Consider the following 72089-nt stretch of genomic DNA (forward strand, 5'->3'; position numbering starts at 1 on the left):
TAAGAGAGCATATAAATTCAGTAACTTAATACTTTGTCATATTTATGAGGCACCTTAAAGTACCTCAACAAACTTCTCTCATGCACTAAAATTGAGAGTACAATTAAAATCCAGATGCCACTAAAGAAAACCACAAATCTGTGAGGCACTGAAGGAAAAAAAAAAAGTAGGCATTAAGGTTCAAAATAAATGAAGAGAGACTCTGAATACCAAAGACCAGAACCTGTCTCCTCTGCCACTTTCTTGCTACTCAACTTTTAGAAGTCACACCACCTTTCTGGGCTTTAGTTTGTTCTTTGCTTTGAGATCTCTCCTTTCCTTTGCTAAGTGGAATAAATACAATTAATTTTAATTATGAGTTTTCAGCAGGGAAAAATGAATGACTCATATAAAGGTTTTACATAATACCCTATATATGGTAAAGACATGTTATCTCAAGAATTGTTAAATAATTATTATTAACCTTCCCACTTCTGTTGGAAGTGTCCTCATCCATGGTGGATCTGAGCTGGGGATAATCTACTCCAAATATTTCCAAAATAAAGAGACACACTTATCTCCACCTATGACTGTTGATTATGATTAAGAACATGGCTAATCACTATAATAACCTATTAATAGAGGCTAAACTTACTTAGAACTTTCCTACTCCTCTTGGGTTCCAAATTATTTCATGACTGAGACACATACATACATACATACATACATACATACATACATACATACATACGAAGAATCATACCTGACCCAGGTAAGTGCTCAAAGCACCTACTATAGAAGATAATGCAGACAGGGAATATTTACATATGATACACCATGTGAGGTCACTGTACCTGTATCCACAGTGTCATCTGTGCAAAGACAAGAGCAAAAGCACATGCAAGTACTCTGATATCTGTCATCAGTGCAATATTCCCCTCATTCTTTCTAAGGGTGCATATCCACCAAACACTCTCCTAATATACTTGATATATGTCCTTACTGGAAAAGTTCATAGTACTTGGAAGCTGCTACTTCTTTATTTTATACATATAACTTTCTCACCTTTTCATACACACACACTCATATGCACACACACACACACACACACACACACACACACACACACACATTGAAATATGAGCCTTTGGGGGCTATAAAAATAAGTACTCAGTCTGGCAGTAGTGGTGAGAACAGTGGGGAAGATAATTATGGTGGTGATAGTTTTAGAAAGCTGCTGGATTAGTCTGAGAGCCTCAAGCTTGAGACTCCAGGAGGAATTGCCACACCATCAGTGTATGATCAGCTTCTAACTTTGTATTTACTCAAGAAAGACAAAAATAATACAAGATATCTTTGGAAGAGTATACTACCTGCCATAAAGTTTGCAAATTCTGAACTTGGGTAAATTTGGTCAGTTGGACAGCAAATCTTACAAATAGCTTTTCCCAGGATCTATGCCACCATCAATGCCTACCAGTGCTGAAGACTGTACAGCAAATTATGAAAACCCTTAGAGATTCAATGAGGAGACAGTCCTTTGCCCTGGACTCTCAAGGTTATAACTCCATAATTATAGATGATATCACAGACTTTGACAGGCTTAATGTGGAAGAGTCTATGAAAGCTGTGTTGTAATAAGGATTGCAGGCAGACTCCACCACAAGAATGGTTCTTTCCAGGAATCAGCCTCAGGAGCCCTGGATATTTCTTTGAACATGTTTATTCTCCTATCAGAGTCTCCTCCCGTTCTTCCAATCCCCAATGATGAGGTACATTGTACAGGTTTCTCTTCAGAGACTGTGTTGATTATCCTTGGAGCTGTTTTCATTGTATTCATCACTTTGGTTGGAATCACCAGTATTATCAGCTAGTTTCTGTCAATGCCTGGACTCCTAACACAAGTAGCAAAGAGGTTGCTGTGGCAAACATCAAACTAATGTTCATGACTAGCCTTTAGGTGGAGTGAGGTGCTTGGGATTTAAGGAGAACTACCAAATCCACAATGCCACATGCTCTCTGTAGATTTTGCTCTTTCTTCCCACCTGAAAACAAGGAATCAGTGATGCAGGAAAAGCTGACGGGTGGTGAAATATTTCCTGGTGGGAAGTTTGCCAATGCTACATTTTTCCATATGTGCAATATCCACTGTATGAGGACAGAATGAATTGAGAAAGCATCTTACATGTTTCTATGGAACTCTTTTAAATTCTGATGTCTCATTTTAGAAGAAGGGAAGGGGCATGGTGTGCAATGTAAGCTCAAGGAAGCTCAAGAGTTGAGGGATAGCATGCAGCTCTCTTGCTGTACATCCCAATCCTGTGCAGAAAAGCAAATGCAGAATGCATCTATTTTTGTTCTTTTATGAAAGCTCCTGAAAATCTGAGGTGGTTATTGTACCTTCAGGTTAAAACAAGTGTGGTTCATTTATTCAATAAATATTTAATTGAATCATAAGCTGTTTCATCTAAAGCTGTACCTAGAAATGTCATATTTTGGTCTCACTATAAGCACATTATAAGTTTGTCCTTGTATCAAAAATACATTTTTAAATTTAGTATCTTTTGTTCTTTTTATTATTTTGAAATTTTATATATATATCTATAGTGCATTTAGATCAAATTCACCATCCTTCTTATCTGGTCCCTCCCATAGAGTTTCTTAATTAAAACAAAATTGTCTCAGCTGTGATAGTTACATAATTTCTGTTTTCATTGATTTTATTGACTCTTTTAAATCATCTTTGGTAATGCAAGTTTCAAACTAAAAAGGAAAAAATAGTTCTTTGGGCTGTCTTCTACCACTACAAGTTAAAATTTTATATTTCCTCACCAGATAAAAGGGGAAAAGGCAAGTAAAATAACAATAAATTCCAGGTTGTATGATTCAGTTGAGGCAATAGATCATAGCTAGAGGAAGTAGAAAGAACAATTAAGAACTTGACACCTAGTTGATTAGCAGCTCTAATTTTCCACTTGCCCTGAGTGGATAAATTAGTTCTTTCACATGATTGTGTGTGTGTGTGTGTGTGTGTGTGTGTGCATATGATGTGTGTCTGTGTGTCAGTGTATCTGTGTACAGTTATATAGTTGTATAGTTGCATATTTACATATACATCTAGAACAATAATACTACAGCACACCTCACAAAGACAGCTAAAAATTTAAAACAAAAATTCCTATGACAGAACTTTGTAATTCCTGTAAATTTATAATTTTTAAAAAACTACTTACTACTATTACTACTACTACTACTTTAATTTCACTATGATCATTCAAATACTACAAAACAAGGAAGCAGCGATATTCAAAGTTCTTAATGATAAACCTTGGAGAATTCTTTTGAAACAGAGTACCTGTAAGTCCAGATAGTTTTGTGATTGCTCTCCAAATATTTTTGCCTAGTTATCATGTATTTATTGTGTCAAGAAATCTACTGCATTCAGTAAATACTAGTGAAAGACAGAGCCATAGTGTGGACCCACTCATATGTTGGAACGTCAAAAATATAATTCTATCAAATGAATTAATCTACTCAGTTTTTAGGAAACTTAAGTGCTGATGAAGTTAGAATACAATGGTCATCTTTGAACCCTGGGAATGATTCATTTATATAATAAATTTGCACTGAATAGTTTTTATTTTTGATGATTTATTTGTTATGTACAGGTAATAATAAAATATTATGTTCTTATGTCATCTATTGTCCAATTGTGAATATAGATAAATAACACACACATAAAACATTCTCATAATTCAAATGTTGACAAGAAGTACATAAAAAAAATAGGTCAGAAGTAAAGATGGGGTGTTTCAGTACAATTTTGAGTTCAAGAAAGCCTGCCAAAATGAGTGATGTTTCAGAAAAAAATAAAACAAAAGGTGAAATAAAGGAAAGTAGAAATAAAGGAAAGGAAAAGTAACTAGGGTGCCCTGGAAATCTTTGATCTTCTCAGAGATTTCGTAATTGCCTCTTTTACCTCTTTATTTCTCAGGCTATAGATGAGTGGATTCAGTAATGGGGTCACCACTGTATAGAACACAGACACAACTCTGTCCCTCTCCGAGAACTGATCTGTATTATCTCTCAAGTACATGAAGATAAGAGTACCAAAGAAGAGAGCTACAGCAGTGAGGTGGGAGGTGCAGGTAGAGAAAGTTTTGGCTCGGCCTCCAGCTGAGCGGATTTGCATAATGGCCACAATGATAAACAGATAGGACACAGAGATCACCACAATGCAAGCAGGCATGACAAAAATGGCAAAAACAATTATCACCACCTCTTGAATGTAGCTGTCCCCACATACGAGTTTTAACAATGGGGGGAGGTCACAGAATATGAAATTGATCTCATTGTTTCCACAGAATGAAAGAGTGAAGGCTGTGACAGTCCGAATAAAGCCACTGGAAAAACCAGCCACATATGCCCCAGTTACCAGACCTACACGGGCCTTCTCAGTCATGATGGTGACATAAAGCAATGGTTGGCACACAGCCACATAGCGGTCGTAGGCCATGATTGCCAAGAGGTAGCAGTCAATAGAAGCAAAGAAGGTAAAGAGGAAGAATTGAACTGCACAGCGAACTTGAGAAATGGTTGAGCCATGTTCCCACAGCACAGCCAGCATCTGAGGGATGATGACAGAGGAGTAGCAGATGTCCACAAAGGAAAGGTGGCTGAGGAAGAAGTACATTGGTGTTTGAAGTCGGCGGTTCTTCTGGATTAGAATGATCATTCCTGTATTCCCCAGCAGGGTAGCGAGGTAGAAACTCAAAAATAAAAGGAAGAGAGGGAGCCCCCACTCAGGATGTTCAGTGAATGCAGTCAGAAAGAACTCAGTCACGAAGGTGTAATTCCTCCCAGCCATCCATCTAGAAGTTTACCTGTGAGGGCTAAGACAAGATGAAAAGAAGAGGACCTCACAATAAAATAAGTCATTTCAAATAATAGAGTGTAAATTAAGTCTCTGATATGTAGTCTTTTACTACAGCAAAGTTTGCAGACTAAGGAAAAATTAAAGAAATGCAGATCTCACTGTAAGATAAAATGTGATGGATAGTTCTATTATAGGAGGCATGGTGAGTAAGTGGCCCATGGACATATCTAGTACAATTGCTCTCCAACTAGCTACATGATGTTATATGGAACACTTAATCTGAACCTTAATTTTTCCCGTCAGAAGAGACAAATCTACCCATATGCTTATGAAATGATCCACTGATTAATTGTTCCTGTCTGAAAGATCTGCAGGGTCAAAAATGGAGAAGAGCCAGAGGGAAAGAAGGTCCATTGACAGGCCCAAATTGGGATCCAGTTCAAGGGGAGATCCTGGGCCTGATACTATCACAAACAAGAGCTTAGCATGGCTACCTTCCAACAAGCAGCTGAAAGAGTCAGATGCAGATATTTACACCCAACCATTAGACAGAAACTGGTGACCCCTGTGGTTAAATTAGGGGAAATCTGGAATAAGCAGAAGAGGAGGGTGACCCTATATGTAGACCAGCAGCCTCATCTAACCTGGACCCCCAAGATTGATCAGACACTGAGTCACCAACCAGGCAGCATACACTAGCTGATATGAGACCCCCAATACACATACAGGAGAGGACTGCTTGGTCTTGACTCAGTGAGAAGAGATGCATCTAATCCTCAAGAGACTTGAAGACCCAGGGAGTGGGGAGGTCTGTCGGGTAGAGAGGGTGGGGACATCCTCTTGGAGACCCAGGGCAGGGTGGGAGTTATGGAATATGGAACAGTCAGAGGGTAGACTGGGTGGGGAGTAAAAACTGGACTGTATAAAAATGATTAAAGAAAAATAAATAAATAAATAAATAAATAAATAAATACCAGATGTAGGACAATGGAAAGCTAAAATCCCCACATAGGCTTAGAGTCTTGTTTAAATTTTTAAATGAGCTTCTTTTGTTAGCTTTCTTTCAGTTCATTTTAACTTTCAATAACTGGTATGACTCTATGCAACATACTTTCATAATAATATTCCATTACTAATTGAATTCATCTTTCAAGTGAAAGTAAAATGTGAAGTAATCAGAAATGTGATCCATATATATTATCTCACAAGGAAAAAGAGAGGCTTTAGGATCCCTAGACACTACCATCCCAAGAGTTTTAAGTGTCTATAAACCTACATTTCTGTAGCATACACCACCAACAAACCCTAGAGAAGGTCTGCTCTCAACAGGATATTGAGAATTTCAGATTCATTTATTTTCACACAAGTGAATTACAAAAGACATGTTAATACATACCTACCAAATACTCACAAATGTATACTTATGTATAATTTTGTATCTAATTACCCAGAACTTTTGTGTGACCAACATTTTTCTATAAATAACATAATGAAATCTTATCAAATTGATAATTTTGTATGGTCTATCTGATCACCAGTAGTATAGGAATATACACCACATTATTTCCTCGTAAGGGTATGTAGTATCTTTAATTCATTGAAAAGTATTTTCTTCTTACAGTATACTCTTTAATAAAATTACATTTAGTAACTAGAGAATTTCTTTCACCATGCTTATCCAAATGAGCATTTTATAGTCTACAAACAAAACAGTATAATCCAAAAGAAAAAATTTATTATTAATCATCAAGAGTCTGTGCATGTAGAAACATTTCTGCTTTCAATTCATCAATATGAATTTGTAACAAACAGTTGTTGGAATAATTCAAGCTGGCTGGAAATAAAGACTGTATGGAAAAATGCATGCATACACACACTGGCATTAACCTTGCAACCAAGATAGCAAACACAAGCTTCTAACAAAATCCCATGAGGATTGGTTATTCTCAAAGCCCCTACTAAAGGTAATTTAATATTGAATCTACATATTTGAAAGGGAAAAACAAAAAAAATTACAATGCAGTATGAATGAAAATTGATAGGGAAGTCTGAATGAATAAATTTGGGAGTTCTTGAAAAAGTTCTAAAACAATGCTGTAAAGAATGACTTGGGTGATTAGAACCACAAATGCTACTAAAGCCAGGCCAGTGTTAAGCTGAGCTGATCCCCAACCATTGGAAATAAAGAAAAAAATAGTTGTACAAATAGTGAACTGTTTTTACCTGATTCTGCTAGTACCTTTCTTCTTGATGTGAATTTCTACCTGTGGCCTACCATTTTAGGTAATTCTGGCATCCAGTTCAGAAGGTAGGACCTTGAGCAAGTCATAGTTTCTTTCTACCTTTAATTCTTATGCCTTTCTTTCACTTTTCTAAAGGTGCAGCATTTTCTAATAGTCATTGTATCATGGATGATATGAGGTACAGTCTGTCCTTTTATGTCTTAATCTCACTGCAAGGAACATGTCTCTTTCCTTTCAGCATGATCAAAAAATATATCCCTGACCCTAGTTTCCTGCAATTGCCTCAGACTTCTGCCTCAATAGCAAGAATTAGGAGACTGTCATGTGTCCCTAAGCTTCTTATTGGACCATTGTGAATATAAGATGCTAGATATGTATCTTATAGTCAGTATCAAAATGCTACAGTTTAATTAGCTCCTGGGGTGTCTCTCCAGGGAAGGTGATTTGGGGACTTCCTAACAAGGTGTCTAATCTCTTCAAACTTTTCTCTCTAATTTCAAACTCTCAAATCCCCACAAGTCACACTCTTTCTCAGCAGAGTATACTGGGGCTGGTTAATAGATTTGTCTTCTAATTACTTTGTACAAATATGAATCAATTTTGAAGAGGCTGCTATATTTCATTTTGATGTTACCCTAGCCAGCTATGACTTGTTCACAAACTGATGCTGTTTCTTCAGTATGAGATCTTGCTTGCCTTGACCAAAACATACTAGAATATATGACTTTTAAAGTTCACAATTTGGTGAATATGATCAAAGAACAGTATATACATATATAAAAATGGCAGGGCATGTGTGATGTTGACACCTATAATTCCAGAATTAACAGGGTAGAGGTAGGAAGACTTCTGGAAATTCAAGGCCAGACAAGAATACAAAAATTGCCTTGAGACCTTGGTTCAAGAGAAACAGAGAAGAGAGGTGAGGGTGGAATGTCCTATGAAGCTCATTAATTTGTTAAACTCATATATTTTTATTTGGCAAAAGCATAGAACAAAGCATAAGCAGTAAGGTAACCCAATCACAAAAGAACACAAATGGTATACACTCACTGGCAAGTGGATATTAGCCCAGAAACTCATAACACCCAAGATACAATTCACAGACCACATGAAACTCAAGAAGAAGGAAGACCACAGTATGGATACTCTGGTCCTTCTTAGAAGGGGGAAAATATCCATGGGAAGAGATACAAAGTTTGGAGCAGAAACTGAAGGAAAGGTCATCCAGTGACTGTCCCACCTGATGATCCAAACCATATAGAGTTACCAAACCCAGACACTATTGTGGATGCCAAGAAGTTCTTGCTGACAGGAGCCTGATACAGCTGTCTCTTGAGAGGCTCTGCCAGTGCCTGACAAATACAGAGATGGATACTCAAAGCCAACTCTTGGACTGAGCACGGGGTCCCCATTAGAGGAGCTAAAGAAAGGACCAGAAGAGATAAAGGGGTTTGCAGCCCCATAGGAGGGACAACAATATGAGCCAACCAGTATCCCCAGAATTCCCAGGGACTAAACCATCAACCAAAGAGTATACATGGAGGGACCTATGGCTCCAGCTGCATATGTAGCAGAGGATAGCCTTGTTGAACATCAATGGGAGAAGAGGCTCTTGGTTCTGTGAAGGTTCTATGCCCCAATATAGGGGACTGCCTGGACAGGGAAGCAAGTGTGAGTGGGTTGGGGAGCAGGGGGAGGGTGAGAGGATAGGGGATTTTCAGAGGGGAAACTAGGAATGGGGATAACATTTGAATGTAAATAAAATATCTAATAATAATAATAAAAGAAATTGGACCTTATGAAATTGAAGTACTTCTATAAGGCAAAGGACACTGTCAATAGGGCAAAATTACAACTTACAGAATGGAAAAACATCTTCACCAATCCTAAATCTAGCAGATGACTAATATCAAAAAATATATTAAGGACTCAAGAAGTACTTTTCCCTCACGAAACAAGAGATCAGATTCCTCTTTCTTCCCTGCTCCCCCTTATCCACTTTCCCTCCCAGGTCCCTCCCTCCAGAAGTTAGACACCAACAACCCAAATAGTGATTAAAACATGGGGGAGATAACTAAACAGAGAATTCTCAACAGAGGAATCTCTAATAGCCAAAACACACTTGAAATATTCATTATCTTTAATCATCAGGGAAATACAAATCAAAACAACTCTGAGATTACACTTTAAAGCCAACACAATGGCCAAGTATAAAACCTCAAGGAACAGCACATGCTGGCAAGGATGTGAAGCATCCTATTGCTGTTGGCAGGATAAACTTTTATAATTAATCTGGAAATCAATTCCACAATTTCTCAGAAAACTGGGAATAGTTCTATACTATACTTCGAGATATACTTCAAGAACCAGCTATACAACTCCTGGCCATATACTCAAAGGATACTCCACCTTCCTAAAGGGACACTTGCTCAACTATGTTCACAGCAGTTTTATTGTATAGCTGGAAACAAACTAGATGTCTCTCAACTGAAAAGTAGATAAAGAAATGTGGTTCATTTACACATTAGATTAATACTCAGCTATTAAAAACAAGGACAACATGAAAATTTTTGGACAACTGTATGGAACTAGAAAATATTGTAAATGAAGGAACCGAAACCCCAAAGGACATGTATGGTATGTTCTCACTTATAAGTGGCCATTGGCCATAAAGTACAGTTTACCTGTCCACAGTTTACCAATCCACAGATCCAAAGAAGCCAAATAACAGGGAGGGCCCAATGGAGGATGCTTTAATCTTTCCCAGATGGGAAATAAAATAGATATCAGAGGTGGATGGAAAGAGGAAAACTAGATGGGAGAAAGGATGTGGAGCTGCAGGGTGAGGAGGGACCAGGTGTAGAGAGAGAAGAGAATACAGAAGGAAATTGGCAGTTGGCTAGTTAGGGACCATCTCTAGGATATTCCAGAAACCTGGAACACGGAAGGCACAAAGGAATCTATGGGAGTGACTCGAGCTGGCCAGGCAGGACTCCCAGTAGAAGGAAAATGTCAGCCACTATGCACAAAAACCTTGACTCAAAAATGTGCCCTGCCTATAAGATGTGTGGGACAAATATGGAGCAGAAATGAAGGGGATGGGCAACCAATGACTGGCCCAAATTGAGACCCATCCCATGGGCAAGAACCAATCCCTGACACTATTAATAGTGCTCTGTTATGATTGCAGACAGAAGCCTAGCATAACTGTAGTTTGAGAGACTCCACCCAGCAACTGACTGAAGAAGATGCAGAGAACCACCACTGAACATCAGATGGAGCTCAGGGAGTCATGTGGAAGATTTGTGGACAGGATTGAGGGGCCAGAAAAAAGATAAGAACTCCATCGGAAGACAAACAGAGTCAACTAATTTGGACCCTGGAGGACTCCGCAAGAGTGAACCTTTACCAAAAAGCATACATAGGCTTGACCTAGACAACCCACATTAAGCAGATATACAGCCTGGTCTTCATGCAGGCCCCTCAACAACTGGAGCATGGGTTGTCCCTAAACCTGTTGCCTGCCTTTTATCCTAACTAGGCTGCCTTGTCTTGCCTCAGTAGCAGAGGATAACCCTTGTCCTGCAATGAGTTGATGTGCCAAGGTGCATTGATCATCAGGGGTCCTCCTTCTTCTCAGAGGAGTAGAGGAAGGGGGAGGGACTATGAACTGTAGGGGTAGGGGGAAGGACCAGGAAGAAGTGGGCTGATATCAGGATATAAACTTAATATGTAAATAGATAAAAGAAGAATCTGCAAACCAACTGTTAAAATTTCAAGGCATATAGTTTAGTATGTAACAACTAAATCTGAGTGTCTGAGTGTAGGAACCAGACACCAGTACATTTTTTAACTACTCCAATGACTAGATTAGGAAGGAAAGCTTGAGAAGCACTGACAGAAATGTCTGGCATGTTCTTAATTATCTCAGGTAGATATTTCAGGAAAATATGTGTACTATTCCCATACACTTAGAGACAACTTCACTTCACTTATTCTTTCATAGAAAAGCATACACTATTACTGCATTATGAAGTTATATAATTAGACCCCACAGCAACATTAACCCACCATTTGCCAAAACTATTTGATCATAGAACTTTCACTCATTAATAGCTTACAGAGCAAATATTCCTGGGGAGGATACTCCTTAGACAATATTAAAAGAGGCTCAGAAATTATTCAAATGCCAAACAGCAAAATGGTAATTAACATAATAAAAACATAGTGCCTCCTGTTTTTACTATTATTTTATATTTGATTATTATAAATTATTATTATTTTCTACATGAATATAATATCATTTGATTCACCTCTGGATTTGGTTCCTTTAGATCTCATTGAGACTTTCTCCTCATTAGTAATTGTTGAGAAGTCTTAAGATGTTATCTGTATAAATCACATCCTTCCAGATGGTTCCCTAAGGAATTATGATACCAACTGTCCCTCTAAAAAAGACTGTCCCCATAGCTGAGTCCTTAAGACTCTACTTCATAAGCAGTATTGAGTACACTCATTAATGCCATAATCTCTAGTTAAAATCAGTTGTTGAGGGGATTGAAGTCCTATTCAGAAGAGCTTAATAAATTCAATGAACTTCACCTATCTACTTAGATACACTGAATTATACAGTATATTACATACAAAATTATACAGAATTCTAAAACATATTGCATATAAAATACATCTCATAAATAGACACATTGAGGTCAATGAGATGCTTCTTCGTGTTTGACATGTACTTCTAGTAACCCAGGTCAATCTCCAGAACCCACATATAGGTGGATAAAAAGAAAAATTTTTGTACAGGTATTTCCTTACTTCGACATGTATACTGTGGCACATAATTTCTCCCAACAGAGGTGGATTAGTCATAAGAATAGGGGTTTCAGAGAGGGTTCTTCTATTAAGAGCACTAGCTGCACCTCCACAGGAAACAGATTAAGTTCCCAGTACCCATATAGTGGCTAACAACCATCTATAACTCCAGTTCCAGTGATTTCACTCTCTCTTCTGACCTCAAGAGGTGCCGAACACAAATATGGTACATACACATGCTTGCAAACAAAACACCCATGGACATAAAATAATATTTTTAAAAATTATTTTGACTTTTTTGACTTTACAATAAAAAACAAGTCAACATGTAAAACATCCAATGAACCTAAGTCTAGGGTGGAGGAAAGGTGAATAAGATTATAACATATAAAAAATTTTTCAAAGAATTAATAAAAATATAGTACCAAGGAAACCTAAAAAGTGTTGATTAAATTAGGATGTACAAGACTAAAAGACATTTAGATAACTTTTTTTAAGAACATTTCTATGACATCAAATTTAAAAATAGAAATTGATGGAATTAGATATCACTATGTTACATTAAATAACCAATTTCAGAAGAGACATTTAAATATTTAAACATTTTAAAATGTTTACATGCATATGTGTCCATGTATGCACACATTCAATTTTCTGATATCGACATCAGTAAGAAGACAACTGGTAGGTAGATTGTTGAATTAAGTGCATTAGCTCATATAATCCATGCAACAATACTGTAATGTAAATATCTCACAATCTATTATTTTAAGGAGATAAGAGAAGCTATGCAAAGAGAAGTGTCTCCTTAAAAGTCTGTCTCATGGTAGAAACATGTCTGGATTTGAGTCCATAAGTCTGGTCTGAACACAAACAGTAGTACAAATGGTAGATGTGCTGTGCTTGTAAATGGCATTGAAGATTCATGTTCTTTTAGGCCACTGCCATCTGCCAGTCAAGATTTACTGACCTATTCCTCCCACACTCCCCCTTTAAGTAAATCTTTGACACAGGCATAAAGTATGCTTAAGCTATCCATATCTGTCTTATTTACTTTGCTATGCATGACACAGGATGCTTAGTGAGAAGTCATTTCAATGTGGACAAAAGTGTGAGGAGGAACAGCAATATACAGTGTCTTTCAAGAACTACAGTACACTTAGCCCTTATGGAGGACTAAAAATAGTTAAGGTGACTTTGCTCATCTTGAAACTATTAGCATAGCATGACAGAAGGAACAATACAGTGAGTTAATGAACATCGAGGAAATATGAAATTTTTTCAGTCTTACCAGAGCAAAATGACAGTCTAAAGAAGCAGAGGGTTGGGCAGAATCATCATATAGCATGCTAATGGCACTGACAAAGCATTTATACATCTAAAGGGAAGTGAAAACTCATGTATCACAATTCACAGTAACTGAATGATATGATCATTTATAAAAATAATTTGTAATTTTGATTAAAATTGAAGACAGAAAGATGGGGAGTCTAATGCAATTCAAGTGAGCCAACTCAAAATCTGATTCTGTAAATGATGAAGTAGAGTATCAGTAGTTACCAGTGCCAAGTAACAGATTGGAAATGAGAAAAAAGATGATAAAAAAGAAAATGGAATTGTTGAGTACAAATTTCATCACTTTGTGCTTCACACTCTTCAACACTTACTTGCTTCCTCTTTTCAAGGTAACAGCATACTCACTAGCAAATATCACTAGTAAAAAAAAAATTGACTTATCCTTTCAATTAATTTTGTAAAGTTTGAGACACCTGGAATCTACCAGTAACCTTTCTGAAGGCAGCCTTCACATCCTTGTTTCTCAGGGTATAGATAAGAGGGTTCAACATGGGAATGATCACAGTGTTGAAGACAGATACCACCTTGTCTTCCTCTAGGGATTTGCCTGAGCTTCTCTGTATGTAGATAAAGATGAGAATCCCAAACAAAAGACCCACAGCAGTGAGGTGGGAGGTACATGTGGAGAATGTTTTACCTCTGCTACCTGAAGACTTCAGCTTTATGACAGCCTTGATGATGAACATGTTGGAAATGAGTATGACCAAGGCATTGGCCAAAATGACAAAGTTCCCAAAACAGACAACTATAATCTCAATATTAATTGTATCACTGCAGGCCAGCTTCAGCAGTGGTGGGAGATCAGAAAAGAAGAAATTGATTTGATTATCTTCACAGAAGAAGAGGGAGAAGGTGCATGTGGTTCTTAAGATGACCCCAAACAACCCACCAACATAGGCTACAGCCACCAAACTCCAGCATTTTTTAGGACTCATGATTACAGTATAGAGCTGTGAGTTGCTAATAGCAACATAGCGATCATAGGCCATCACAGACAGAAGGAAACACTCAGTAACTGCACAGATGGTGAAGGAGAAGAATTGTGTTGCACATCGGCCACAGGAGATGGTCATTTTGTTTTTGGCCAGTGTTGCCATTATCTGAGGGGTGATGACCGAGGTGTAGAGGGAGATGGATGTGACCATCCAATAGAGGGAGATGGCGCAGTAAGAAATACATTGGAGTGTGGAGCTGTATATCCACCTGTATAAGAATGATCATGCCCAAGTTTCCCAAAATGGTAATAATATAGAATGCCACAGACCCTGTGGATCCCTTTGTCTGCATTGAATGAGTCTCTAGTTGCAGATGGGCAAGGATTTGGCAAATGACAGACAGACGCAACACAAGAGGTTGTGTAGAATTTGAATGTAATTTGTCAAGTGGAGCATCGAACTTTTTATACAGAAGAATAACAAGAAACCAGGCAAAATACATCCACCGAGTTAGTGGCCCAATACAAAAGGAATGTATACATCAAAAGAAGGCAGGGACCAGGCTGCTGCCACTAAGAAGGGAGCTAGGTGTAATGCTAGTCTATTGTTAAGTCCACCACCAGGGGTTCTTAGTAAATGCCTGATTTCTTTGGGTCTAGTGAAGAAACCTGTCTCAGGGGGATTCCCTAACTCTTTCATGGTGAACCCACCTGATTGCTAGGCCATTGTGAATTCCCTTGTCTGGGTAAGACTGGCTATTGTTCCAAGTAAACACTCTGCTGACCAGCCCTGAGCTATTCCTGCTCTGTTCTTTGTAATGCCTAATTTGTTTCACAGTCTCTACTAGAAGTAAATTTGAATGTTACTAAATAGATAACCTTCTCACTGAATTCGTACTGAATTCCAAGTTTGTCTGCTTCAAGGATTTTCTGGGACTTTGGAACACTGGCGAAGGCTTAGCTATGTCAGAATTCAATCTTAAAAGGCACTTATAATAAAATAATACTAAAAGAGAGCATGTGGATCCATACACCAGACTAACGCGGGGGTAGGGTATGAGTATACGGGTTATGAGAACGCCAAAGTTCTAGGAGGTGAGTTTCCATGAAACTCTTTGCCTCGTGAGTGTTCCCAGGCCTCTTGGCCTGCCAAACAAACTTCACTGGAGTGTGTGTAGCAATAGAACCTTAGAAACACCAGAAAAAGGGGGACCTCCCACTTAGGCAGGTCAATCAAGCCCATGAGAACAAACCTAGTTACTGTTGTGAGGTTATTCTTAGCCATAAAACGAATGTAGATTGTTAATCTGAAGACAAGAATGAAATAAGAACAAGGACAAAGTCACAAAGTCCTTTTCTCTATGCTAGAAGTTGAGTTTGCAACTATGATCTTTAGAAAGCTTGTTTCAGAAATCCTGAACAGGCTTATTCTTCTAGAGCAGTTCCTATATTTGATGGGGCTAACCTTCCTGCTGTTGTTTCTGATCCAGATTAATTCTGGTTTATGCTGGGAATTTTCTGTGAAGAGAAGACACATTTGAACCTCAGGTTTAGAATGAACCAAGGCAACATCTATTCCAACATTATCACTTGAATCACACATATATGGTTTCTGATGATGGAATCTGTCTGTTCATACCTTCCACACAGTGATATAAATTTAACATTTCCTGGCACTTGAATTCAGCCAATGTCTTCTTTTCATGGTATTTTTATAGAAATTTTAAGATAAGAGAAAGTACACTTCCCGTAGAAAAACAGGGCATCAAGTGGAGGGATGTGGTTGCCATTCCACAGCTAAAAACTCTGACCCAGAATTGTTCCTGTCTGAAAGAACTGCAGAGACAAAAATAGAGAAGATCCTGAGGGAAAGGAGGTCCAGTGACAGGCCCAAATTGGGATCAAGCTCAAGGGGAGGCCTCACAGCCTGACACTATTACTGATGTTATGGTATTCTTACAAACAGGGGCCCATCATAACTCTGAAAAACCAAGCAAGCAGCTGAGAGAGTCAGATGTGGATATTTACACCCAACCAATGGACAAAAGCTGCTGGGCACCATAACTGAATTAGGGAAAAGCTGGAAGAATCTGAGAAGAAGGGTGACCCATATAGGAAGACCAGCAGTCTCAACTAACCTGGACACCGGAGATCTCTCAGGCACTGTGCCACCAACCAGGCAGTATACACCAGTTAATTATGAGGCCCCTGACACATATACATACAGCAGAGGACTTCTGAGTCTGAACTCAGTCAGAGAAGATACACCTAAACCTCAAGAGACTTGAGGCTCTAGGAAATGAAGATGGCTGGTAGGGTGATGGTAGGGTGTGGTGACTTCCCTTTTGAGATGGGGGTGGATGGGAAGAGATATGGATGTGGAACAGTCAGGCTGTGTGCCATGCACTCCGGTCAAGTCAGCTTGACAAGCCAAGAGGCCTGGAAGCCACTCACGAGGCAGAGAGCTTCACAGAAACTCACCTTCTGGAGTCTAGCATTCTCTTTAACCCATATACTTATATTCTATTCCCACGTTAGTCTGGTATATGGCTCCACGTGCTCTCTTTTAGTATTATCCTATTATAAGTGCCTTTTAAGATTGAATTCTGACATAGCTAAGCCTTCACCAGTGTTCCAACGTCCTAGAAAATCCTTGAGCTGACCATGGGCTTGGAATTCAGGAAGAATGTTGCCTGTTCAGTGACATTCAGAATTGCCTCTGGTATTACACTATCACTTAGAATAAAAACCAAGTCGCTCCCGTATACAGGAATTTACAATGGTTTAGAAAGTAGATCGGGCTGTGGTTTTAGAGTATTGCATTATTCATGAGATGGTTAGCTAGAACCAAACTCCCTAATTAGAACCATGACTTGGGTGTGAAAGCCCTTGCCCTAGGAGTGTAAAGACCTCACACCTGGCTTCTAAGACTATAGCTGACCTTAGATAGGGCTGACTTTGTCTCAGTTATTTTATTGCCCAGTTCCTGACAGTCTTTGTGTTTACATTCCTCTGTTTTGTGTAAGAGTCATTAAGCATCCAGTAACCTCATTTGTACCTTGCCTATGTGTCACCCAACTTCCCTATTTTCTTCTGTATAAAAAGTTTGATGCTCAATTTGACACATTACGTTCAGATTCTACACAACCTCTCCTGTGTGCATCTGTCTGTCATTCCATCCAATGCTTTGCCCACCTGCGACTAGAGACCCGTTCCACAAAGACAAAGGGGCCCAGAGGGTCTGCGGCAACTGTGGATCTAGAGGGGAATAAAGTCTGGACTGCAAAAATGATTAAAGACTAAATACAAAAACTAAAAAAGAAAATGATTGTATACATTCATCAACTCAGCAAGTCAGCAGATGAAGCCAATAGGGATATCAGCTGAGTTAAAAGCAACTAAGAGGCAATGTCTTACAGTGTCTTCTCATGCATGTGCTAATATCACAAACCCCCAAATCTGTTGAACACCAAAGATCTCATTTATCCCTGCTCTACACTGCATGAAGCCAAGCCAGAGGGAGTACCAAGGAAGGGACTGAGATTTACACTACCCCACACAGGGTCAGTATGTCTTGAATTCACTCCAAAAGTTATTGAAGTTTAAAAGACAGATATTGTTAATTTGCAAGCATGATTTATGCATAGTATACATAACCAGAAGTTGTGATTTCTTTCACAGATAATAATTTATTCTGGAAGTAATAGCAACTCTCTACAAAGTATCCTGTGCCCCTGGACCAATAATATAACCTGTAAACTATGTACCTCAACTCCGTGACAATCTAGTCCACTTGAATACTGAAATTATTTCACAAAAAGAATATAGCTTATTTTATAGAGTAAGCAATAAAGTAATATCACATCTAGAAATACCAATCCAGTAATATAAGAAAGACTATACTAATTCTTCCAACAATTGTTAATCCCACAATAATGAATTTGAATAGGTGAGAAGTAAATGAAATTACAAACAAATAATTCAGTGTACACTCAGATATACTAAGAAAGAGAACTAAAAAGTCCCAAAATGATGAAAACAGTTAAATAAAATGATAAAGTTGGTAGAAGACCTGAAATAGAAATTCAATAAATATTCAACTGAAATATTTGAAATATAAATCATATTAAGTCAAAGAATAGGGAATGTGGAAAGACACACAATAGAATGGGGGGAGAAAATCAGAAAATATGAGCTGAAATACAAAATAAAAGAATGAAAACAATCTGATGGTGACAGTGGGACAATATTAATGAAAATTAAGGGGCAACAAGATGGCTCAAAGGGTTAAGGAGACTGCTACAGAGCATTACCTACCTGAGCTCAATCTCCACAATCTACATCATGGAAGGAAAGAGCCATCTCCTTGCAAGTTGTCACAGACTTCAACAAATATTCCCACTGGATGGTATTGGCTCCTTTGTCAAAGTTCAAGTGACCATAGGTGTGTGGGTTCATTTCTGGGTCTTCAATTCTATTCCACTGATCTACCTTCATGCCTCTGTACAAACACCGTACAGCTTTACCATGATTGTTCTATAATACAGCTTGATGGTGATTCACCTAGACTATCTTTTATTTTTAAGAATAGTTTTCCCTATCCTTGGTTTTTTGTTGTTCCAAATGATTTTGCTCTTTCTAACTCTATGAAGAGTTGAGTTGGAATTTTGATGGGCATTACATTGAATCTGTAGATCGATTTCAGCAAGGTGGCCATTTTTACTATATTAATCCTGCCAATCCATAAGCAAGGGTGACCTTTCTATCCTCTAGGATCTTCTTTGGTTTATCTCTTCAGAGACTTGAAGTTATTGTCACACAGATGTTTCACTTGCTTGGTTAGAGTTACACCAAGGTATTTTACATTCTTTGTGACTATTGTGAAGGATTTCATTTCCATAATTTCTTTCTCAGCCTGTTTATCCTTTGAGTATAGGAAGGCTACTGATTTGATTAAGTTAATTTTATAGCCAGTCACTTTGCTGAAGTTGTTTATCAGGTTTAGGAGTTCTTTGTTGGGATTTTTGGGGTCATTTAAGAGTACTATCATATCATCTAAAAATAGTGATATTTTGTCTTCTTCCTTTTCAATTTGTATTCCTTTAACCTCCTTTTGTTGTCTAATTGTTCTGGCTAGGATTTTGAGGACTATATTGAATAGGTAGGGAGAGAGCGTACTGCCTTGTCTAGTCCCTGATTTTAGACCATCCCATATATAAACACCATACCCAGACACTATTGCAGATAAAAAGAAGTGCTTGCTGACAGGTGCCTGTTATAGCTGTCTCCTGAGGGGAACCAGAGCCTGACAAATACAGAGGTGGATGCTCACAGCCAACCATTGGACTGAACACAAGGTCCCCAATGAGAAGTTGTAGGAAGGACTGAAGGAGTAGAAGGGGTTTACAACCACATATGAAGAGCAGTAATATCAACCAACCAGACAACCTAGAGCTTCCAGGGAGCAAACCACCAACCAAAGTGCATACATGGAAAGATCCATGGATTCAGGCACATATGTTGCAGAAGATGGCTTTGTCAGGCATCAGTGGGAGAAGAGGCCCTTGGTACTATGAAAGCTTGATTCCCCAATGTAGTGGTTTGGTGGGTGAGTGGGAAAGCAGGGGGAGCAGTGATGGATAGGGGGGTTCCAGAGGGGAAACTAGGAAATGGGATAATATTTGAAATGTAAATACATAAATTATCCAATAAAAAAGAAAAACTGGAGAATTTCATTCTAATGGCATAGAAAATATTTTAACACATTCCAAAAATGAAGAAAATTTGTACAAAATTAAAGATAATTATAAAATCTAAATAAAAGAAACATTGAGAACATCAAACAAATAAGACCATAAAAGAATAGAGATTACCTACCATATAATAATTGAACTACTAAATAAACAGCAAAGGAAGTATATTTTAAATGGTAAATGAGGAATACCAAGTTACATATAAAGGTCTGCTTATAAATTTCTCAAATTTTAAATACTAAAGGTTAGAATAATATATCTCAAGTTCTGAAAGACAACTATCAATAAAACTTATTACACCTAGCAAAGCAACATTATCATTAAATAAGAAAAAAAAAACAGAAAAAAATTCCATGATAAAAATGAGCTAAATGTGTTCATTAACACTAGGTGTTCATGATATTTGAAGGAAACCTCTGAGTTGAAGAGAAGAAATAAAAAATAAAAATCCATGAGGCTACATGAAAGAAGAAAACACACTGGAATGATACCTATAGTGAAGAAATAAGAAAACACAGAACTCTACAGAATCAACAAAATGACAGAAATAATATATGCCTTCTTACAATAACTCTGAACATTAATTTTCTTAATTCCCCAGTCAGAAGACACAAACTATCAGACTGTATTAAAAAGCAGCAACCACCTGTTCATTGCCTTTAGGGTTAAATGATGGGAAAAAAATGGACTATGGGAATGGATTTAGGCAACAAGCAATAGTTGTGACTTGCCTATCTGGCAAAATGGACTTCAAACAGAAATTCAGAAGAAATACGAGAAATCACTTCAGAACAATTAAGAGAATAACCCATTAAGAAGACATTTTAAGTTTAAACACATGCACACTGAATGTGGGTATAAAGTGGTGTAAAGTCATAATAATAGTAGTTGATTTCAAAATTCTGCCTAAACCAATTGACATCTCAACACAGAAAAAAAAAACTATACTGAAATATCTTAATGAAATGACAGAGTATAACAAATGAACTTAATAGACATTTAATACCACTTCATTATGTCACTACAGAATTCAGATTCCTCTCAGTGGGCCATGGAGTTTGTCTAAGTAGATGACCTATTACATCCCAAAGACTGCCTGAAAAACAGAGGAAAATAGTGAAATATTTACTTGAATTTTGTGTAATAATCACAATGGTGTAACCAAGCTATAAATCAGTAGCATAAAATTTCATAGAGTATAAAGAAGCTTATGAAGATTAAACAACTTACTATTAGATGATGGAAGAGTTGCTGAAGAAGCAAAAATTGAAACTTAGAAAATATCCTAGGATTGACTGAAAATACAACATATCAAAATCTATAGGGTAAAATTAGAGCAGTAGGAAAAAAGAAGTATATAATCTCTAAGTACCTACATTTAGAGAGAAGCAGATACCCCAAATGGTTACCTTATCTATGTATTTCTTTCACCATCAAGGTCACTTTATAGTCTGAAATGACATCTTTTTCAAGCCAAAGCATGAACACTCAGAAGTGGAAGAATGAACATGGAAGAAAAATGTTCTGGGTGATGAGTTTCTACAGCAACATTCTATGAAAAAAAATTATCCATATCTTAATGTCCCTGACCAAGAGTTTTTTTAAGTGTATATTCGGGCCATTGGTTTAGCTATATTGCTCATTGTGTGGTTTGAGTTTTCATATGAAAATATCAAACTATTGATATAGTCATTAAACAAAATTATACCCACCAATAGAAACACTTCTGCTAATATAAGGACATAATCCTTTTAATTTTTATGAAGCAAGTCATAAAATTGAAGTTGTAAATGTGAAAGTCCTGATTATTATGTAAATTAACTTTCCTTTTAATTCTACAAGTCATTTATATATTCTATGCTTGGATCAACTGTTTTCCATGTTTGATTCTCCTTGTTTCTGCATTCACAAAACATATTGCAATGTTTATTAGCTTTACATGGCCCAAGTGCTTAACACAGAATCAATTAACAGAAAGCTTGTTAGTCATCTCTTTGAATTCCATGGTTATTTCTACATGAAGAGAAAAGAACTCATGTCTCTAAAGTGACCGTTGGGTATAAGAGTTTTGTATCCACAAAGCAATACGCTCAGCAAAGAAGACATCTCTGGAGATGGAGCGATGGATCTGCAGTTAAGAGATGGCTGATCCTACAGAGGACTAAGGTTTAGTTTCCAGTAACTGAAGGCAACTCACAACCATCTGTAATCCCAGTCCCGGTTTAGTTTCCAGTAACTGAAGGCAACTCACAACCATCTGTAATCCCAGTCCCAGGTGATGTGATGCCCTCTTCTGGCCTCCAGGTGGTACTGCACATACCCATGCATAGCCAGATGCAGAGAAAATAGTCAAACACATGAAATAAAAACTAAAGTAAAAGAAAATTTAAAGAAGTCTTTCTTCAGTTACCATTGATTATGTGCTGTGTAATAAATATATTTTCCCAAATAAACATGAAAGTTTGTTTCATTTCTTGGTGAGTAGAAATGATTAATTCATCTCCCTCTGGCCACTGATTTTTACCATCACTGGGCTGTCAACACTGAACTTATCAATGTCCATAGAATTGTATCAAGAGTATAGGGTTGATATTAGAATTTTTGGTTTTTTTTTTTTTTTTTTTTTTTTTTTGAGACAGGTTTCTCTGTGTAGCCCTGGCTGTCCTGGAACTCACTCTGTAGACCAGACTTGCCTCAAACTCAGAAGTCCACCTGCCTCTGTCTCCCGAGTGCTGGGATTAAAGGCACTACTACCACCACTGCCCAGCGATATTAGAATTTTAAGTAACACAAAGGAAAGGATAAATCTATGTTAGCACTTGACTGTGCTAAGAAATTTCTTACCATCATACTCAATTATACTATATTTGAATTGGGAATTGCTGTATTTATATTGCTCCTGAGAAAATAAAATATTTACCCAAATTCTCACACTGAGTTAGAGGCAAATAGGATTTATATTCAAATCACTCCATGAATTATCTGCTACTGCGTATTTTGAGTATTTGGAGTCTGAAGGAAATATATTCTTGATTACTAAGTGGAAATTTCATATGTGGCAACATCTTCTCGTCTTCCTTTGAAGTTGTCTTGAAATGAAAATAGAACTCTATGTTCGACAAAAACAATCATTTTAAATACAATTGTTTAGATTTCATCTGACTTTTGACATGAAAATGAAGGGAACAAAGACTATCCTATGAAATTTTACAGACGTGTGCAGGAGTTGATATATTCACAGGTCTTCAAGTCTACTACAAAGACTGGCTGTGTCTGTACTCGCTCTCACTTCTAACCCTAAAAGAGCATACTAGAATGAGAGTTTTCCATGAAGTAAGAGATATGGTAATGAAGAGTGGCAATCCACTGCCCTTCTGAAGCCAGAATTGGCCATTGTGAACACCTTCTCACAGGTAAGGTGCCCATGTTCATTACAAAGATATCAACATATGAATAAAGAAAACAGAAATCAGTGAGTTATCAAGACAGTTTGGAAAGTCTTTTAATCAGGCCTCAGCATTAAGAAAGACAAAACAATGATAAAGGAAGAAGACATTGTTTCCTTTATATATGAAAAAAAAAGAAACAGAAGACTCAAATTCACTCAATTCACAGAAGTCCTAAAATGTAATATTTGACACATGAAGTAGAGTAATATATGTAGCAACAAAGACAAGATGGCAATTGTACCAGAAATTAGACATCCCTTAAACCCCCTCTAAGTGATGGTATTAGAGAGCTCTAGAAGACAAAGACAGAAAAAAATATGTACTTCAGTTGCTGAATACAAAATTTATGATAAATTTTCTTCTTTCCTGGAAGCATTCTTTCTGTTCATAGATAACTCATAAATATATTACTGGTATCTATTTGAATATGAATGCAAAACTGATAACGGAGAGGTCATCTCACTCAGTTTTATACACTCTGGGACACCTGTAGCCTGCTAGTGAGCTTTCTGAAGCCTGCTTTAACATCTTTATTTCTCAAGCTGTAGATCAGAGGGTTCAACATAGGGATGATCACAGTATAGAAGACAGACACTACTTTATCTTCCTCTGGCGATTTCCCTGAACCACTTCTTATATACATGAAGGTGAGGGTCCCAAAAAAAAGAGCCACAGCAGTGAGGTGGGAGACACATGTGGAGAAGGTTTTACCTCTGCCACCTGAAGACTTTATCCTCATGACTGTCTTGATGATAAGCAGGTAGGAAGTGAGTATGACTAAAGCATTCACCAAGATGACAAAGTTCCCAAACAAAACAATTATAATCTCAGCATTTGTTGTATCACTGCAGGCCAGCTTCAGGAGGGGTGGAAGGTCACAAAAGAAGAAGTTGATCTTATTATCTTCACAGAAGGAAAGAGAGAAGGTACATGTGGTTCTTTGAATGGACCCAGATAACCCACATACATAGGCCACCAGTACCAAACTCCAGCATTTTTTAGGACTCATGGCCACAGTGTAGAGCAGAGGATTGCTAATAGCAACATAGCGATCATAGGACATCACTGCCAACAGGAAACATTCTGTACTTGCACAGAAGGTGAAAAAGAAGAACTGGGCAGCACAATGATTATAGGAGATGACTGTTTTACCTGTGGCCAGCATGGCCAGGATCTGAGGGGTGATGACACTGGTGTAGCAGGCATCCAACACAGAGAGATGACTCAGGAAGAAATACATTGGGCTCTGAAGCTGGACATCCATCTGGATAAGAATGACCATGCCCAAGTTCCCTAGGATGGTGACCAGATAGAAGCAGAGAAATACCAGGAAAAGAGGAACCTCCCACTCTGGATGGTCAGTAAAGCCCACAAGAATGAATTCAGTTACTGTTGTGAGGTTGTTATTGTCCATATTCAGTATCGACTATTTAATCATTAGAAGATAAGAATGTATTGTAAAGATTCTAATACTGAAGATCACTCTTTTTTTCTCTGTAGTAGATGTTAAGTTTGTTTGTCTATTTATATAAAATATTTTTTCAGGAATTTCTTAATCTGATTGATTTTCTTTAGACATTTTTGACTTGCATGAGGTGGTTTTTCAGTTTCTATTTCTGATTCAAATTAGTTCTTGTTTACATTTGGAAGTTTCTGTGAGGACAAGAAAGATAATCCTCAGGTTTGGGGAAAATGAAGATGCCACTTTTGTGCTTGCATTCCAACACCGTTGCAGGCAGGAATCTCTTTTGCTGCATACCAATGTGTGTTTAGCCATCGTCCATACATGCTTCCCCATATTTACTCATGAGCTTCCTCATCAGTAGTAAGTCCCACCTGGTTGTTCTTTCCTTGATGCTGAATCCTGTATCTCTTTCACTTCCGTACACTGACCTTAACTTTTGCCCTTATACTCAAACCAATTTAACCTATTCTTCCCTTTAAAAAATAGGGAATTGATCGGCCTGTAATTTTGTGCTAAATATTTCCTTATTACATGCATTCATATATTCTTCTCGCTATTATACCGTCTTCAAGTATTCATAAAATACTAAAAGCAACTTTTTTCAACTTTAGTTTTTACCACTCCACTTCAAAGACCATAATATTTAAGATACTGTGGGTCAATATTTTTTAGCATATAACACCCAAATTTAAACACTAAACTCATAGTCTTCCTATTCTTTAGTTCTGTTCCTTGGCTCATATTATCTATTCCTATTGTGCCTCTATTATTTTGTATATCCATTTATTTTTATTATTAATTCTTTTATTATTATTGTGAAAATTTTATACATGTGGATAATTGTTCTTTGATGTTGTATCATCCAATATTCTTCCTTGTCCTGTTCCAGCTCTTACTCTCTTTTCCTCTGATAGTGCTCTCTTTGAATATAGGCCTCAAATACCAGAGAAATCTCTCCTCCATCCAGACATCATTGTCTTGCCTTGTAATCCTGTATGTGTGTGTTTGTGTGTGTATACATATATGTGTGTGTATACATATATACTACATACATATATTATATAATATATATATGATACACTAAACTATGCAATTTTATACAACACCTATTATATATTATCACATATAATATTTGTGTTTAAATATGTATGTTTAAATATGTATTTATATGCCATACTTTTATATCCATTTTATGAAAATAAATGTCTATGTCATTGGGGTATTGTCAATGCTAAATAATTTAATACTGAAAGGAGAATAGATCATTGCTCAGCATAAAGAAAGAGCTAAATAATGTTGACCATTATAATTTTTTTCATTGTATTCATCAACTTAAATAGTATCTACTGACTTGTAGCTCTGAAAATAATGTACTCATTTTGCATACATTTCTACTATATTGCTCATAATATATCTTTAAATAAGGCATGTTTTATACATATATATACATGTTTATTTCAATATTTAATAAAAATGTGTACTCACTAAATGAGTTAAATATTCTTCTCCAATTGTTTCTTACTTTCTATTCCATTTTAACAACTTTAATTCTTTTACACATTCAGGTAAAAGTACTTGCTAGTTTACAAAAATACTCTAGGTTTTGTCTATGAGTTGGTTATTTTGTCTATAAGTAACTGATCTTTATTATTCTTGCAGATATGCCATACATTAAAATGATCATCATGTAATTGTGGCCATAAAGGAAGATCTGCTAGACTTCTGTTACTTCTAGAGAAAATCTTCAAACTTATTGAGTATGAGTGCTTTTTTTACTGTACTGTATGGATGACTTTAAAATTACATTTAATTTTCTGTATGAGTCAATATTTGTATTTAATAAATTAGCTTGTTTCCACATAGCATAGATCTGATTCATATGACAACACATGTTCATTGCTGATCATTCTATGGATTCTAATAAAAGAGCCTTCAAGTTCACCTTCACTGGATCTTTACATAAGATTTCAAAGGCATTGCTACTGTTCTAGAACCTTCTCTTTTGAGTAATTTATAGGTAATTAACAACTGCAAGGTAACATCAACCTCAGTTATGGACATAATATTGAGTCCAGACATAAAATGTCTTCTGAACTAACTTGAGGCAAAGCAAAAGACATGTGATCCTATTGACCTCTACTGGTCCTCTTGAACTGTTTGCCAAAGTATCCTGACAGGACATTATCAGCCACTTCAGATTGGAATTTGCTAAAGCAAAGTCCTTGAATTTATAATCAAATCCATGGCTATCAAAATTAGGTCATTTAGACAATCTTTTAAAGCCAGAATTTTATTTGTTATAACAATATGAAATTTTTGTATCACTATATTTTCCCATATGTTTATATTCACAGTAAGGAAAACTTTCCCTGTGCTTAAATAAAAGGTTTTCATTTTCAAACAATGAAAGAACTTGGTTAATTTTCAATATTTCTCTCTCCATATCATTCTTAAGCTTTGTAAGTACATTTTCTGTCTCATGACTGGTTTGTAAATCATTGTGATAGATTTACTGTTCCAAGCACCTGAGCAGAGACTAAGCATCAGTATACTGAGTGGAAATACAGCCACACTAAGACAACTCTCTCTCTCTCTCTCTCTCTCTCTCTCTCTCTCTCTCTCTCTCTCACACACACACACACACACACACACACACACACAAGATTAATGAACATTTAAAGAAAGCCTAGAACACAATGGGATGAAAATTTTACTTGTCAGTATGCTTTTATTATAACACAGAGCAGAGAAGACAATGAGGTCTCTGGGATATCCCTAGGAAAAAAGAAATGTCTTAGCCAAGAATAATGCTACAGAGAAGAGTGGTCCCAAATCTTGTACTTTATGTTATAACCTTATCTCAAACTCTTTCTTCTTCTTCTTTCAAAGGATGAGTATCATTGATGACAATAAAGCTCAACAGTGCTAAATCCCTCCCTTCTGGAGTTAGTGTCTCAAAACTTCCACATATGTATTGTGCTTTTACTTTGCTTCAAGCACGTTCAACTGGACAACAACATTATGAGGTAGCATCAGCCAGTCTTATTTTAGATATGAAAAACTGAGCTTTGGATACTTAATTATTTTTCTAGACATAGAACACCTAAAAAGCAAAACTGATTAGATTTTACCTTGGTTCTCAGACTCAAATTGAGCTCATTCAGACAATATTGCTTTTCCAAACACAGGTGATATTTTGGCAAACACTTTTTCTGGACCAAGTATGGTGTGGTACATTCTGCATTATCTTACATATATGACTCTGTGAAAGAATCGTTTGTTTTGGAGAAGACTCGGATTCTGGATAGTTAAATAAGTTATCCATGGTTAGTCAGTGAAATGATCTGCAGCCTCACAAATCTACTTAGTCCAAAAATCAGAGCTCAAACGCATGGGGTTGGTTCCCCCTAGTGGATAAATACAGCATACAACAACTTACAAGGCAATCTTGTATCCAAATTCTGTAGTGTAATACCAATCTCATTTGCATGAAAACAAAGGTTTCAAAAAAAGGTGACTTATCTTACCTATTAGACTTCTAGGATGAAAAATGTTCCACGACGTGACTGTTTCCAATGGTCAAGGCAAAATTTTCACCCAGCTCACCTTTTCTGGTTTGTGTACCCCTTATTTTAGAGCCAGTATCTCTCCAGGATTTCAAGGCCAATAGTTATGCGATAATTACTTGGTAGAATAATCTGGTTGATTTATGGATTTTGAATTCAGAATGAATAAATGTTGTTAAAGCACTTTATACAGAGCATCTAAGATCACTGACATAGCTCAGTGTAAGTTATGGATTTTTATGTTTTCAAACAAATCAAATGGATGGTATGAAAAATGCTTTGGGAGTTGGCTGTGTGAGAGTAACAAAGTAGAAAGAGTTCATGTGGTTACAGATCAGCTCCAGAGAGAGTCTTTGGGGCTGTTGGGGAAAACCAATCCCTGGAGAGAGAATGCACCTTGGAAATCACTACTGTCTCATCCTCTCTACTCAGCTTAGAAGATAAAAACAAACCTTTTGGGATTACAGGGAACCCCCTAAGCACTCTTCATCATATAGCTCAATAGCAGCATGTTCAGGAAATGAACTTTTTGCTGTGACTTATGTTCTGCTCAAGTTGTTATTGAAGTGTGGTGTTGTTTCTGGAGCTTGGAGCTGAGGATTTTTCATGTCTCTGCACAGAATTCATCCTCAGTCTTGCTGTAAAATCACACTTCTGAGCCTCATCTGCTGCACATTTGCTGAGGAGATGTGACTACTGAACTTGGAGAGACTGAGTGTGGAATAGTCTAAACATATTTTATGTGGTTCTCTGAGTAACCTGTTTGCTCCTTGGCTTAAAGAGGATACATTTCCAGGGTGTCTGTAGTCACCTTTCTCTGTTACATTTCCTGTCTTTTCATTGTCTCTGAAACCCAGAAACTTTGAACCAGTCAATTTACCCTGGGTGTCAAAGAACAGAGGTAGCCAAATAAATATTGTAACTCCTGACAGTGAACATGGATAATTACACCTGTCAATGGATTTTTTGACAATACTTGCTGTCATTTTCTGAATCTAAGCATTGAAATGACTCAATAGTGAGAGTTTGTCCATTTGTTAGAAGTATACAAAGTACAGTGTGAATTTGGGACTGAGTAGAGGAAAATAGGAGGGAGAACACATGGTAATTAGGCTATTACGTTCACTTCCACTGGGTAAGGAGGGATGATTGCAGAAGTAATTAGATAGTATCTTTTACCTTCCCCTTCTTTTTGAAAGATTGGGATAGTTGTAGCATTTTGGTATATAATTTAATTATGGTTCTTGTTATTAAAACTAAATATTATGCTATAAATTCTGTTTGGAGTTTAAGGAAGAGCAATTACAATTTACATTAGCTTCCCTTTAAAAATACTTGGAATAGCCAGTTGCCGTTCAAAACCCTCACCCCCTGGTATTCAGACACATCCAGCTTCACTAAGACGATTACTGGGGAAGCAGATACCCTGCCCAGCCTGATACCAGGATGGGTACCAGGGCACCTTCCAGCTCCCACCTGTGCAGACTTGGAGCAGAGACCCCGTGCTGAACCGGATTTCTCACAGCACACACCTCAATTGCAGCTCAAACCCACAGGTATTTAGACATGTCCAGATTCACAGGTGAGATCATAAAGCCCACCCAGAAATCTGCCATCCTGGGACCACTTCGACCTAGGGAAACAGATTCCTTCCCAGCCTGAGACCCTGGCACCTTCTGACTCCCACCTGTGCCACCTAGGAGCACAGACCCGATTCCACACAGCACAGACGTCAGTGGGAACCCCCAGCTCGACTCCCCAGGGTCACAGGAAGGACAAGCTCCAGTCAGAGACAGGGAGGCCAGATAACACCAGAGATAGCCAGATGGCAAGAGAAAAAGCAGAAGTACATAAGCAACAGAAACCAATTTGACTTGGCAACATCAGAACCCAATTCTCTCACCACAGCAAGTCCTGCATACCGAAACACACCCTAAAAACAAGATTCAGATCTAAACTCACATTTCATGAAGATGATAGAAGACTTGAAGAAGGACATACATAACTCCCTTAAAGAAATTCGGAAGAACACAAGTAAACAAATAGAAGAACTTAAAGAGGAAACACATATAAAGAAATACAGAAGAACACAATCAAACAGGTGAAGGAATTGAACAAGACTGTCCAGGATCTAAAAAATGGAAGTAGAATTATTAAAGAAAACTCAAAGGGAGACAGCCCTGGAGATGGGAAACCTAGGAAAAAGAAGAGTAGTCACAGATGCAAGTATCACCAACAGAATATATGAGATGGAAGAGAGAATTCCAGTGGCAGAAATTACCATAGAATACATCAACACAACAGTCAAGGAAGATACAAAAAGCAAAAAGCTCCTATCTCAAAACATTCAAGTAATCCAAGACACAATACGAAGAGGAAGGAAAGGGGGAGAGGGAGGGGGAGGGGAGAGGGAAGGGAGAGAGAAAGGGGAAGGGATATCTACAAGAGAAATCCTACATCTGATAAGAAAAAAACTTCAGCAAGCTGGCTAGATATAAAATTAACTCAAACAAATCCATAACCCTCCTTTACACAAAAGTTAAACGCACTGAGAAAGGAATTAGGGAAAAAAATACCCATCACAATAGTAACAAATATATAAAATATCTTGGTATAATTCTATGCAAGCAAGTAAAAGATCAGTATAACAGGAACAACAAGCCTCTGAAGAAAGAAATCAAAGAAGACTGCAGAAGATGTTAAGCTCTCCCATGCTCATGGATCAGCAGGATTAATATAGTAAAAAGAACCATTTTACCAAAAGCAATCTACAAATTCAATGCAATCCCTATCAAAATTCCAACTCAATTCTTCACAGAGATAGAAAGAGAATGTATATAGATGATGTGGTGCATTTACACAAAGAAATACTACTCAGCTATTAAAAACAATTACTCATGAATTTTATAGGCAATTGAATGAAAGTAGAAAATATCATTCTGAGTGAGATAATCCAGACCCCAAAGGACATAAATGATATGTACTCACTGACAAGTGGATATTATTAGCCCAAAAGCTTAGAATACCCATGATACAACCCACAGATCATGAGAAGCTTAACAGGAAAGCCAAAGTGCAGATGCTTCTATCCTATTTAGAAGAGGGAACAAAATAATCATGGGAGACAAAGGGAGAGAGGGAGAGAAATGGGTTGGAGAGAGTGGGAGAGGTAAAAAAATTGAGGGGCAGGACCAAGTATGGGAAGAGACAGGAGATAAGTCCAGAGAGCCAGAAGAACAAATAGAAATATATAGCAGTGGGGGAAAGGGAATGGCAGGGAGGAACCACTAGAAAGTCCCAGAAGCCAAGGATGTGAGAGGCTCCCGGGACCTATGAGGATGACACTAGCTGAAATACACAACAGATGGGATATAGAACCTGGAGACCACCTCCAGTAGATAGATATGGTCCCCAGTTGAGTGATGTGGCTACCCAACCATCTCAAATCTTTAACCCTGAATTGTCCCTGTCTAAAGGAAATGCAAGGACAAAACAATGGAGCAGAGACTGAAGGAAAGATAATTCAGAGATTGCCCCACCATGCGATCCATTCTATCCACAGACACCAAACCCTGACACTATTGCAGATGCCAAGAAGTGCTTGCAGATAGGACCCTGGTGTAGCTGTCCTCTGAGAGGCTCTGCCAGCACCTGACTAAGACAGATGGAAATACTCACTGCCAACCACAGGGCTGAGCCTGGAAGAGTTAGGGGAAGGACTGAAGAAGCTAAAGGGGATTGCAACTCAATAGGAAGGACAAAAATATCAACTAACTGGACACCTCAAAGTGCCCATGAACTAAACCACCAACCGAAGAGCATACATGAGTGGGTCCATGGTTCCCACTACATATGTAGCAGAGGATGGCCTCATCTGCCATCAATGGTAAGGGAGGCACTGTGCAGTCTTGTCCCAACGATGGGGAATGCTAGATGCGTGAAGCAGGAATGGGTAGATGGGTGGGAGAGCATCTTTGTAGAGGCAAAGGGAGGGGAAATGGGTGGGGAGGTTGTGGAAGGGAGACTAGGAAGGGGGACATTTGAAATGTAAATAAATAAAATAATTAATAAAATAAATGTAAAATAATAAAAGTCTACATAATGTGTTTAAGTTTTCATGTATCACAAATGATATGTTAAATTATACAAGGTAAAGGAAATAATGAAATATTATTGTATAGTTGATATTCTGGTGTAAGGAATTACTCTTTTCTAAAGAAAAATGAAGAGACATGGATCTGGGTGAGAAAGGATGTATTGGGGAACAGAAAAGAGTGGAGGGAGTGGAAACTGTAGTCAGAATGCCTTTTATGAGAGAGGAATAAATTTTTAAAAGCTATTTTTTCATATATATCAGAAGCATGTCCCAGACAATCTCTCAAAGTCCTCATCCATTTTTAATTTTTTTATTGGGTATTTATTATATTTGCATTTCCAATGCTATCCCAAAAGTCCCACACACACTTCCCTACCCACTCCCCTACCCACCCACTCCCACTTCTTGGCCCTGGCATTCCCTTGTACTGAGGCATATAAAGTTTGCACAACCAATGGGCCTCTCTTCCCAGTGATGGCCGACTAGGCCATCTTCTGATTCATATGCAGCTAGAGACACGAGCTCCGGGGCAGTGAGGGTTACTGGTTAGTTCATATTGTTGTTCCACCTATATGTTGCAACCATATAGGGTTGCAAACCCCTTTAGTTCCTTGGATGCTTTCTCTAGCTCCTCCATTGGGGGCCCTGTGATCCATCCAATAGCTGACTGTGAGCATCCAATGCTCACACTCATCCATTTTTTAACATCTCCCAAGAGACTATATGTTTTAGATGAGTTATATCAAGCTATACCACTGAAATAAATCATATAAAATCTGAATGGCTTAAAGCAACAAGGATTTATCTCTTGTCCTTATAACCAAAGGTATTCTGCAGATATAATACAATCTCCTCAAAATTTTCAAGGAACAAGAAAAATACTCTTACAGTTCAGATGGAAACATGAAAAGTCACAGATAGTAGGAAGGCACTTGTGGACTGGGGAAGCTTGGAGAAGAATCAGCAAAAATATAATAGATGCCAAACAACATTACTGGGCAGGCTAATATAAACTAGTTTTCTATTAATTTTAGAAATGAAAATAGACATATTACACAATCCAACTATAGTACTTTTGTGTATTTTTTTAAAAAGTGCAAATAATAGTACAACAGAAATATATATAATCTCTTGTTTATTGTATCATTATTCATAATTTCTAAGTTATGGACCAAGCTGATAGCAGTAGTAATATATGAGGAATGTGTGCTATTTGTGGTATATATGCATATTGGAATACTTTTCAGACATTAAAAGGGAATTGTATCATATCACTTTCTGGAAAATGGTTGAAAATGGAGATCATCATGTTACATGGAACAATTCAGCTTTAGAAATGCAAGTAGTGGCTATTTCTCTCTCCTATGCAGGAATAACTTTTGAAAGGAATACATGAAATACAGATTGGCTGAGGTAGGAAAAGAAACAGGAGGTTAAATGAAAGGAGGATAAAAGGTCAAGATACAGATAATACATCCAAACACATTGTATAATAAAGGAATTCATTATATTTAACAGTAGATGTGTACTAATGTAAAACAAGAAAAATCGCATGGTAGGCCAAGTTCCCACAGCTTCATCTTTTAGCTTTTTTTCCTTGAATGGACACCTTAATTGCCTATTCAGCATTTAGCCAAAGACCAGAAAATATGAACTTGTTTCATTAAGCCTGAAAATCAATTCCCTTAGTTCTTTCTGTCCACCTACATACTCTTTCCTTTCCAAAAAATTCTTAGAGCAAGTAACTTTATAGCATACTGATTTTATTTGTAAGAACCAAATACTGTCGATTTCTACCCACAGAATTTTTTATGTAAAATAAATTAATATTTTTAATAATTCTTTAATGTTTTTCCCATATATAATACACCTACATGTGAACTATGAATTAATCACCCATTTTTGTTCTCCATTTGATATTCAACAAAACACTTCTCAAAGGAATGTAATGATTTAATAGTACTTATAATCACTAGAATGTATACTTTTAAATTTGTATATTCTAGAAACTTTTGAGAATTTGGATGTGTGGTCTGAAGTTAATAACCTTGTACACCACATCCCCACCCTTTCCCTTGTACAAAACTACTTCATCCACTCAGAGATCCCGAGTTCCTTATGTAACAGATTATTTTAGGCAGGCTGCATTTAAATTACTCATCTCTCCTTGAATCTTATACTATACAACACGTGTATAAGCACAATATTGTTTACTTTATTCCATGGAGTAAAAGTTTTGGAGTTATAATCAAAACAAAGGTAAACAAAGATGACTCAGTGTGATCTCAGTGAAATCTTGACTCAGATTAAGAAGATTAATTAAGGAAGATCCAGAGTCGGTAGGCTTTATGTGGTATTAAGTACAGGCTACCATATTGCAGGGCACTGAGCCTCAGGACTGACTAGGATCAGCCTACCTTCATACAAGACAGAAACTGAAAGAACAGGATCTGAGTCTGTGGTACAGATACAAGGAACATCATCAGGGGCAATGGAGACATACAGTTCCATCAAAGAATTCCAAAACATAAAACAGAACAGAACAGGAGGGTCTGCAGTAGATGAATTGAAAAAGGATCAGGACCTATTTTGAGTGACACAGTGTGCTCACCAAGAATGCTATTGCAGATTTTATTTAGAGATTTTAGTAAGGCACCATCATAGCAAACAAACAAACAAACAAAACCAAACACAATAGCAACAATAAAAACAAAACAACAACAACAACAAAAACTCAAAAACCTACCAGGATCTGAAAAATAGTTTGAATAGTTCAGCTTCATTAACTAGGCTATTAAACTATCATAATTTAGTAACTAAAAATAATTAAATAATTAAAAATAAATTGTGATGATGGAGAGATGGTTCAGTGTTGAGGATTCTTTTTGGCACAATCATAAAAATCATTTGGCATTATCACCCATATAGCAAGCCTGGAGTTCCATAGGTGCTGCAGTCCCACCTTCAAGGATAAAAGAAAAGAACGTCACTGGGGTTTCCTGGCTTCCAGTCTAACCCAGAAACAGCAAACTTGGGTTCAATGAAAGATTCCATCTCAAACAAATAGGCGGAGAGTGATAGAGGAGGTCACCTGATAGCCCTTTTTGACTTACACACACACACATACACACATATGCACACACATGCACACCTATGTGCATGCACACACATAGATACCAATATATAATAAATAAATAAGTAAAATATTTTTAAAATGTCATGTAAGACTAGGAAATAACTCATTTGGTAAGGATACTGTCTTCCTAGCAAGTGCTAAGTCCTATCAGGTTTGATACTGATAATTGCATAAACCTAGCAAGTAGCAGGGAAGTTTAATCACAGTAACCATAAGGTAAAGAAAGGAAGAACAAGAATTCAAGATCTCCATATGCCCCAGTACAGGGGAATGCTAGGGCTAGGCACCTGGAGTGGGTGGGTTAGGGAACAGGGCTGGGGGAGGGCATAGGGGACTTTTGGGGTAGCATTTGAAATGTAAATGAAGAAAATATCTAATAAAAAAAGAATTCAAGATCTCCCCTACATGGAGTTTGAAGTCAAAGTAGACTACATACCAGAATGTCTCAAAAGGTTTTTATTTAAAATTTAAATAAAATATAAGTACATTCTAAATTTTGAATCTCAAATAAAAACATGATTTTGAGGATCATAGTGATTGTGTTGTAATGTTTTTTCCTGCAAGTTTTATTGAAATGAATAAAACATATCACAGTTTGATAAGCACATTTATAAATTGGTATATTAATAAAGTGATCATAATTTTAATGAACTACATATAAAATATTAAAATGGATAGAATCTATTGAGCATAAGGAGTTGACTAAATAATATTTTCAAAACTTCCTTTTTTGGAAAATTTTGCAAAAATTATAATCTTGTTCTATTATCTCATAGATCAGTGAGCCCTGCCACATTTAGATTGCACGTGTCCTGAGAGCCATAGTCCAGACTCAAATCTCTTCTCCAGCTGAAGTTTCCATTACTTCTTGTCTCTTCCTGGAGGTAAACATTCTTACTTTTTATAAAACCATGTAGAATGATATCCACATTTCAATATTGAGCATAGTGTAAATAAAGAAGCCCTACATTGCTGGCATTTGAGAATAGGTTCTTCTTGAGATTCGCAAGGAGGGAAGAGGTTAGAAAGTCTTCACTCTATTGAGAAAATTTTTCAGTGCTTCCTTCACTTCCTTGTTCCTCAAACTGTAGATGAGGGGATTCAACATGGGGATTACTGTTGTGTAGAACACAGACACAACTCGATCCTTTTCTGAGGCCTGACCAGAGTTGTCTCTCAGGTACATGAAAATGAGAGTGCCAAAGAAGAGTGACACTGCAGTGAGGTGGGAGGCACATGTTGAGAAGGTCTTGGCCCGGCCTCCTGCTGAAGGGATCCTCAGAATGGCCACAATGATGAACAGGTAGGAAACCACAATCACCACCATGCATGCAGGGATGACAAAAATGGCAAACACAATAATCACCAATTCCTGGATATAGCTCTCACCACAGGTCAGCTTTAACAGAGGAGGAAGGTCACAAAAAATAAAGTCGATCTCATTGTTTCCACAAAAAGAGAGGGTGAATGCTGAGATTGTCCTCACCAAGGCACTGAGGAGGCCAGCAATGTAAGCCCCAGCCACAAAACTTAGAAGGGCTTTCTGTGTCATTATGGTGACATAAAGCAAAGGCTGGCACACGGCCACATAGCGGTCGTAGGCCATGAGAGCCAAGAGGTAGCAATCGATGGATCCAAAAAAAGTAAACAGGAAAAACTGAGCAACACAGCGTGCATAGGATAAAGCTGCCCCATGCTCCAACAGCACAGCCATTGTCTGAGGAACAGTGACAGAGGAGTAACAGATATCCATGAAAGAGAGGTGGCTTAGAAGGAAGTACATTGGGGTGTGGAGCCTGCGATCCATGCGGATCAAAACAATCATGCCTGAGTTCCCTAGCAAAGTGAAGAGATAGATAAATAAAAACAGGTGGAAAAGAGGGAGCCCCCATTCAGGATGCTCAGTGAATGCTATGAGGAGGAACTCTGTCACCAAAGTGAGATTCACCTTAGCCATGAAGCCAGTGGTACTTAAGAGAGCAAAAGAAACAAGACAGGATGATGAACTTCAGATGCCCCTGAAAGAACAGTGTATACTTTTGAACATAAGGAACAGATACAGGTACTACAGAGAGAATTTCTTAAATGATGGGTCCTAATTCCTGCCTTCAAGAGAGGTCTGTAGTAGTCATCCTAGGATATTGAGTGGAAAAAAAAAAAAAAAACACATGTGAATGCATGCAGACCAAGAGAGTGTGTAATCCCATTTGAAATGCAAAGTAGCTGTATGAGTCATGTGATTCAACCAGAGTTCACACAGCTGATTTGTGGTCATTTTCCTACCGTGCATTTGAGCGTCTCAGGACTCTGGACTTCTTTTTCATGGTTGATCATAACGTGTCCCTTATTTTCTGCCTTCTTCATCTCTCATCTGGGTTAAATCAATAGCCATGGAACTATCAGTTCTTCTTTCTTCCTGAGTAAGATTAACATTTTGCCAACTAGTGCCAATTCTATGAATTCAGATATCTATTAAAATCTTGTTGTTTATAAAAATTTAATTTGATCATTGTTTAATCCCTTTGAACAAAATCTATCCATGGAAACCTGTTAAGGACAGTGTATTACTTAGCCCCTTCAATATATTGGGACTATCTATAATAATACCCCTAATTATTTTCTTATATGCTTATTTACTTACCAGTCCTAACACATATAGTGGCAACTCATTCCCCCACAGTTTCTCCAGATATACTAAATTATTGGCAGCATTGACAAGTCTTCCATTCTCTGATGTCTCTGTGCTTCATGCAGATCATCACTTCTGCCTAGAAGACCTTTTTCTGTCTCCAGGGTCCTCCCCACTGCAAATATTACCATATAATAACGGCTAGATGGATCACAGGTTTTCCAGGGATACCTTCATTATTCCTTCTCCAGACAGTGAATGTCCCCTGCAGGTTAAGCACTCAGTAAGGGCTTAATATGCTTTATTAAATGAAGTTATTAAAGAAGATATGAAACATCTTACAAAACAAGAACAACATTGTGGTTATATTCCAGTTGCAAAATAAGAACACACCCTAAACATGAGAATTGAATTGAATACACCTAAAAAAACAATGGTTTTCATAAATTCTTTCTAGGTTTTACACTTATATTTCTAACTTTAAAATGTTCTACTTAACAGAAAGAAATTGCTGATTTTTATAAAAATAGCTTTTTACAAGAATAGTATTAATAATAATAAAAAATTGATATACTGTACTCTTCATGACATGTATTCATCTTGTCCTCATAGCCCCTGTATAAATGACTTTTCTTCTTTCTATGAATGAGGCAACTGAGACCATATTTAAGTTATAAGCTCAACACAGCACAGCTACAAAGTAGTCTAATTGCCATCGAGTACAAAGCTGTACACATCATAGAAATTGCTTACCTTGATACTGATTTCACAAGATTTCTTCATTTCTTTCAACAGCTGTTACTTAACAAAAGTAATGGAGGTGGCTTTTAAAATACAGAACAAATTGTCATTTGGCTGAATCACAGTGAAGCAGGGCAGACAAGGTGTTGAGCATTAAATCCTAAATCTTTGGTAGCTAGGCCAGTGCTGAACTAAGACACTGGGACGAATGATAAAGAAATTTGCTTCAGGTTATTAGGTTGGATATCAATCAAGAGAAACAGGTAATTTAATTAAATTTGGTTTTACCTACTGATCCTCTTTTCTCTTTATCCACTACTTTTCCTTAGCCTAAATAAGGTCATTTTTCTCCATTGACCTAGATGGAGAATTATCTTAAGGGTATTTTGGGGGCAACACTGCCTTAAGCAGCAAGAGGTTTGCTGACTTTTGTTGATCTCCCACACTATTAGTTACCTAAGAAAATTTTAGCTCCTCAATGTCCCTTTCATTCAAATTCACACACACACACACACACACACACACACACACACACACACACACACACCATATTAATCAATGGAAACATACTAATGCCTTGACAGTGTCTTTCTACACTAACTATTGAGATCTGTCTAGACATCTGCCCTACCAAAGACTCTTTTCTTTGTTTCCAGAATCCACTCTAAATCTAGCCAGAACACATTCTTCATCCTGAATGTAGTTCAATTACATGCAGAGGTTAGAGAACAGGCTTTTATTATATGCTTCCAAGTCTAACACAAATACTTCTAAGAGAAGACACTAATTGTGGCTACAAAACTCTGAGATCCCCATACAGTGATTAAAATGGTCTCTGAGGACAGACATCTATTGCCTATGAGGCTTCTTTAAAAGGCACCTGGTCCCTGTCACAAAGGAGAAAAGATGACTATTCCCCCAGCTCCAGATCCCAAAGCCTATCTATTCATCTCACACAAAGATCTACAGATACTTATTTAAAGCACATAGGATCCTGAGTTATATAGGTTATATGCCCTCATTTCCCATTAAGGCCTGCTATTACAATGAGAATCTAACTAATGGAGCTTCATATCTATACTCATGCATTTAAATTTATATACATGTATACACACACACACATACTCATAAAGAGAGTAAAATTTTACACTTAAAGTATTACTGCTGTGCTTTCCATTAGTTAACTACTTTTACTTTGAGATTTTTATTTTTAGACTTTTATTAATCCACACTTTATTCCCCTCTAGTTCCACCCTCCAACTATTCCACATTTCCTCCCCCACCCATCTCCAAGAGGATGTCTTCACCTCACCCCCACCCTACCAGACATCCCCACTCCCTAGGGCCACAAATCTCTTGAGAGTTAGGTATGTCTTCCTGACCGAATCCAGATCAGCAGTCCTCCGGAGGCCTCATATCAGCTGGTGTATGCTTCCTGGTTGGTGGCTTAGTATCTGAGAGATGCTGGGAGTCTAGTTTAGTTGAAACTGATAGTCTTCCTTTGGAGTCACCCTCCTCCTTGGCTTCTACCAGCTTTCCCTAATTAAACCACAGAGATCACCAGCTTCTGTCCATTGGTTGGGTTTAAATATCTGCATCTCACTCTTTCAGCTGCTTGCTGGGCCTTTCGGGGGACAGCCATGATACAGCCCTATTTGTAAGCACATCATACCATCAGTAATCCTGTCAGGCCTTGGGACCTCCCCCTGAGCTGGATCTCAATTTGGGTCTGTCACTGGACCTCCTTTTCCTCAGGCTCTTCTCCATTTTTGTCCCTGAAGTCTTTCAGGCAGGAACAATTCTGGGTCAGAGTTTTTGACAGTGGGATGGCAACCCAATCCCTCCACTTGATGCCCTGTCTTTCTATGAGAGGTAGGACCTACAAGCTCCCTCTCCCTCAGTAGGGCATTTCGTCTGAGGTCACTCCCTTTGAGTCCTGAGAGTCTCTAACCTCCCATGTCTCTGATACATTGTAGGTCTCCCTGCCTCCCTCCTCCCAAGGTTGCCTGTTTTGCTTCTTTCATCTGGCACTGAGAACCTTAGTCCCCCCACCCCCGGAGTACCTGATCATGTTCCCCTTTTCCCCTCCCCATTACCTTTCCCACCCTAGTCCCTCCCTCCCTCTCCCCCACTCCTATGGCTGCTTTCTTCTCCCTCCCTGGTGGGATTGAGGCATCATCACCTTGGCCTTCAGCTTGTTAGCCTTCTTTAGTTCTGTGGATTATATCTTGGAAATTCTGTACTTTTTGGCTAATATCCACTTATTAGTGAGTACATACCAATTGTTTGAAAATTTCATACATAAACATAATGCTTTGAGCAAATTCACCCTTTATTTCATCCCTGCCAATGTTCCCCTTATGTTCTTCATCCCCTCCGTCCCCCTGGTTGTTCTTAGTTGTGTGTGTGTGTGTGTGTGTGCAGGGGTGTAGGATAATCTACTGGAGATTGCTTAGCTTTCAGGGCCCACAGTCACACACACACACACACACACACACACACACACAAACCTTTTTCTCCCTCCCCTGGCATCCATCAATTGCCAATAGCTCCTCAGCTAGGAGTGCAATTTCATGCACCCCACCTCTGCAATCTATGCTGGGATACAGACTAGTTTGTTACTGTGCTGATCTTGTATATGTAGTCACAACGACTGTGAGTGACACAGGTTAGAATTTTATAAGTGATGAGAAGAATTTAGACCTTTGTCATTGTCAGTTTTTAAAAGATTTTAGCTTGAAGACCTACTTTCTTCATCTCTCCATCTTGGAAATTAAGCAAACGGACTCTTGTATCTGGGCAGATTGATCAGTAAATATGAGAATTCCATGTTATTATAGGAACTAAGTTTCAATTTCCAGCATTTATATGGCAGCTCACAACTATCTAAAACTCCAGTTCCAGGGAGTCTTCTGGCATCTGTGGAAACTGTACAAATATGTTACCTAGATATGTATGCAGGCAAAACACACATTTACATACAAATAAAGCAACATCTAAAATGACTAAAACTTCATTTTACTTTGTCTTATGTATTCTAGAAGCAATTGTACATGGACCAAATACTAAGAAAATCATTCATTTATTTGTCTGCTTAGATATTTTAATAAGCATATATTTATTATATAATATATCTCAACCATAAGTAGAGTTGGTTTATACTTACCCAATAGAAACTGGGGAGAAAGTGGGTTACCTAATTCCCACTCCCACTAAGAGAAAACACCTTAAGCTAACATTTTGTACATTTGTTTTTTATTAAAAATTTCCCTGAAATGAATGATTTCTTAAACTGACTTATCACCGCATAGCATACATAGAACAGGAGTTTAATTAAAGAAAATAACCACACTGAAAAAACTGGTATCATGGTTTGGGTTATATTGCTGTGAAGAGACACAATGACCACAGAAACTTTTATAAGGGAAAATAAGATAAAATAATTGGAGCTACAGTTTCAAAAATTTAGTCTGTTATCATCATAATGGGGAGTTTAGCAGAATGTATGCAGACATACATGTGCTGGGGACAAAGATGAGAGTTCTGCATCTTGATCTGAAGGCAGGAGAAATAGACTTTCTGCCTACTGAGAGGAGCTTGAGCATAGGAGCTCTCCAATCCATCTTCACTGTGAAACATTTCTTCCATGGCCACTCTGATGCCTACAAGGCCACACCTCTCAATAGTGCCTCTCCATAGAAGCCAAACATTCAAACACATGAGTCTATGGGGACTGTACAAAGTCAAATCACCATATTCCACTCCCTGACCCCAAAGGCTTATACCCATAACATAGTACAAGAAGTATTTAGTCCAGCATCAAAATGCCTCAAATCTATCACAGTTTAAGCAATTTAAACAATGTTTAAAAATCCAAAGTTCATAGTCTCTTCTGAGATTTTTGTAATCTCTTAACTATAATTCCCTATAAAATCAAAATTAAAAAAAGAGATCCCATACTTCCAACATATAAGAAAATAGAATATACATTATGTTTCCAAAAAGTAGAGGAGGGTGCATAATGAGTAAACACTGGACCAAAGGAAAACAAAAAAACAGTTGGAGAAACTCCAAATTCCGCATCTCCATGTCTGATGCCAAAACACTCTTTAGATATCTGTCTACTTTCAGCATTGTTGGCTGCAATACACTTCTTTCTTTCGGACTCCTTTCACATCCTGTTAGCAGCTTTCCAGCTTGAAAGGAATTTCAAGTCTCTGGCATTTCTAACCCCTTGGGGTCTCCAAGGCAATCCAGACTTTACTTTTACAGCTTCACACATTGGCCTCTTGGGGCCTCCATGCAGGTACACTCCTACCACATATCTGGCCTCAACAGCTTTGCTTAGTCACAGAGGGACTTTCTTTTATCCTTGACTCTAAAGTCAAAATCACATTTCTGAAACTGCCAAGTTCTGCTGCTTGCTGGCCCTAGAGCATGGTCCTCTTGTTTAACTGCATTTTAATCAGCTTTCTGTTTTTCATGTTTATTTTTTACTGCCTAGTCTTTGCTGTCCTGGAACTTTCTCTGTAAGTCATACTGGCCTTGAAGTCATATATCTGCTTGCTTTTGTCTCTAGAGTGCTGAGTGGAATTAAAGGTATGTACCATTACACCAACTATGGGTTATCATTATCATCATTACCATTATCATTAATCCTTTTTTACAAGCTAGGGTGGGATCTTGACCAAAGGTTACCAATCTATTTCTTTAAATATCTTTATTCTGCTTGTCCTCTTGAACTTGGGATTTAGCTCGACTCTACTCTCTGGTGTCCCCTTTCTCCTGGAACCATACATTTGGTTTTTTTCCTTGCTTAGCCTGCTTCTTTGCATCAAAACACTCCTCATATAAGGAAACATTAGTAGCAATAGGATGAAGTCTATATGAGGCTGTTTTAAGATTTCCTTTGTCAGGGCAATTAATCTAAGACTCTTCACTTTAACATCAGGAAACCTTTTCAGACAAAGGCAAAAAGTAGTCAGATTCCTCACCAAAATATCACAAGAAGAGTCTCTCAGCCAGATACTAACATTCTTCTCTGAAACTTCTTAAGCCAGGCCCCCTGAGTTCAAATCATCTCCATCATCACTGTCTTCTATGTTCCTACTAGCATGGAATAAATAAGCCCCACTTTGCTTTTCTATTCCAAAGTCCTAGAATTCATAGTCTTCGAAAAAAGAAGTACAGTCAGACTCCTCACAGCAATATCCTATTCCTGGTATCAGCTTCTGTCTTAGTTTGGGTATCATTGCTGTAAAGAGATACCATGACCACAGTAGCTCTTATACAGGAGAACATTTAACAGGGCTAGCTTACAGTTTCAGAGGTTTAGTCAATTATTTTTATAAAGGAAAACACGACAGCATGCACGCAGATATGGTACTAGAAAAGATGATTTAATCTACATCTTGATTAACGGTAACAGAAATAGACTGTGTGCCACCATTGTCATAGTTTGAGCATTAAAGAGCTCAAACTCACCCCCACAGTGACTCATTTCTTCCAATAAGACCACACCTCCTGGAAAAAGGTCACATCTCCTAATATTCCCCCCTCCTTATGGACCAAACCATCAAATGCATGAGTCTATGGAAGCCATATCTATTCAAACCATCATAACTGGCATAGTTTTTGTACCTGAGAAATATCTGACATTATGCAAGGGAACAAGCACCAATATAAAAGCATATATCAAATTATATTTTGTCAACTTTACTATTTTGCTAAGAAACAGTACTAATTCCACATCATAGTCATTTGCCTTTTAGTTTCCCCTTTAGTAAAATAATGTGAGAAGTATTATATGGTATCTCATAGAAATACATCACGTTACAGGAGAATATGACAGTTGAGTCTATGCTCCTCTATCTCCAACACCACTAGCTTCCTTTCCAAGCCAACAAACTATAAGAAAGGGAGCTTTTGAAAATCCATAACTAGCATTTCCTATCGTGCCCTTGTAATAAAATTCACAAGTCCAAATAAACTTGCAAGGCTCTGTGCTTGACTACTCCTGAATTAACCACTTGCGTTTTACACTAAGATTCCCTCACTCTGGTTTTACTTCGCAGAATTTTACATTCCCCATTATCCCAGTCTGATAAAGTCTTACCAACTAAGGAAGACACCATACATAATTCACTGGATCTCTGCCTACCTGTTAGTTCTCTGGGGATGCTTTTAAACTCACATCACTATACTAAGACCTTAAAACACTATTTAACAAAGTCCTGTGATTTTTTTTCTTTTTTTTCTTTCCACTTTTCAAAACCTGTAAAAGTCAATTTCCTGTGTAGCAACCTAATATCTGAATATTCCCCAGGTTTCAAATTCCATTCAGGATAAAACATATTTTATTTATTACCATGTTCAAATCAAACATAATGTCTAATACACAGTAGCCTCTAAATATTTGCTGAAATGATGAACAAGATTACAAAGTCTCCATGAAGATATCCCCAAGTAATATTTCTAGCAGATAATGAAGGTCATTAAATGGTGATTTCATCATTCTACTCTGTCTTCTGACAATAAAGAATATGTCTAGAGGATATGAGAGAAGATAGTGGTGTCCATCACTACAGAGTACAAAATAAGATGGATTAATTAAAGTATCTATCCATAAATAATTTTGAGGAACAAATAAAACTTCTGACTTATGGTAATCAAGAAACAATATAATTCTGTATCTGCTATCCAGTCCAGCCATACATCAACATTGAACTGTTTCCAATATTAGCCTAAATCATTACTTCTTCCTTCTATTATGTTATATTATGACTATATTCTGTCTTAGAAATTAAGAAAACTTACTGTAGCTGAGCATTGCTCAATCATAACTCATTTATATCCAGGCTTCCTTTTGCTTTTGCTTTTAAGCTACTTATATTCCTCCACAAAAAAAAATACCTAACTTGGTTATGAGTGAATGTTCACTTTTTGTTCAATATTAATATCTGTTTCACCATCCATTACCAAAAGCTTATCTTAATCACATAAGGAACACATTGTTTGTCATTGTTTTAGGTACAAAAATAAATGAGTTTTATATGAAACAGTAAAGTAGCTGAGATAAGACTCAACAATATCCAGAATATAAATAAATAAATAAATAAATAAATAAATAAATAAATAAATAAATAAATGTTACATTTTAGGACATGTTCATTTATAAAAGTTCTTGACAGTGATTCTATCTTTTTTGCTATGGGCAAAGTATCTGAACTTTTAATCCTAGAAGTCAGAAACTTTTCTTTTTAATTTTTAATTTCTGTGAGAGACAGAACTCAAAGAGTCCACTTCCTGTAGATAGGAAGGGCCACAAGTGAAGGGAATGAGTTACCAACCCACAGTCAAAAATTTATGACTCGGAATTTTTCCTTCCTAAAAGAACTACAGTGACAAAAATTGAGATGAGACTGAATGAAAGGTGGTCCAATAACTGGTCCAATTTGGGATCCATCTCATGGCAGCAGGAGGAGCATGAAGGCCTGACACTATTGCTGATGCTATGATTTGCTTACAGACAGAAGCCTAGCATGGCTGTCCTCTGAGAGACCCTACCAGCAGGTGACTGAGACAGGTACAGATACTTACATCCAACCATTGGACTGAAGTCAGGAACCCCTATGATTGAATTAGGGGAAGGATTAAAGAAGCCAAAAGGGAGGGTGAACCAGTAGGAAGACCAGCAGTCTTAACTAAACTGGACCCCTGAGAACTCCCAGAAACGGAGCTAACATCCAGGCAGCATACACCAAATGGTCCAAGGCCCTGGCAAATATATAGCAGATGACTGCCTGGTTTGGCTTCAGTGAAAGAAGATGTGTCTAATACTTGAAAGACATGAGGTGCAAAAGAAAAGGAATGCCTAGTGGGGGGTTGGGGGGGAGAACCCTTTTAGAGGCAAGGGGTAAGAGGAATAAAATGAAGAATTGTGTGAGGGGAGATTGGCAGTGGGGACAGGAGGAAAAGGGTGGAATATAAATAAATAAAATAAGTTTCAGGAAATCAGAAAAATATTTTTATTTTTAATTTTGTAATCATGTAGGATGTATGTGAGAGAGGATGGAGTGATGGAGACAGTGCACATGGAAGCCAGAAGATTCCCATGAATCTGGAGCTATAGGAAACAATCTAATATGGATGCTGGGAACTGAATTCCAGTCCTCTTCACAAGCAGGATACAATCTCAACCAATAAGCCTTGGCTACATTCTCAACCAAAAAAATGCATTAGTGTAATGAAATTATACAAAACATTTATTACTCAAAATTATAGAGCTAATAAAGTTTTAGAAGCCAAACTTACATTTTCTGTTTCAATATATCAGTGCAATTCTGAGAGCAAAGTCTTATATATTAAGAAGATAAAGCAAAGGCCCAACAGATAGGAACTTCAGACTGATGAAGCTTTAAGTCTTACTTTCTTGAGAAGCCTTAATTCTTTTGAAAGCTTTCTTCAGAGCCTCCTTCACTTCCTTGTTCCTCAGGCTATAGATCATGGGGTTCAACATGGGGATCACCACAGTATAGAATACAGACACAATCTTGTCTTGCCAGAGGGATTTGCCCATGTTACCTTTCAGGTACATAAATATGAGTGTTCCAAAAAATAGAGCCACTGCAATCATGTGAGATGCACAGGTAGAGAAGGTCTTGGCTTTGGCTCCTGCTGTACGAATCTTCAGAATAGCCCAGATAATGAATAGGTAAGATACAAGAATCACTGAAACACTAGTTGTGATGACCAAAAAAGCAAAAAGGAAGATGACCTGTTCGCGTAACTTAGTCTCACTACAGGAAAGCTTCAGCAGGGGTGGGAGGTCACAAAAAAAGAAATCAACTTGATTGGATTTACAAAAGGAAATGGAAAAAGTACACCCAGTTCGTACCACAGTATTTACCATTGCACCAGAATATGCTGCAGCAACCAGCCCCAGACGAGTCTGTGGTGTCATGGCCATCGCATAAAGGAGCGGGTTACAAACAGCCACATAGCGGTCATAAGCCATCACAGCCAAAAGGAAGCACTCAGTACTAGCATACAACGTGAAAAAGAAGAACTGTGTAGCACAGCGCTCATAAGTGATGACCATCTTATTACTCCCCAAGGTCTCCAGCAGCTGAGGCACAATAACAGATGAGTAGCAAACATCCAGGAAGGACAGATGGCTGAGAAAGAAGTACATGGGTGTTTGGAGCCGAGGGTCACTCTGAATTAGCATGATCATTCCCAGGTTTCCAACAATGGTGATGAGATAAAAGGCCAAAAATATGAAGAAGAGACACAACTGTAGCTCTGCCTGAAGCTGGAATCCTATGAGAATAAATTCTGTCAATCTGGTGCCATTGTCTGCCATAAAGCCAAATTCACCTGAGAAAATAAATTAAGAGCAATAATAAGATATTTGTGGAGATTAGCATCACTACAAACTGCTTGGTTCTCATTAATGAGCCTCATTTGCAAAACACTTTTCAACTTTCACAAGCTTGGTTTCGCTTGAACTAAAAATACTGTATAGCATAAAATGTTGTATTAATCACACTTTTGACTAAAGAATTACAGAGAGATAAAGTGACTTAGGCACCCCACAAGGTCTCTTAATTAGGTAACAGGCAAATTCTAATGTAGTGCTAAGTTTCTCAGGGACTCCCAAACCTCTGCATGTCCAATACTAAAGCTGTATATTGATTTCATGTGCAACCAGAAAAAGGTTTCACAAAAACAATATATACAATAGTATATATAAAATATTTTCAGACTTTAAACAAGTCCTTTAATCTTTCTGGACCTTGTGCTTCTCCTAAAATACTAAGTAAAATACTAAGTAAAAGCATCAAATCAAAGGTGTCAACTTATACATCTCTCATCACTAAATGTAACCACCCATGCTGATAATAGGTTACACCTTGAGTTGTTGAACCAAAAGACCAAGTGTAAAGCTTCAGACAACTCAGATAATTGCCAAGGAAATTGATTAATTTTTTTCCAAATTTACATCAGGACCCCAATGCTGAAGATAACACCTACATAAACCATTGAACACAGAGAAGTCTGGTTCGAATCTAGAAGCTTAACTCCAACTGACCAGTCAGTGTTCATGATACAGAAAAGAACTCTTCATGCTATCAGAGGAGAAGGTAAATGCCAACTCAGCTACAACCCTTTGGTCTATAATAGTGGTTTGCCTATAATATACGTTGGTGCATTAGAGGAACAAAAACTCTGGGAGTTATCAACCACTAACTGATTGGATTTAAGACCCACTCCATGAAAAGGAATCCATACCTGACACTGCTCAGGTTGTCAAACATCTGAGATCAGAGAGTCTATGGATGTCAGGGAAGTCAAATATTACTCCTCTGCTAAAGTAATGTAGCAATAAAATGACCCCTGACAACATACTATTATATATCACAACACATAGGTCAGTGTCTTGCTCAGCCAACATCTCAGAAACTTCCCTCTGCAGTAGATAGGAACAAATACAGAGACTGAAATTGGGAGAAATATAGAAATTGGGAGATCTTGTAATATTCAGTCCTACATGAGCTGTTTCTACCAAATCCCTCCCCTCAGAGATCTGGGACCTCTAGAGAACAGAAGGCAGAAAGATTTTAAGAGCTAGAGCTAAATGAAATGGATAATTTTCTAATAAGATACCACTTCCCATGTTAAATGAAGATCAGAAAAAAATTTATATAGTCCTATAACCTCATTAAAATTTTTCTAAGCTAAGATGAAAGGATGGACCATCTAAAGACTGACATACCGGGGATCCATCCCATAATCAGCTTCCAAATGCTGACACCATTGCATACACAACAAGATTTTGCTGAAAGGACCCTGATATAGCTATCTTTTGTGAGGCTATACTTGGGCCTAGCAAACACAAAAGTGGATGCTCACAGTCAGCTATTGGATGGATCACAGGGCCCCCAATGGAGGAGCTAGAGAAAGTACCCAAGGAGCTGGGGGGATCTCCCACCCTATAGGTGGAACAACAATATGAACTAACTAGTACCCACCAGAGCTCGTATCTCTAGCTGCATATGTATCAGAAGATAGCCTAGTCGGCCATTAGTGGAAAGAGAGGTCCATTGGTCGTGCAAACTTTATATGCCTCAGTACAAGGGAACGCCAGGGCCAAGAAGTGGGAGTGGGGGGGAGGAGTGGGTGGGTGAGGGTGTGGGGGACTTTTGGGATAGCTTTGGAAATGTAAATGAAATAAATACCTAATTAAAAAAATTCTAACCAGGAAAATTCCAAACCTACATGGTTTTAGCCCAAAACTCTACCAGGCTTTAGAGGATGAACTAATACCTGAGTCCCTCAAACTATACCCCAAATAGAAACATAAGGACGATTGATAAACCCATTCTGTAAAGCCACAATCACACTGAAAACTAAACGGCATAAAAGCTCAAACAAAAAGTGAATTTCTGACCAATTTTTGTCATGAATATCATTGCAAATATACTAAATAAAATACTCTCAAACTGAACCTTAGAACACAACAAAATGTCATTCACTTTGACAAAGTGGCCTTCATTTAAGTGATGCAGAAAGGGTTCAATATACAGAAATCCACCAACAAAATCCACCAGGTAACTAATCTGAAAGAAAAAACTAACATATTCATGCCATTTGATATTGAAATATCTTTTCAGGAGATCTAAAACCCTTTCTTGTTAAAGGTCTTTTAGAGATCAGGGGTATTAAATGGATATCTAAAAATAATAAAAACCAATAAGCAGCAAACTAATAGCCAATGCCAAATTAAATGACGAGAAACTTAAAGCAATTTTACTAAAATCAGGGACAGGACAAGTCTACCCACACTCTTTATTCATGTAGTGTTTGAAGTTCTAGCTAGATAACTAAAGGAGATTAAGGGATACAAATTGGAATACAAGAATTCAAATAGAAATATGTACAAATGATATGATATTATACAGAAATGACCCCTAAAATTCTACCAGAGATTCCTACACCTTAAAAACACCTTCATCAAAGTAGCTAGATATAAATTTTCAAAACAAAATCAGTACCCTTCCTTTATACAAATGACAATCAAGCTAAGAAAGAAATTAGGAAAACAACACCTTTCACAGAAGCCATACATAATATAAACTATCTTTGTGTAACTCTGACCAAGCACATGAAAGACCTTTAGAATAAGAATGTCAAGACTCTAAACAAAGAAACTGAACAAGATATCAGAAGATGAAAAGATCTCTAATGCTTCGGGGTAATAGGATTAAAATAGTAAAAATCGCCTTCCTACCAAAAGCAATCTAAAGATTCAAGGCAATTCTCATCAAAATTCCAACATAATTCTTTACAGACCTTGAAAGAGAAATTATCAATTTCCTATGAAAAACAAAAAACCTAGGATAGCTAAAACAATTCTGTAAAATAAAATAAATCCTTCAGTTAACAAGCTGTACTACAAAGCAATAGTGATAAAAACCTGCTTGATGTTAGCATAATAACAAAAAAGTTGATCAATGGAATAGAATTGAAGACCCAGAAATAAACTCACATACATATGGACACTTGGTATTAGACAAAGAACCCAAAACCAAACAGTGGGAAAATGACATCTTCAAAAAATGATGCTTGTCTAACTGGGCATCTGCAAGTAAAAGAATGCAAATAGATCCATGTCTATCACTCTGCACAAAATTCAAGGTATAGTAGACTGAAGATTGCAACATAATACCAGACACACTATGTCTAATGGAAGGGAAACTGGGGAACTGTATTCAACGAATCAGTACAGGAAACAAATTCCTAAACAGAACACTAATATCTCAGTCTTTAAGATCAACAATTAATAAATGAGATCTCCTGAAACTGAAAAAATTTGCAAGGTGAAGGATATCATCAAAAGGACAAAATGGTAGACTACAGAATGGGGAAAAATATTCACCACTTTTACAACTGAAAGAACTCGTATCCACAATATGTAAAGATCTGAATAAACTGGATCTCAAAAACCAAACAACCCAATTGATAAAAAATGTCTACAGTGTTATACAGATAATTCTAAGACTTAAAGAACTGCTCAGTGTACTTAGACATTATGGGAATGCAATCAAAATAATTCTGTGCTCACATCTTACACCCATCAGAATGGCTAAGATCAAAAGCTCAAGTGACAGCACATGCTGATTAGAATGTGGAGCAAGGAGAACACTCCTTCACTGCTGGTGAGAATGCACACTTCTACAACCATTGTCGAAATCAATGTTGCAGTTTCTCAGACAATTTTCAATAGTTCTTCCCCAGGGCCCAACTGTACCACTCCTGACCATATACCTAAAAGATACTTCACTCTACCACAAGGACACTTGCTCAACTGTGTTCATAGCAGCTTTATTCATAATAGCCAGAAACTGGAAACAACCTAGATGTCCCTCAACTGAAGAATGGATAAAGAAAATGTGATATATATACATATTGAAATCCTATTCTGCTAAAAATGAAGACATCATGAAAGTTGCAGGCAAGTGAATGAAACTAGAAAATATCATCCTGGGTGAGGTAACTCAGACCCAGAAAAATGCATATGCTATGTATTTATTTATAACTGCACATTAACCATAAAGTGCAGGGTAAGCGTGCTACAATCCAGAGACCCAAAGAAACCGAATAAAATGGATGGCCCAAGGAAGGATGTGTAAATCTCATTCAGAGGAAAAAACAATGAAGTCATCAGAAGTGGACTGAGAGAGGAAACTCTGTGTCTGTGGGAGAGGGAGTGAGGAGGAGAATGAGAATGTGGACCCGGTGAGGGGAGGGGGAGCAGGGAAGAGCTGTGAATTAGAGTGGATATGGGGGAGGGGAGCATCTCTGGGAGTAGCAGGAGACCTGGTACAGGGAAGTCTCTGAGGAGTCAATGGAGATGACTCTAGCTGTTAGTCCTACCCATAAGAGATATGGAGACTGAAGTGGCCACTGCTAATAGCATTGAAGGACTCCCAGAGGAAGAAGGGGAACATTAACCCATTCACAAAAACTTAAACCTAAACTTTGTCCTGCCTCCAATATACACAGGGATAAACCTGGATAGAGACCCAAGCCCTGGTATTATTAATGATATTCTGCCACTCTTCCAGAGAGGAATCTAGTGTAACTCTCTCTTGAGAGGTTTCATGCAGCAATGGATTAAAAGAGATGCAGAAACCCACAGCCAAGCATTAGGCAGAGCTGTAGGAGTCTTGTAGAAGTGTAGGGATACAAGTAAGTGAACTGGAAGGGTCAAGGACACCATAAGAACAGTGGGTTGGTGAGCAGGGGAAGGGGGAAGAGAAAGGTTTTTTCAGAGGAGAAACCAGAAAAGGGGATAACATTTGAAATGTAAATAAATAAAATATAATAATAATAATAATAATAATAATAATAATGAAGAAGAAGAAGAAGAAGAAGAAGAAGAAGAAGAAGAAGAAGAAGAAGAAGAAGAAGAAGAAGAAGAAGACGACTTTCAGAGACAACTAACATGGACTCCTAGCACAAAGACCGAACTACCAAAGAAAGAGCATGCATGTCTGAATGAATGTAAACCACCACCCCCCTACACATTTGTAGCAGATGTACAGCTTGACCATGTTGATCATGTAAAAATTAGAGCAGAGGCTGTCTCTGACTTTGTTGCCTGTCATTGGATCCCCTTCTCCTAACTGGGCCTCCTGGTTGGCCTCAGTGGGAGAGGATGCTTTTAGTGCTGCTGTGAGGGATGTTCCAGGGTGAGGTGATTCACAAGGAAGACTTTCCCTTCTATGAAGAGATGGGGAGGTGGTAATGGTGGTAGGAATACGTAAGGGCAGGACTAAGAAGAGAGGAGATAAATGGGCTGTTGATAAGGATGTAGGAAGGATAGAGAGAAAGAGAGAGAGAGAGAGAGAGAGAGAGAGAGAGAGAGAGAGAGAGAGAGAGAGAGAGGAAGGAAGGAAGGAAGGAAGGAAGGAAGGAAGGAAGGAAGGAAGGAAGGAAGGAAGGAAGGAAGGGAAAGAATAAAGTCTTGTGCCACTGCCTCCCAATAAATATATACTTTTATGAGGATAATAATCATTTTAATAACTAAGACGTTATGTTTAAATGTTAAATGGATATATTTTGACAGAATAAAAATCTGAAAGGTTTTTTTATAAGATATAAAAGTCTACCAAGTTTTTTAAGGTATAAAAGAAGGCTTAAGGATTATATATATAATCTTTATATGCATATATATAGATACTTATATACATATATAATCTATTTATATATATATATATATTTATATATGTGTGTGTATATATATATATAAGCTCTAAGAACAACAATTAAAAGTAACATATATTCGTGAATTTTTAGTGAAGATATACTCACTATACATCCAACTTCTTTAATTGCTGTGAAGAAAACCACGAAGATTAATATATTCATGGAGCTGTCAGTTTTTAAAAAGCACACATATACAACATATAATTTATAAGATCCTAAGTTCCGTAATGTTGGTAATTAAGAGTCAAAATGAAGTAGGATTTTTTTAATATCATTTATAAGGGGAGATGGGATGGTATTTAGTGTAAGTTCCATTTGCTTCCGAATAAAGATAACTTTGAAATGACCAGCTAATTTGTATTCTGTTTCTAAAGTTTTCACTGAAAGGGAGAAAGTGTCTCACTGTGCAGCCCAGGCTGCTCTCAAACTTACTATGTCACCAAGTTGACATTGGACTTCTGACTCTCTAGTCTCTGCTCCCAAGGCTGACATATGGGAATATGTGTGTCATCACACCTGTCTGCTCAGTTTTTGTCTATAAAACCACCTCTACTAGCTAGCCTACTGACCAGAAAGAGGTACCCTCAAATACTACAGTCCAAAATAAAGGCCAACTCTATATACAAATTCACTATTGTTTTATCCATTAACAATAATAATAACTGACAATTGATTATTCATTTTGATAAGTACTTTTGCAAATATTTTCTATAACTTGCCTTATTGACTTCTTAAAATGCTCCATCACAGTACACTTTCTTATTGCCCTTATTTATAGACAGACAGACAGAAGTCTATGGTGATGCAACAACTTTACTTAAGCCACCCACTAAGCAGGTATTGAAGTAACACCCTATCAGCCTGCAGGATCACACTTTCATTCACTGTTCCGTTGTTCACAAGCATGGTAATACTGAGCATTACCATACAGTACTTTGTATACACAATATTCTTCTAGTGATTGTGCATATATTAACTTCTAATACTTGTGGAGGGAGGTGGTGTTAATTAAAATCTCAAATTCTGACATATGTCTCCAATTTGAGCTAAAAACATTGCATAGGTTTGCTCTCCTGTAACATCATCTTTCTTTGAACATCTATACTCAAAGGTATGTCTAGAACTGCCCTCAGAGGAAACTCCTTTATTCCACAAAGTAAATACTTAGTGCAGAATCTTCTCCCACATGGTAGAAGGAAAGAACCAAATCCTGAATGTTGTCCTCTGAACTCCACACATATTTGGTGACATATGAGCCACTTCCTCCAAAATACACAAATAAATACAATGTAATTTAATTCAAAATTACAATTACATGGTCTGTCTCTTCGAGACAGAGTATATCAGGATACACCATGAAGATAGGCAGGGTGGATAGAGAGATTTCTCTCTATTAAGGGAACACACAACTCTAGCAAAGGACCTGAGCTCTGTTCTTAGTACCCACATCAACTGGTTCTCAATTGCCTGCAATTCCAAGGGATCTGACATTCTCTTCTAGCCTTATTTTGTATATCACTTACAGGTTTATACAAACACACACACACACACACACACACACACACACACACACACACACGCATGCATAATTAAAAGCAAAATAAATATGTTTTTGAAAGAACAGTAAGGAGAGAGGACTCTAATGCATACATGGCTGAGTATGGTCTGAGTATATTAATCATCATGTCTATTTTGGAATGACTGAAAATAGTTTTTCAAATTATTTGACTATTTTTCAATGGCTGCTGAATGTCAGTGGAGCTGTAAAATGTTTTAAATACTACCACTTGCCATGGAATGCACTGTCTTAATTTTTTAACTGGACCAAAATGGTTTTTATTTCTAAAGAGCCAGTTAACTTCCTCATATCTAAAAGTATGGAAAACAAACAGCAATACCATAAAATCTCTGTGTAGGAAAAAGAGCCATGGCTGTGTGAGGTCACAGAAAAAAAAATCAAGTAAGTAAACAAACAACAACAAAAAACTCTGTTCTTGAAATTGGTTGCTGAGAGTGAGCAAACAGAAAACTAGAATATCAGTGTCCCATTTTTAAATCCCACACACAGACTTGTTGGTTTGAAGAGAGACAACAGAAGAACGTTATCCTTAATGCCTTTTGAGCTGTCCAGCCTCCAGTAAGCACACACTTTCCATTCACAGTTCTCAGTTAGTCAACTGTTCACAAAATGAAGAAACACTTCACTTCTGGGCCTCGTGCAGCAGATACCTTTAACTAGACTACTCTTCAGGAATACTAGTCATGTTTCACCAAGGCACACAGCCTCGTGTTTGTATTTATGTGTGTATATGATGTACTTACATACAAATATGCTAGTGGGCATGCATGGAGATCGCAAGTGCACATGTGTGTAGGTTCATGTGGAAGTCAGCCACTCTTCTTCAATATTTTTTTCATTCACCTTTCACTTTATTGATTGAGGCAGGCTGGTTCACTGAACTCAGAGCTCACAGATACAGCTACCCAGCCAACACCTTTACCTGAGGATCCTCCCTCTGCCTCCCAAGTTCTAGAATTGCCACTGGCCATCATGCTTTCTACTGTAAGCTCCAGTTCTCACATTTGTACAATGAGTGCTTTGTCCACTAAGACTCCTCACAGTTTCATTTTTGTATAATGCAATGCTGAACACATGTGGATATATAATTCCACACGCTGGAAATGCTGATAAAGACATAAAACAAGTGGATACAGATGACTGTCCTTCTCCGTTGTTCTTACAATCTGATTGGCAACATCTGTCTGGCTGACATAAAGGTGAAAGAGGGTAACAAATGGCCTCCTCTTAGTGTGTTGGTGAATATGTATGTCCTCACAGTTTTAAATTGTGAAAAACAGGGCAAATGTCTAAAGCATTCTGAAATAGATTAAACTAAGGGTGGAAATGCTATCTAACCTAGAGATGCAAGGATGTTTAAACGTATTAATGAGTAAAGTGCTTACCTTACATCATGAAGACGTGAGTCTGGATTCTCAGAACCCACATAAAGAGCCAAGGGCAACTGCTGCCTCTAATGGCAACACTAATTAGGTTGGGGCAGAAGAAACTTGAATTTTGCTGACCAGACAGTCTAGCCTGCTGATCTCCAAGTTCAAGGAGAGACTCTATCTAAAAATATTAAAGGTGGAATATGACTAAGAAAGATAAACATGCATGTACATTCATAAGCACCTGGGCAGATATAGATGTGTACACACACACACAATTGTACGCATGTGTGAATACATACATCATACAAAGAGAGACAATTATTTCCCTGAGAAATCTGATTTAGAAAAAATAACCATTTCTAGTCAAATGAAAAAAATCATGAAAAAATATTTTGTGGCAGCAGGTTTTCACTAGGACCACCAAAAGTAAAAACACTGTCAGAGAACCATAATCCTTTGAAGTTCTACCCCATTTGCTCAAATCCCAGTCAGTTGCTTCAGTTCTCTGAATGTCAGCTTTATATTGTATAAAACAGTCCTAACATGATCCAGCCCATGAGAATCTTATGAGAATGAAATAAGAAAATATATTTAATGTTGAGTTAAACTTGATTCTGTGGTACACAGTGAAGACGCCTCCCTGTTCCAAACTATAAATTATTCACAGTCCCTTATTTTAGAATATTGTATACCTGTTATCTCACCAGATCCTCATATAGCACACTTTAGGAGGAAGGGAGTAAGAAACAAAGATCTCAACTGGTGTGTAGAAGAGTTAGGAGAGCAAGGAATAAAAGCTCACAAATTCTGAGAGATGATTCCCCAAGTCCCAAATAGGTATGCATGTCCTGCTAGAAGTGGCAGGGAGATGTGAAATCTTGAGATCATGTATATCTTTCTCACTTTCCACACCATAATAAGCTCTGGTCTAGGAGCACATAACATTCGAACAGATGCTGAGATCAAATTTCTCCCCTGTTTTCTGCTCTTGATCCTACTCACCCTGCCTCATCTTCTGCTCACATTGAATGGGCATTAGATGCTTGAAACTCAAAGGAGCTCCTGAAGTTTCTTGTGCCAACTTCCTGCCTTCAGACAGATGAAATACATTGCACCTCTCCTCCAGTTGAGGAAAGGGATGTCTTTCACTGAAGATGGTCTTGTCCAGATACAATCAACCAATGGGAATGTCTAGGATACCCATACTCCTAGGTGTCCTGCAGCCCAATATGTTTTTTTTTTCCATTGCTTAGTTATCACTCTTTTCAGAGACTTAGTCCAATGCCTCTGCTCTCAGAGCTATCAATATCTGTACTTCTCAGAAAATGAAAGAAGCAAATACATTCATTCTGTTAGGGGTGCGGGTCAAAGAAGGTACCGTGGGGGTGTGAATTCCTACAAAGGGCAAACCAAATTATGAAATGTGTGTCAGTCCTCTTTAGTTCTGCCTTCTTCACTTTAACCCTCTTACCTGCTTAGAGTTTCGGTCAAAACCAGAGCCTATATGACCAGTTTCTAGAGGGTCCATCTTAGTTCTCTATAAATTGGTGGCCAAGCTAAACTCAGAAAGTAGTTTCATGACCATCACTGATGTGAGATTTACTTTCCACCCAGACTACAAGTGCTAGTTAGCATTGCTGGTAGCAAATTTCTATACTGACAGAACACCTTTCTGACTAGGCATATTTATGGATCCCCAACAATTCCAAGGATAAAAAATTATTTTAAAAAAAAAGGTTTTACTTTGCAGCCTATCTAGAGCTTCTATTTCTCTTTTTAACCTTGAGGCCATCACATTGAATTGTTCCAAATACTACTAAACTGTACGAGTTTCAAAGAGTATCAACAGGAGTCCATACGGAGCCTCTCACCTTTCTATAAAATTTCACCATTTGATCTCAAGTGTTCTGATGCTAAAAACAACAACAAATAAACCTGGTGTTAGAACAATTATCAGCTATACATGAGGGCTAAAGACAATAAGTGCTAGGCATACTTGCAAGCCACAAGATAACCATGATTAGTTTTGACACTGCTTTACAAAGGAACAAATTGAAATCCCTATAGTAGATGAGAGGGAAGTAAGACTCATGTTGTCTAGTACATTTGAAATCTAGGCTAAAATCCACACTCACCTTCAGCAAAACCAAATGTTCCTGTCAAATACAGAAGGCTCTGTGAATGTGGGAAGAATCTGGTATCTAACTGGGTCTTAGAGAAGAAATAGGCATCTTGGGCATTTGCATCCCCAGCATAACACAAGCAGTTGCTAATAGGTGTGGGACTTCTATGCTATCCTGGCCTGGACCCTTCATCCCAGCAAAGCAATTAGAAGACTGAGGCTAGGGGATTTCCTTGAAAAGAGTTGCTAATCAGGATCTATGCTTCTAATTAGGATTCTCTCAGCTCTCAGAACTAAGACACTTCAAAAAACGTCCCCTACATTTCCAGTCTTAATTCTTCTCCAGTCAACCTTTATGCTACTTACAAACCCCACCAATGATTCCATCTCATTTTGAGGAAGAGGGAGATTCTACTGTGTCTTGCTTTCTGAGGGCTTCTCAGCAATCTAAGCTGACTTACCCTGCCCAATTTCATGTATGTGATGTAGATGAATTAACTTGGCTGTGAAAAAATCCTAGGAGCCTGCTTATTCCTTTATTGAACTAATATTTAATTGGCAATATATAAAGTACATAGGAGCAGCATGTGACATGCCATATTAAATTAATTTAATTACACCCAACAAGTTCTGAAAAAACCCTCTAAGGGAGATCCTACTACTATTATATTGTACAAATAAATAAGTTGAAAGGCAGAGTTATGTAACATCCATAAGGCTTTAAGAAGAGCTGAAAAAGACAAAGCTTCATAACAGCTTAGAGCACTACTTTCTAGAATACCCCAAATCCACATTGTTTCAGGAGAGCTGACATCATCTTCTGGCTTCAAGGCAAACTGCACACATATGATGTACACACATATATATAAGCAATTCACTCATACCCTTGAACAAAATCTGTTTTTGAAAAGAACAGCTAAGACTGGAATCATGGGTTCTGACTTTAGGTGCCTACTGACACTATGCAAAACAATTCCTCATATTAATTTTCTGAATTTAATGAAATTATTAATAAACTTCAGTGATGCTCAAGGTATAAAGAAAAAAGATACATCTCAATTAAACCCCATTCTAAAAAGCATTGTGCCCTCGACATTGCACTGTTGAGATGACTTGTACCATGCTATAATTCCCACTCTCCCACACCAAACACCCTTCCTTGGAAATGATACCTCTTTACTCTCTTGCCTTCTTCAGTTACTGGAGGATATGTACTTACATCTTCAGATTTGGAATTAGGAAATAGGAGCCTCCAATGAGAAAGAGCATGTCACATTTGTATTTCTTCCTCCATATCACCACACTCAATATCATCTTCTCTAACTCCATTCATTTATCTGAAAAGTTCATGTTTTCATTTTTCTTTTTAGCTAAATAGTATTCTATAACATATATGTACTACATTTTCATTAGCCATTCATAGGTTGAAGAACATTCAAGTCCTTTCCATTTTATAGCTACTGTGAATAAAGAAGAAATGAACATGCTGAGCATGTATCTGTGGGGTAGTTTAAATTGTATGGTAGATATATTTTTACCTTTTTGAAAATTCTTTATATTGATTTCCATTGTAGGCTTCACCTGATTATAATCCTAACAAGAGTCAATTGGGGTCCCATTTCCCTGATACCTCTCCAGTGTTTATTGTTAATTGATTTGAGGATCTTTTACCTGAGGTAGGATGAAATCTCAAATTTGTTTTGATTTGTAATTCCTTATTGCTAGAGATCAGCAGTTCTCAACCTGCAAATAGAATTTTGAGAAACTGTTCTTGTCCCCTCAATATATCAGTTCCTCATTCCTCTTTTCAAATTCATTGTAATTATACAGATATTAGGGAATCTACATTTTCCTCATTATTCTAGGGCAGGATTGAGCTGCATATCTTTCTGAATCTTTGGTTTAGTAAGATTTTTTTGAGGATGGTTTGTTGCATGTATATATGATATCATCATATCATTTCATATATATATGTGTGTGTGTGTATGTATATATGTATGTATACATATATGTGTGTATATGTATATATGTATATATAAAATCACAAAACTTTTAGTGTAAATTTGTAATACAGTCTCACATACCCTCAGAGCATTCTCAGCTTGTAAGACTTGACCTCTTTAAAGGTAGAATAAACATTTTTCAAGGGCAGCATACCAGATATCTTCTGTATCAGATATCTACATCTTAATTCATAATTGTAGAGATTATAATTAAGAAGTCCAGATGAAAATAATTTTATGATTGGGGTTCACCAGACCATGAGGAATTATATGATAGTGCTGCAGCATTGGGAGGGTTGAGAAGCACTGCTATAGCTGATGAACACATTTGAGAAACTTCTTAGCCATTTTTTTAAAGATCTTTCTATTTGGGTCTCAAACCCAGTTTTTGAATGGTTCGATTGTTTTTACTATTCTTTGTTTTTGGTCTTTTTGTGAGTTTTTTATTGCATATTCTGGTTATTAATATTATGTCAGATGTGCATGTGTTAAAGATTGTCTTGCACTCTGCAGGCATTGTCTTCACCCCATTGATGGTTTCTTTACTTAGATTTATCAAGTCTCATTTTTTGATTTTTCACTGTAATTCTTCTGTAAATAAAGTCCTATCCAGGAAATTTTTTCTTATAGCTATATAATCTCAGGTACTGTCATTCTAATCTGCTTGAAGTTTATGTTTTGTGTTTCATGATTAAGACTTAGATCCATGTAGAGTTAGTTTTACACAGGTCGACATATGCAAAGGCCTAATTTAATTTTCTACATGTGGATATCCAGTTTTCCTAGCATCATTAATAAAGATGCTTTCTTTCCTCCATCATTGAATCGCCATCTATTTCTGCACTTACTATATTTATCTACACTTGAATTTAAGTTTTATCACATTGTGTTCAGACATAATAAAGGAAATGATTTTAATCTTTTTGCATTTGTGAAGTTTTTTGTGTGTTCCAGGATAAAATCTGTTTCATAAAACATTAGAGTGCTGCTAAGTAGAATGTGTATTCTTTGGAGTTTGGGTAAAACATTATGTAGATATCTGTTAAATCCATCTGATGTTAGTGTCAATGAGTTATGAGAATACTGTCTGGTTTTTGTCCATATTACCTATGTATTCGAGAAAGACAGTATTGAAATCACTTATTATGAATGGATTGGTATTAGTCTCTGTCTTTAAACCCAGGAGTACCATATTTGTTATTTGGGCAATCTAGAGTTTATACATAAATGGTTACACTAGTAAAATCAACTTGGTTACCTTCAATTTGAGTGAAGTGTCTCTTTATATCTAATTGCTTTAGTTTATGTTTGACTTCTATTTATGTCAGACATTAGGATAATGATGCCAACTGGATTCCTGGTTCCATTTGATAGTTTTGACCACCCTAATCACACTCACTTCTCAGTCCTTCTATGTCCATCGTCCCAATCACTTGAGATGTTCCCCCACAACAAGTTTTTCAAAAGTTCAATTTGTTTTGTCCATGTGAGTATTGGAGCATGGTTAAAGTCCCAGTATACTGTTTCCTAAACAAAATAGTCGTTTCTACCTGCACAGTCATCAGAAGCTATCATTTGTAGAGAGCTACACCTTAGCATCCCTACCACTATTATTAGGAGATCTCTTTGATTGCTTCCTTTTTAGACTATTACTGTAGGGGCAATTAGGTGGCAGGGTTTGAGTTGCCACAGAAGCTGCCCAAGTTCCTCTTTTGCAGTTGTGCATCTTCAGTTATCAATATTGCAGCCAAAGTAGTCCTTGATCTTTACATTCTGCTAGAGTTCAGATCATGGGTGACTTCATGGTTTCAGTGACAGCACGGACCAGGATCAATCTCCAGAGCTTCAGTAGTACCATATAGCCAAACAACGCCCTCAAAGGCACCCTGGACCACCAACACCACCATGACACAGGCTACAGCAAAGACTATGGGCATCCATATGGCCTTTGGTTGTAGCAAGGGTCCTGCACTTCAACAGATACCCTGGGTTCAGTAGGACCTCCAGCCCAGACACAGCCCTCAGTGGTGTAAAGAACCTGAACATCCTCATGGTCGCTGGAGGCATCACAGGAAAACCACATCCATATGGACCCTGATAACAGCACTGCCCATAAACATGTATTTAGGCTGCAGACATATGCACAAAGTTAAGTGGTAACATGGGCCACACATATTGATGCAGTCCCCTCCCACATCATGACCACTGACTCACACATGGCCTTCTATGGTATCAAGGACCACTGTGATCCTTCATTGGATTATAATCGAGGAAGTGAACCATTCTTCATCTTAGATTCTATCATAGCCCACAGCCATGGTAATTTCATGCATGGGCAACATTTTCACAGGCTGGGGCTGCACATGTGTAAGCTGCAGACTGTTATATACCACCTTGTCAACAACATAGGGCAATGGCCTGTTCCACAGCTCATCTCAGTGGTCTCTCACACTTGTTACTACAATCCTGTCTTCTGCTCTGACTTTTCCAGCCATTTTTCCATCTTTTTCACCTCTCCATAGCACATTCATTCAAACTAGTGACCGTGGCTGGTGTGTAAGCCTAGACTCGTATGAGAAGTGGATAGAGAAGCCATCAGGTAGTTCAGCTTCCACTGCACCCACCCAAATTTCTTGATCCATTGACTCAGCCTCTGTCTTTGTATTGTAGAAGTTAGGCCACTGACATTTAAAATTATTGAAAAGTGTGTGCTAGTTATGATCACCATGTTGGTTTTTGGTATTGCTGTTTTTGTTGCCAGTGGTATTTTGTGCTTTAATAGATATTTCTTTTCCATCTCTCTGCTATACGTATTTTTCTCTTAAGCTTGAAATTCTGTGTTCTGTATTTTCTTCAAAGTTAGGTTGTTGCATATAACATTTTTAGGCTACTTATGTTGTGAAAAGTTTTTATTTCTTGTTCAATTCTGGAATATAGTTTTGCTATTTATATTAGTCTAGGTAGGCCATCATATACTTTTATGTTTTCCCAAGTTGACCAGTAGTTAAGAAAATGTATACTACAGATTTACATACGGGAAAGTCCTATGGAGGTATACTTTCAACAGGAGTTCCACATCCAAAATGATTACAGTTTGTGTTAATAAAAATATCTAGGAGAGCAATAAATGTTACAAAATCACTCATTTTTTACAAATTCCTCAACATATATTCAGAAATGTTTCATTATTTCATATTCCCCTCTTCTTCTTTGGTATGTCTCAACTACCACTCAAATTTGTATTCAATGTAGGAAAAAACTTAAATCAGTAGACACAATTATATCACATACATATTTGGGGAAATAAAAGCATATATTGTCCAAATGCTATGAAGAATTCACTAAATGACTAGGATTAGAGGCAGGCAGATTTCTGAGTTCAAGGCCAGCCTGGTCTACAGAGTGAGTTCCAGAACAGCCAGGGGTATACGGAGAAACCCTGCACCTAAATCAGATGTAGGCTCTTAGCTACTGCTCCAGAGCCATGCTCGATGGCTTGTCACCATGCTATCTGCCATCATTCTCATGAACTCACTCTTTAAAACAGTAAGCAAGACCCAATTAAATGCCTTCTTTTATGACACTTTGATATCTCTTCACAGCGATAAACATATAACTAAATAGGGCTTATGAACCCCTCATTTTCCACTCAGGAATGCTGACTGGTTTCATCTTGTGCATGCCTTGCTCAGCCAAAAACAGCTGCTGAGAGTGGCAGTGCAATGGCCCTGTCATATCCAGAAAACTTAGCTTTACATCAGTCCTCCAAAACCTTTGGCTCCTATGATCTTACTATCCTCTTTTACACAGTGGACCAAAAGCTTTGGCAAAAGAAATGATATAAATGTTCCATTTGTGGTTGAGACCTCAACTAATACTCACTGTTTCCACTACCTTCAGATTTGAGTTTCTACTTTGGATAATCACTGACCACTGCACAAAACTCTCAGAAACTCAAGTTCTATTCTTCTAACATGGATACTGTAAGTGGTAGATATGGAGATAAGATGAGAATGCCATATAGTAAGTGTAACATAGAAATCTTGGAAGTGGATCTTGAAGGGTGATGAGTTAGTAAGCAACTCGGTACAGAATAAAATGAGTTATGTTCAGACCACATGCCAGACATACTCCTAAAAGTCAGTAATCATGCTTCCTTGTGGAATTCTGAGAAAACATTGATAGTGACTTTTAGGGCCAAAAAGACACGTGAGGACTAAGAAAGTCTATATTATAAAAAAGACATTCACCTAAAATCCCCAGATCTGAGTTACAGTTCCACTATTATCCCTGACTAATTTCAGCCACAATATGATAGTCAGTGACAAAAAACAAGTGTACTACAGCAGGAGCTGCTATTGAGTTCTGAGTGTGAACAGCTTAGGAATAGTCATGAAATCCCAAAATACTTTCTTTTATCCAGTAGGATGAATAGAGAAGATGTGATAATGAATCTTGTCTCTTTGGGTATGTGTTCTCTCTACAGAAACAGTTTCTCCCCGGAGTCCTGGGGGCTGTCCCTGGAGCTAAATCATGATCTAGGGAATTCTTTTCTACTGTATTATTCTAACAGAACCAATTTCTAGTTCATTTTATATACCAGCCACATTCTATTGCAAGAAAATATATATATGACTTAGGTTGGCCATCTGACCAACCTACCTGCTTTCTACAAAATGCTTAAACAAACACATATTAGTTCTAAATCAGACCAAATGAACTCAGATGTAATATCCCACCAGGCACTTATGACATAACTACCTCATCCCTAAAATCCTGAGAAGAAACTAGCTCCAAAGTTACATCCATGAAAACTAAGGAATATAACTATACAGAGAATCTGGTCCTTGCCATTGGAATTTGTAATTAAATAATGCCATGTCTATCCAGGAAGTTGAAGTCTTGTATGGGATACAAAGGTAAGAATGGTTCACTCTTGTTGATGCCTCCTGCTTTGTTTTTATTTTGAGGAAGGATCCTATTCATAACTATGTCAATTTTAGGAAAGCTCTCAGTTTTGTTGTGAAGTTGAATTGAATACTTACGATGTGTTTAGCATTTCCTTGTTTCAAAGCAAGATCTCAATACAGATTTTGTTACATATTGAAGCATTAATTCCAGTAGCGTGGACAACATTAACATTGTTGAACTCTTTCTGTGTCCCTAATGAAACTCAAACTTTAGAAGAAAAAGAAAGAGTTTGAGAAATGGTTGAAAGTTAAAAATAAGTTCAAGATTTAGGAACCATTCATTCCCTAAAAAGTTCTTGGGTGAGAAATGTTTTTCCTTCTTTATCTAGTGCAGATATCACTTAGTTTTCTGTTGTGCATATTACAGAAATGTTATTCCTAAAAGTGTCCTTGTCTGAAACGTGAACTAACCATACAATTTTTCTTTCCTCTTTTAAGGGTATTTTTTGTTTAAAAATATGTTACTTTCCTGTACTCTGGGCTCATTCCAGGATGGCAGTACATAACACACTTTCCAATATAACATAGTACAAAACTAGCTTTCATTGGCCTGGTCTCAAAGGCTTTCCTTCTGTAAAATATTATAGTAATTGTGTTATGTAAATGTCCTGGTTTCTTTTTACCATTATTATATTCTCAAATGACTTTTTCCAGAAAATTGAGGTTTGCATTAGCTAAACAATTTTAATTAAAAAAAAAAACAAAACAAAACAAAGAAAGCATGGTAAATGAGACAGAAGAATAAAAACATATCCTAAAGAAAATTCCTAAAGTCAACATTAATATACTTCTCCCACAGATATAATTTGCTTGATGGTCTTAGAGAAGTATTTTAATGTTTACAATTTGTGGGTTTAGTCTGAAGGAAAGGCCCTTCTCTTCTCCTAAAAGGGAAAGACGGTTTGCTATATATTTGTTGCCCTATTAGATATGAAGTTAGAAAGTTCTACATACATTTATTGTACTAATGACAAAGTTCTTTAACATCTATAGGCTTTATCCATAAACTATTCCGGTAGACCTAGTGGAAATTGCACAGAATCAGTGTGGCTGCATTGGCACCCTCCTTTAGTCTCCTGGTCTCCACTCAACAACTTTGATTAGCCTGTCTATCCTTCACAGAGATACCACGTTTCAACCGTAAGACATAAAAGGACATTGAAAATTTCACAATAGATTTTCAGAAAGGTATTAAAATATATTTTTTCTGTATTGAAAAATGAAAAACATCTGATAAACTGTGGGGAGATTTATTTATTTAAATTATAAAGATGTTAAAAGGTATATAGAGAGAATGAAAAAGAGTTATAACAAAGACAACAGAATTTACACTAACCCACTTGAACCTCTGCTGGATAATCTTAGATACACAGAGATTTAACTTCCTCTTAGTGACAATAGATAACTGCTTTAAATACAAACAAAACTTCTTTAGCGATATTGATAAGTTAAATATTCCATAAGAATAACAAGGAAGACTGTTCCAAAATAACAACTAAACAGACTTTCCTGCTTTGCATATACAATTCTCAAAAATATAATAATATAGACAATTAAATGAGGGGACATTACATCATAAAGTTGCATATATAATTTAAGAACACAAGTAACATATTTAAAATATGTGTTTCTAAACATATAAATATGAAGATATATATATGTATGGATATATCTTTTAACTGTACCAGAGTCATAGTCATCATGAAAATGTCCAGGAGTGAGGCAGTGTGACCAAGCATGAATTATTTCAATAAAATAAAGACAAGCCTTGTCTTGATCAGGGTGACTATTATCAGGAAGTAGGAAGGCATTTAGTTTTGGATGTTAGGCCCAACAATATTACGGTGAAGTAACTATAAACCATTGTAGACAATCCCTACATGCTCTCTAAATTCAGTAATTTCTAGCTGACAAGTGCATGTGTTTTCAATAATGAGCATTGAATAAATATTGAGTAAATCATTTCAAGAGCCCCAGTGAGTCTGCACTCCTCTTCACAGAAAGCATAGATTGTGAAAACAGAAATCCTTTTAATCATCATATTATCAACCTTTACTCTTTTCTCAATGTAAAACTTATAAGTGAAGCCCAAGTACGGAAAACAGACTTCTGAGATTTACTTAGTGATTTCTTATCAAGAGACCACAACCATGGAGCCTGTACAATAGTAAGAGTGCCTTGCAAAAGCGCCAACTCGTCCCTGGATGCTCCTGCTAGAGAGGGATGGAGGGAATAGCACAGAAAAACATATCCTATGTGGTATAGCAGGTATCCCTGATTAGATATTAGAAGGACTTTAAACACAAGAGCAGTTTCCACTGAGCTTTCATTAAAAGTCTGTGTTGCTTTTAATTCAAGTGTGGTAATTAATAAGACCATGATGATCTTACAGATGTCCAGACTTAGTCAGGCCTCATTTGAAGATTAGATCCCAGTAAAATTCATCCTTATGGGTGAAACAGGGAAATACAGCAAGCCACAGGGCTGCTGCTACTCTCAGATTGACAGACTGTTAATTATTTGACTTTGAACAGCCATTAACTTGTCTGGATGCCAATTTTCTCATTAGCAAAGTAATAACAATATTAAATCATGTCACAGAACATGAAAGCAAACAAACATGTTCATAAATATTAAAATGTATGAAAATAGAGGAATTATGTTGACTTAGGTTTAGTTTTATGGATTAAATGTTCACAGTGGAAGTGTAATGTTGTCATACCAAATAAAATTCTAGGTTGTGCTAATGGAACATAATGTATACATGATCTAATTTGGATAATTACAGGATTAATTGTATGTATAAGGACCGCAAGTTAGGAAGTTCCAACTTGAACTAGTGTGGAATTAGGAGTCAGATCAAATTATTCAAATGAAACAGCATAAAGTAGAGTAAGCAGAGGTCTTAGATGGGGACTCAAGCTCTTTCATAAATGAGGGCAATGGATAGGTCAATATATATGGTCTTATTTTCTCACCTAAACTTCATGGCAAGAATTGATAAAATACTGCAAGTAGAAGGTGAATAATACTAATGTCTTCCAAGGAATGTAACATAAGTATTTAAATTTTCTTTAAAAAGCTTCCTGGAGTCAGAAAAATATAAGGTACTTTCATGGCAATTCTGGATAGAGTAGTTAAATGGTCAGCAAAGTGCAACTATGCAATGATGTAAGAACAGAGCCATATGGCAAAATGGTATTAGAGCAATGCAAATAGGTTATAACTCAGTGTGTAGAAATTTAAGTATAATTTCTTTGAGCAATTGGTACATAACAGGAAAGGAACATTCATTGCCTAGATAGATTCATAGATAGATAGATAGATAGATAGATAGATAGATAGATAGATAGACAGACAGACAGACAGACAGACAGACAGATAGATAGATAGATAGATAGATAGATAGATAGATAATATGATATAATGGAGAGGAAGAATACAAAGAAGAAATCTAGAAGGAGAAGAGATAAAAGGATAATATGGCAAAAGGCAAAATATGACATTCTGTTAAAATGAAGAGTCTCTCTCTCTCTCTCTCTCTCTCTCTCTCTCTCTCTCTCTCTCTCTCTCTCTCTCCCTCTCCCCCCCCCTTTGAATGTGTGTGTGGGGGGGGGAGATACACACACCTGCCATTGTTTTCTGTCACAAAATGATGAAAAGATACTATTTGAAGGAATAAAGAGAACAGAAAAATACATGGAGGGAGACAGGGACCAGTAGGGATGAGCATAATCATAACAAGACAAGACACAATCTCACACACACACGCACATACACACAAACACACACAGACACACATACATATGTGTTTATGTGTGTACATGTGTATAATATGGCATATATATGCATAAGGAAATCAATAACTTTTATATACTAAGTAAATTACAACCAAAAGCAATTGAGGCACAAAGAAGTTACAAGACTTTGCCAAAGACTCTGACATTAAAAATAACTACAAGTTTGAACATACTTGTAAATATGATGTAACAAGCAGTGCAAAAAAATGAAGTGTAATATATTAAAGAAGATACATCTTGATTTGGAGTGATAAAGACTGAGATAAAATAAACAATTTTAGTAATTGATTCTAGATCATTTGTCTTGCTGAATAGTTAAATAATAACAAAAACATGTGAATGTGCACTGTAAGGGATTAGTCACTATGAAGAGCCAGGTCTCGATTTCTGTACTCTAGAAGGCATTGTGGGGGGAAGAGATTAAATTGACACAAGTGTTTGTAGGCTAAAACTAAGGTCAGTAGAGATACTATAAAAAGCAATAGAACCCAAGTCTGAAATGAGATATATTATGTTGAACTTTTGGTGGATGGATGATCATATGTGAACTAGATACCTACAGAGCAGATGTGAGAGTATCAGAATACAGGAACAGAAATCTTTGTACCTTCTAAACCTGAAGAGTATGTGCCTCTTATCTTTTCAGAAATTTCCAAATTTATACCAGAAATAATAAGAAATAGAAATTTCAAAAAGCAAAACTCTGATGTATGAAAGGAAGATTCAAGATTTCTGAAAATAATTTCTACAAATACTAAGGGATTACAAATTTAATTTCCATCATAAAGAAAAAGACTATCCTTTAGTTGTGCTCTCTTTAACAATTCACTCTTAAGCTCTGAAGGACAAACTCTCTACATTGAATCCATGGCCAAGAATAACATTACCACAGTAACGGAATTCATCCTAATAGGCTTTAATGACCACCCCAAGTGGGAGATTCCACTATTGCTGGTATTTCTTAGCTTTTATCTTGTCACCATGCTGGGAAATTTGGGCATGGTCATTCTTATCCATGTAGATGTCCAACTCCACATCCCAATGTACTTCTTTCTGAGCCATCTCTCTGTGTTGGATGCCTGCTATACTTCAGTCATCACCCCTCAGATACTGGCAACGCTGGCTACAGGTAAAACAGTCATTTCCTATAGATGTTGTGCTGCCCAGTTCTTCTTCTTCACTATCTGTGCAGCTACAGAATGTTTCCTGCTGTCTGTGATGGCCTATGATCGCTATGTTGCTATTAGCAATCCACTGCTCTACACTGTGGCCATGGGCCCTAGAAAATGTTGGAGTTTAGTAGTAGGAGCATATATCTGTGGAGTGTGTGGGGCCATTCTGCGTACCACATGCACCTTCTCTCTCTCCTTCTGTGAAAATAATCAGATCAATTTCTTCTTTTGTGACCTCCCACCTCTGCTGAAGCTGGCCTGTAGTGACACAACAAATATTGAAATTATCATTGTCTTCTTTGGGAATTTTGTAATTTTGGCCAATGCCTTAGTCATCCTCATTTCCTACCTGCTCATCATCAAAGCTGTCATGAGAATGAAGTCTTCAGGTAGAAGAGCAAAGACTTTCTCAACATGTGTCTCCCACCTCACTGCTGTGGCTCTTTTATTTGGGACACTCATCTTTATGTACATACGTAGTGGTTCAAAAAAATCCCTGGATGAAGATAAAGTTGTGTCTGTCTTCTACACTGTGGTCATTCCCATGCTGAACCCACTAATCTACAGCCTAAGGAACAAGGATGTCAAGGCTGCATTCAAGAAGGTGACTGGTAAATGCCAGGTTTCCCAATGCACACAACACTGAGTGAGGAGGCTTCTCTTCTTAGTAAAGATTGCCATTGTATCCTGATAGACACAATCACTACAGGAATGCTGTACCTGTGAACAGAGAGAAAGCAGACAAGTCATTCT

At 37.4% G+C, this 72089-nt stretch overlaps 5 protein-coding genes and 2 pseudogenes across 5 annotated transcripts; 2 read left to right on the forward strand and 5 right to left on the reverse strand.

The window, feature by feature from the left end:
* On the forward strand, positions 1202 to 1751 carry Gm19218 (predicted gene, 19218; annotated as a pseudogene).
* On the reverse strand, positions 3902 to 4846 carry Olfr1497 (olfactory receptor 1497). Its single transcript, NM_146741.1, has one exon. The coding sequence runs from the start codon at positions 4844 to 4846 to the stop codon at positions 3902 to 3904; it is 945 nt and encodes a 314-aa protein (NP_666952.1).
* Positions 13668 to 14613, reverse strand: Olfr1498-ps1 (olfactory receptor 1498, pseudogene 1; annotated as a pseudogene).
* Positions 23881 to 24825, reverse strand: Olfr1499 (olfactory receptor 1499). Its single transcript, NM_146796.1, has one exon. It carries the CDS (start codon positions 24823 to 24825, stop codon positions 23881 to 23883), a length of 945 nt encoding a protein of 314 aa, NP_667007.1.
* Positions 24826 to 36695: 11870 nt separating this feature from the next.
* On the reverse strand, positions 36696 to 37631 carry Olfr1500 (olfactory receptor 1500). The gene has a single exon (NM_001011831.1). It carries the CDS (start codon positions 37629 to 37631, stop codon positions 36696 to 36698), a length of 936 nt encoding a protein of 311 aa, NP_001011831.1.
* A 9829-nt stretch (positions 37632 to 47460) lies between these two features.
* Positions 47461 to 48408, reverse strand: Olfr1501 (olfactory receptor 1501). The gene has a single exon (NM_146633.2). The coding sequence runs from the start codon at positions 48406 to 48408 to the stop codon at positions 47461 to 47463; it is 948 nt and encodes a 315-aa protein (NP_666844.1).
* A 22623-nt stretch (positions 48409 to 71031) lies between these two features.
* Olfr1502 (olfactory receptor 1502) lies at positions 71032 to 71982 on the forward strand. The gene has a single exon (NM_146797.1). It carries the CDS (start codon positions 71032 to 71034, stop codon positions 71980 to 71982), a length of 951 nt encoding a protein of 316 aa, NP_667008.1.
* The last annotated feature ends 107 nt before the right edge of the window (positions 71983 to 72089 follow it).

Source organism: Mus musculus, chromosome 19 (genome assembly GCF_000001635.26).
Source record: "Mus musculus strain C57BL/6J chromosome 19, GRCm38.p6 C57BL/6J".
NCBI classification, from domain to species: Eukaryota; Metazoa; Chordata; class Mammalia; order Rodentia; family Muridae; genus Mus; species Mus musculus.

Coding starts and splice junctions, on each gene's coding strand:
- Olfr1497 (NM_146741.1), bottom strand. CDS start 4,846: ATGGCTGGGAGGAATTACACCTTCGTGACTGAGTTCTTTCTGACTGCA.
- Olfr1499 (NM_146796.1), bottom strand. CDS start 24,825: ATGGACAATAACAACCTCACAACAGTAACTGAATTCATTCTTGTGGGC.
- Olfr1500 (NM_001011831.1), bottom strand. CDS start 37,631: ATGGCTAAGGTGAATCTCACTTTGGTGACAGAGTTCCTCCTCATAGCA.
- Olfr1501 (NM_146633.2), bottom strand. CDS start 48,408: ATGGCAGACAATGGCACCAGATTGACAGAATTTATTCTCATAGGATTC.
- Olfr1502 (NM_146797.1), top strand. CDS start 71,032: ATGGCCAAGAATAACATTACCACAGTAACGGAATTCATCCTAATAGGC.